The sequence below is a fragment of the Panthera pardus genome, unplaced genomic scaffold (genome assembly GCF_024362965.1).
Source record: "Panthera pardus isolate Hobbes unplaced genomic scaffold, ASM2436296v1 HiC_scaffold_7, whole genome shotgun sequence".
NCBI lineage: Eukaryota > Metazoa > Chordata > Mammalia > Carnivora > Felidae > Panthera > Panthera pardus.
The window spans coordinates 5368718-5440806 of record NW_026527002.1 but is presented as its reverse complement, the minus strand read 5'-3'; the positions used below and the strand labels follow the sequence as shown (position 1 = coordinate 5440806).

General features: G+C 41.8%; 1 long non-coding RNA gene and 1 pseudogene across 1 annotated transcript; one reads left to right on the top strand and one right to left on the bottom strand.

Annotated features, from left to right (window-relative positions):
* Positions 1 to 16765: 16765 nt before the first annotated feature.
* LOC109258451 (uncharacterized) lies at positions 16766 to 22120 on the bottom strand. The gene is made up of 2 exons (XR_002076326.2): positions 21183 to 22120; positions 16766 to 17928 (listed from the first exon to the last, which is right to left on the bottom strand). It is a non-coding gene; the product is annotated as an uncharacterized LOC109258451 (long non-coding RNA).
* Positions 22121 to 29794: 7674 nt separating this feature from the next.
* LOC109258419 (meiotic nuclear division protein 1 homolog) lies at positions 29795 to 63838 on the top strand (annotated as a pseudogene).
* Positions 63839 to 72089: the final 8251 nt, after the last annotated feature.

The following is a 72089-nucleotide window of genomic DNA, read 5'->3' as shown; positions in this document are numbered from 1 at the left end:
TTTTGTTCAAATAAATATGCTGTAAGAGTAAGAAAGAACACCCACAAAATGAGAGAAGATATCTGTAACACATAACCACAAAAAACTACCTCTTCTACAGAATGTATTTTTAAATTGTATTAATCAGAAAGAAAAAAACAACTGACACCATTTAAAAATAAACTCAGATACTTGACAAATTGAACATCCTAATGGCGAATAAATACACAAAATCTTCCTCATTGCATTATAAAAAATAAATGAAAACTGAAACCACAATGAGATAGTGTCATACACCCACCAGATTGAAGGAGTATTTCAAGTCTTATGAGACTTGACAAGAGAGTGGAATGAAAGAACTCTAATAACCTGCTTGTGGGAGAATAAATTAGTACAATACTTCAGAAAATAGTTTGAACATCCGAAGACATCGATATTTTATCACACCGCGAATTCCGCTGCTGGGTAATAAATGGGTATTGCACCACTGTGCATGTAGAAGAATGGTGACAGCACCATAGCTCGTAATAGCCAAAAATACAAATCGAATGTCCATTGACAGTTAGTGAATAAATTGATATATATTTTAAAATTGAATACCACACAGCCATAAAAATAAACAAACGACAGCTACATGCCACAAAACTGATGAATCCTACAATCGTTATGTGGCAGAAGCTAGGCATAAATAATGGTAGGATATACCTATACATCAATTTGCAATTTTAGGGAAGCCAAATTTACACGGTCCATTTACCATGTAAATTATTACCATAAAAATGAATAGTGTATTGGTTAGCTATTGCTGCATAACAAATTATCTCCAAACGTAGTGCCTTAAAACAGTAAATATTTATTTATTTATTTATTTATTTATTTATTTATTTATATCTTTATTTGTTTTTGAGAGAGAGAGAGAGAGAGTGAGAGGAAGCAGGGGAAGGGCAGAGAGAAAGGGAGACAGAGAATCTGATGCAGATTCTGCACTGAGAGCAGAGAGTCCAATGCAGGGCTCAAGTAACAAGCAGTGAGATCATGACCTGAGCTGAAGTCAGACACTTAACCGACTGAACCACCCAGGTGCCCCCAGTAAACATTTTTTATCCCGTAGTCGCTACAGGTCAGGAATCCCCGTGCGTCCTAGCTGTGTGCCTCTCGCAGGCTCAAGCAAGATGTTACAGGGGCTGCTGTCATCTCAAGGCTGGACCGGGTCAGGATCTTCTTCCAAGTTCACTCATGTGGCCGTTGGCGGCCTCAGACGCTCAATGGCTGTTCACAGGAGATGCCAGTTCCTGGTCCCATGGACCTCTCCACAGGGCTTACGACAAGGCAGCTGATTTTCCCCAGCGCAAGGGCTAAGAGAGGGACAGGGAGGAGCAGAGGAGGAGAAAGAAGAAACAGAAACCGCAATGGAACTTAATCTCAAAATTGCCACCTCATTGTCTCTCCTGGATGCTACTGGTTTGTGGCAATTCAACAAGTCCAGCCCACGCTGAAGGGAAGAACACGGACGGAGGCTGCCTCCCACGGGCAGTTACCGCTGGAGGGAAGAGGGGTCTTGTGACCACAAAGTGAAAAAGAGACAGAGGAGGCTTCTGGGATGTTGGCAACGTTGCATTTCTTCATATATGTGAAATTGTATGTGTGGGTACAAAACACTCCTCAGTGGTTTCAGTGCCCCAGAATGAAAAAAGTAGGAAATAGTTATGTACAGAAAATAGAATCCACATTATTGATTTAAATAACAAAAAAATATTTTAAACATCTTTGTACCTAAAACCATTATTCAATAAATTAAAAGGGGAAAATTGGCAACAAGAAATAACAGAATGGGGGCGCCCGGGGGTTCAGCCGGTTGACCCAACCTTTGGGTCAGGTCACGATATCAGGGCTCATGAGTTCAAGTCCTGCATTGGGCTCTCTGCTGACAGCTCAGAGCCTGGAGCCTGCTCTGGATTCTGTGTCTCCCTCTCTGACCCACCCCACTCCTGCTCTGGGTCTCTCTCTCTCAAAAATAAATAAACAAAATAAGAAGAAGAACACAACGATTCCACAATCATTCCAAAATTCCTTAATCTACATGGGTCTTCTATAAATCAATCACCAAAAAATACTAAAATGGAAAAAGTAGGCAAAGAGGAGAGCTTGAGCGGCTCAGTTAAGCATCTGACTCTTGATTGCGGCTCAGGTCATGATTTCACGATTTGTGGGATCGAGCCCCGCGTTGGGCTCTGTGTTGGCAGTGCAGAGCCTGCTTGGGATTCTCTCTCTCCAATTCTCTCTGCCCCTCTCCTGCTTGCGCCTGCTCTCTCTCTCTCTCAAAATAAATACATTTTTAAAAAAAGAAAAGAAAAATTGGCAAAGATCTAAGTAGATCTTAGCAGAGAGTTCACCAAAAAATAAACATATAAATGTGTTCAATGTTACTATGAAAGGATGAAAATTGGAGCACCCGGGTGGCTCAGTTAAAAGTCCAACTCGATTTCAGCTCAGGTCATGACCCACGGTTCACGGGATGAAGGCCCATGTGGGGCTCTATGCTGACAGGGAAGAACCTGCTTGGGATTCTCTCTCTCTCTCTCTCTCTCTCTCTCTCTCTCAAAATAAATAAACTTTTTTTAAAAAATTTTTTTCACATTTATTTTTGAGAAACAGAGAGAGAGAGAGAGAGATAGCATTAGCAGGGGAGGGGCACAGAGAGAGGGAGACACAGAATCCGAAACAGGCTCCAGGCTCTGAGCTGATATAACACAGAGCCTGAGGTGGGACCCGAACCCACAAACTGTGAGATCATGACCTGAGCCGAAGTCGGACGCCCAATCCACTGAGACACCCAGGCACTCCATAAATAAATTTTTTTCTTAAAGGATAAAAGTTACAATAGAAACAAACCACGTTTGCTTCTTACATTAACAAATGGTGACGTTTTGAAAGACAGCTCACACGCGTGCAGAGCCTGTGATGAATCAAAGCTCTCACACCCTCTATTAGGGCCATGTCGGTCAGTTGGATGATATGTCAGGATTTTTCAAATTCAAATTGCATGGCCCTATTCTTGAACATTACTTATTTTAAGATTTAAGTAAGTATAATTGTATTATATAGAAATTTGAAAATTACAGAATGAAAATTGATATCCCGTGATCCTGTCATCATTACCTAACTCATCCAATACCATTCTTGTTCATTTCCTTGCAAGATTTTTTGAAGTGAGTGTTTGCCCATAGCTGTAATTACAGTGTATTTAGTTGTGAGTTTCAATTAGTAGTATGTGAAGTAAATTTTTTCATGTTGTCAGATATTTCCTCGTCACAAAATGCTCCTTAGAACAAAAATAGTATCGTTAATTTAATTATTGTTCCATTTTGAACATTTGTTTCCATCAATTTCACTCTTTCCCCTGTTGCATAAACATCCTGATATCATTTTCCCCTGTATTAGATGATTTCTGCAGAATTCCTGAAACGATGTAAGTTAATAGTGCCTTCTCCGTGCTTAATATAACCAAATTAATTTCCAAAGGTTTATGTGATTTTATAAAGTCACCAAGGAAGCACAAGAGTGGATTCAAGTCCATTTTGACAACCACGGGTATTATTATTTAATATGGTCTTTTCCTAATTTAGTGATGCAAAAGAGCTCTTTTTACCTAGGCTTCTGACAAAGAGACTTTAAAAGAGGCAAACCTGAGTTAGCCATGCTGCCCACAGTTAACATTCCAGAACCAGCTTCAAATCGTCTGGCACAAGAACAACCAGAAAGAGAATATGCCGAAGTAGGTAAGAAGCGTCGTCTGATGAAATCATACAGTTAAAAAGATTTGCTGTGGTTTATTAAATGAGATACAGTACGGGCTTTCAAACAAAGGAGAAACCCACCTCAAATGAGGGAAACTAATGGGACCTGCCAACAGGAAAGCAATTAAAAATCACTTGGTGACGGAAGAAGCAAATCAACCAGAAACTACAGTGCAGAAATACATGAGTGTAGGACTGAAGTTGACTGGGACTAGCGAAGGCACTCATACCTGCACTGAGATCAATAATCCCTAATTAGATTAAAGACAACTATGTGTTAATGTCTTTTACACAATTAAAGGGAAGGAAAAGCACACTGGCAATTGCCATGTGTTGCTCAAAATGAACCATTAACATCAATGAATCGAAGACAGAATCGGAGACCTTTAGTAACATTTTAATATCACTGTTGTATATTTCAGTCAGCCCTAGGGTCCCACTGAGAAGTTACACCGCCAATTCTCAAATTTCTGAGTAACACTGGCCTCTGACACTACTGGGGCACCTCGCTGACGATCACAGCTCCTTCGTCTTGACACCCACTGAGATTCGGACCTCTCCCTGAGCGAGGCTGCGGCTCTGTGCTCGCTCGACGTTGTTCACATCACGGCACACGCAGAAAACAATGTCCTTTGTTCAGCTCTCTGGGCAAATTCAATGATAAACATGAAACTCTGTTTAAAAAAAAAAAGTCTGCAATAAACATAGGGGTATGGATATGCTTTTGAATTAGTGTCAGTACCCAGGAATGGAGTTACTGGACCATATGGTAAATCCTATTTTTAGGTTCTTCAAAATCTTCAAAATAGAATTACTACGTTCAGTAACTCCACTACTGGGTATTTACTAATGCAAAAACATATACACACCCCAGGTTTATTGTGGCCAAGATATGGAAGCACCCCAGGTATTCATTGATAGATGAGTGGATAAAAAAGATGTGATATATATATATAATGGAATGTTATTCAGCCTTTAAAAAGATCTTGCCATTTGTGGCAACAAAGAGGGACCTACCAGATATCACACTAAGTGAAATAAGTCAAACAGAGAAATACAAATATATGATTTCACTTATGTGTGGAATCCAAAAAAAAAAAACCAAAACAAATGGACAAAGACAAACCCATAAATACAGAGAGCAAACTGATAGTTGCCAGAGGGGAGGGAAGGAGGGGGCTGGGCCAAATGGGCGAAGGGAATGGTGGATACAGGCTTCCAGTTACGGAATGAGTAAGTCATGAGAATGAAAGGCACAGCAGAGGGAACACAGTCAAGGGTATGGTAATAGGGTTGTATGGTGACAGATGGTGGCCACACTTGTGGTGAGCAGAGCATAACATGTTGAGCTGTTGAATCACTGTGTTCTACACCTGAAGCTAATGTAATACTGTGTGTCAACTATATATATAGTTAGATATCATATACATCATATATATCATATCAATACATATACATCATATACAATGATCAATACATATACAATCAATATACATAATCAATACATATACATCATATACACTGATATGATATAATGATAGGAAAAAAATAAAACTTTCTAATACAGTCTGTTCTAGTTCTTAATTCAATATTTGAACTTGATTTTACCAACAGATTTTAACTTGAAATAACCACATGCATAAGAGCTCTCACAAGAGCTTCTAACAATACTGTGTTCCCTTGGTAGTCATCATCAAGGGGAAACTTTCACAAGTTGATGACAAAAAACGTAAAATTATTTATACAACCTTTCAGTGGCTTACAACAGTTGAAATGACCTTTAAAGGACCTAATATCGTTTTCTTTTATCAAGAAACGTGATGTAGACTTTCTTCTGATAATAATGCTGATGGATTAGCTTTTGAAGGTGATAAAATAATTTACACCAGGTATTCCAAAAGCATAATAAAGACTAATCTGCATGAATCACCCGATTGCTGGAGACAGCACATCCTATAAATAGTTTGGATGTCACTAAAGGGGGGCTGTGGCTATAAATGAACAGAAATACCTCTGTGCATTCACGGCCAAATCTCTGTGGACGTACCCACCAGGAGTCTCGGCCAAGTTTTCTTCCTCCCACCCTGACTCATCACACCTTGTACCACACACCCCCCTCTTAGGTACCTGGAAGAAGGCTTTCCCAATAGCGGCCCCCTCGTCCATGTTCGCATAGGTGTCCTGGGCAGCTGCCTGCTGAAGTCCCCATCCAGGTGACAGAGCTTCTCACTGGCCACCCTCAGCACGTGATTGGAGACAATGAACATCAGACGTCATTCACCAGGTCACCATCTAACGACAGAACAGTTGATCATCAGGAGTGCCTGGCTGGCTCAGCTGGGTAAGTGTCCGACTCTGGCTCAGGTCATGATCTCAGGGTTCGTGAGCCGGAGCAGAGGCTGTCTGCTTCAGATCCTCTAGCCCCTCTCTGCCCCTCCCCAACTCGCACAGTCTCTCGCAAAAAATAAATAAACATTAAAAAAAAAAAAAAAAAGGTAGGATCGTTTCTCATCAGACTCTGCTATATTTGGATCACCCTCCAGAGAGTGGTTGGGAATGTCTGAAAACACAGAGTGACCGATTCTCTGGTTAAACAGGGAGCCCATGCCAGCTCTGCCTGTATTAGCTGCGAGACGTTAGAGAAGCTGCCTCATCTGAGTCAATGCTGCTATCTGTATAAGGTAAGAAAACGGAATACAGTGGGGAGCTAGGAAGACGGCGTAGGGAGGGGCCAGAGTGGGGAAGGATATATTGGAAAATTAAATTCTGGTTTAAATTTCCAGCATGTAAGGAGCCATAGCTGCTGTATCTAGAGATCTATTCTAGGATTTATTCATTTTACAGATATTTATAGTATCAGGCAAAAAAACCCAAAACACATCTTGTCTTTGTGAGGACTTCAATTGGTACAGAGGACAACCCAAAAAGTAAGTAAGTGAATTATAGAGCGCAGTGTGAGCACAAAGGAAAATCAGCCAGTGAAGAGGTATAGCGCCCAGGGCCGGAAAGGGCCTGGATGGAAGGACAGAGATCCAGGAAGGCCCTACATGTAAATAGCAACTGGGAGGGGCTCAGGGAACAAGTCACGTGGAAATCTGGGAAAGAAGATTCCAAGGGGAAGAATGGCAAGCAGGGCGGCTTTGCAGGGAGCTTGCCTGTGGGGGGGGGCAGGAGCGGGGTGGCTGATGGCGGCAGCCGGAAGGAACCACGGCAGCGGAAGGTGACGTCAGAGACAACAGGGCCTCCCCCGGAAGGCCTAGCGGAGCTTTTAAACTTAGGAGATCGGTTGAGAGCGCCAGGATGGCAGGTGCAGAGGGAGGAGAAAAGAGGACGGAAGACAGAACCGTGGGGCATTTTGATATAAGGAGTAGAGGAAACAGAAAGAGCAAGCAAGGGAGACAGAGAAGGGGCGAGAGCGGAACCACAGAGGGACGTCCTGGAAACGAAAACGGAAATGAAATATTCCAGTAAAGTGGGCTGATTCTTGAAATTCTGCTGCCCAATGAAGTAAAATGAGACTTGAGAATATTCGTTGCCCTTAGCATCATGGAGGTCATTTTTTTTATCATAAAAATAGCAATTTAAAGTGAGTTCAAGAAATAATGGCCTGAAAAAAAATGAGAGACAATGCATATAGACAGCCCCTTATGAAGAGAGCAAAGTGGGGGGACGGGGGGGCGCGCCTGGGCGGCTTAGTTGTTTGAGCCTCCAACTCTTGATTTCAGCTCAGGTCATGACCTCACGGTGCACAGCGTAGAGCCTGCTTGGGATTCTCTCTCTCTGTGCCCCTCCTCTGCTCGTGCTCTCTCTCTCTCCCTCTCAAAAAATAAATAAGAGAGAGCAAAATGGAACAAAGAAAGGGTAACAGCCTGAGAGGCTGGTTCAAGAGTTTTGTTTTTTTTTTTAATGGGACGCGAATCATGCCTGGAAGTTGATGGAAATGAGGAGGCGAAGACTGGTGTTCTAGGAGAGCGGGAGGGCTGGCCACTCGGGGGCCTGTGTAGACGGAAGAGTGGGATCTGGAGTGCAAGGGCAGGGGTGGTGTTGGTTAAGGACGGGGCTCTTCGCCCACAGAACAGCTAGAGAGGCCAGGCGAGCATGTGCAAATTCAGCAGGCAGCGGTAAGGTGGTGGTAGGAGATTGGTGGACCTCTTACTCTTTTTCCCAGAGATAGGACAGAACCATTGCTGAGAGTGGGAACAGGAGGTCTGGCGGGGGGAAGGCTAAAATACAAAAAAATCATATGGCAGGTTACCAGACTAGGGGAATGGGGTAGGACTGTTGGGCAGCACCGACGGTCCATTGGACTCAAAGAGAGATCAATCAGCAGGTCAACACGATCTGGGACTTTGTATTTGTTGTGTTTGTGTTACATCCACATTCTACCGCATGGGTTCGGGTGTGAACAGAGAGAAAGTCACATTCCGCCGGGTTTGGGGTTTGCCGAGGGTGTGGTAAGAGATAAGGGAGGGGCGGGCCCCCGCCTGATTCTGTCAGTTGAGTCATGATCTCTCCGCTGATGAGATCCAGCCCCTCGCTGGGCTCTGTGCTGACAGTGTGGAGCCTGCTTGGGATTCTCTCTCTCTCCCTATCTACCCCTCCCTACCCTCTCAAAATAAATAAACATTAGAAGAAGAAGAAGGAGGAGGAGGAGGAGGAGGAGGAGGAGGGAGGGAGGGGCAAGGGAGTCAGGGGTATAGGGAAGGAAGAAGCTATTATGGTGTTGGGCCACTAAATGTAATCTTGGTAAGGCAGGAAGTAAAAATATGGCGGGATGGATAGATTATAAATTCTAGTGGGGTCGCAGGACTCCTGGAGCCCAGATGCCGTAGACAGCGAGCGGAAGAGAGGAGGTGAAGGTCAGAAAGTGAACCATGTGAAATCGGGATTTGGTGAGGTTGTGTTTCTTAGTCGTGAATCTGTATAAGCCTGGGAACAAACTAGAGAGGAAACTCCTGAATCCTGAAGTTCAAGAATTAGGAGGCAGGAGTATTGGCAGTTTTTTCTTCCTAAGACTGCTGCACATTGATACATTTAATTCCTATCATTCCTCCGCCTGTGAAAAAAGTGGTACTGACCTAACTTTAGGTGCATATTAGGATCACCAGGGGAGCCTTTAAAAAATAAAGACGCTGGTACCACACTAGAAAGATTGAATTAGAATACTTGAGGTGAAGGACGTTTGTTTTAGAGTTTAAAAGAGAAGTATAAAATGCATTTAAAAGGCAAATGCATTCAGTCCAAGACTAGAAAAAGAGTGACAAAAAATCTCCTTCTACCCCAGTCTCCCACATTGCCCAACACATGATGTGAGTGCTGGGATGTTTTGGAATGAATTAATGAAGATTATAGGGCAGATTTGACGTTCTCCAGGACAGTGCTTCTCAAAGTTGAATGTGCATATGAGCCAGGCCGGGAAGGTGGGTTAACTTTTGACCTGTCCAAAGTTAGTAAGAACTTATCCATACCACGGAGCGGTACATCATGGTAATGAGCTTAACCCCAACCCTAACCCAGGACCTTCCAGGGTGAGGCTGCTTTCACTTCCCTCCCGTGTCACTTGGGTTTCCAACCAGCCCCAAATCCAATTTGGCCTCGAGTGTAACCCTGTCCCTGACCTCACCCCTCCCTAAACCGACCGCCCAGTTTCTCTGCCCCTCATACTCCTCCCTCCTTCCCCACCTCCCCTCTGCTTTGGGGCAGAGGCGCAGGAAAAAGAAAACCGTGATGGAACAGTTGTGGAATGACCCACAAAATCACTGCTCGCATCTGAGGAGCATCTGGGGGTCACACATAAAGCATGATGGACGGGGGAAGCCTGACCCTGAAAAATACCTTTCTGGTGGTGTCTTTGCCCCAAATGCATCACTTGAATGTAATCATAAGAAATCATCAGACTAAATTGAAATGAAAGCAACACCTGGCCTTCAAAAATGTCAAGGTCTCTCTCTCACACACACACACACACACACACACACACACACGGAAAATGTGAGGAACTGTTCTAGAATGAAGGAGAAATAAAATCAGGTAGTAGCTAAATGAAACATGAGATCCTAGGCTGAATCCCGTTCCTGAATAGAAAAGGTGATTGGGTCAGCTCAATATTTGTTTGTTTGTTTGTTTGTTTTTAATATATGAAATTTATTGTCAAATTGGTTTCCATACAACACCCAGTGCTCATCCCAAAAGGTGCCCTCCTCAATACCCATCACCCACCCTCCCCTCCCTCCCACCCCCCATCCACCCTCAGTTTGTTCTCAGTTTTTAAGAGTCTCTTATGCTTTGGTTCCCTCCCTCTCTAACCTCTTTGTTTTTCCTTCCCCTCCCCCATGGGTTTCTGTTAAGTTTCTCAGGATCCACATAAGAGTGAAACCATATGGTATCTGTCTTTCTCCCTATGGCTTATTTCACTTAGCATCACACTCTCCAGTTCCATCCACGTTGCTACAAAAGGCCAGATTTCGTTCTTTCTCATTGCCACGTAGTATTCCATTGTGTATATAAACCACAATTTCTTTATCCATTCATCAGTTGATGGACATTTAGGCTCTTTCCATCATTTGGCTATTGTTGAGAGTGCTGCTATAAACATTGGGGTACAAGTGCCCCTATGCATCAACACTCCTGTATCCCTTGGGTAAATTCCTAGCAGTGCTATTGCTGGGTCATAGGGTACGTCTATTTTTAATTTTCTGAGGAACCTCCACACTGCTTTCCAGAGCGGCTGCACCAATTTGCATTCCCACCAACAGTGCAAGAGGGTTCCCGTTTCTCCACCTCCTCGCCAGCATCTATAGTCTCCTGATTTGTTCATTTTGGCCACTCTGACTGGCGTGAGGTGATATCTGAGTGTGGTTTTGATTTGTATTTCCCTGATAAGGAGCGACATTGAACATCTTTTCATGTGCCTGTTGGCCATCCGGGTGTCTTCTTTAGAGAAGTGTCTATTCATGTTTTCTGCCCATTTCTTCACTGGGTTATTTGTTTTTTGGGTGTGGAGTTTGGTGAGCTCTTTATAGATTTTGGATACTAGCCCTTTGTCCGATATGTCATTTGCAAATATCTTTTCCCATTCCGTTGGTTGCCTTTTAGTTTTGTTGGTTGTTTCCTTTGCTGTGCAGAAGCTTTTTATCTTCATAAGTTCCCAGTAATTCACTTTTGCTTTTAATTCCCTTGCCTTTGGGGATGTGTCGAGTAAGAGATTGCTACGGCTGAGTTCAGAGAGGTCTTTTCCTGCTTTCTCCTCTAAGGTTTTCCAGACTCACTCTATGAAGCCAGTATTACTTTGATTCCTAAACCAGACAGAGACCCAGTAAAAAAAGAGAACTACAGGCCAATATCCCTGATGAATATGGATGCAAAAATTCTCAATAAGATACTAGCAAATCGAATTCAACGGCATATAAAAAGAATCATTCACCATGATCAAGTGGGATTCATTCCTGGGATGCAGGGCTGGTTCAACATTTGCAAATCAATCAACGTGATACATCACATTAACAAAAAAAAAAAAAAGAGAAGAACCATATGATCCTGTCAATCGATGCAGAAAAGGCCTTTGACAAAATCCAGCACCCTTTCTTAATAAAAACCCTTGAGAAAGTCGGGATAGAAGGAACATACTTAAAGATCTTAAACGCCATTTAGGAAAAGCCCACAGCTAACATCATCCTCAACGGGGAAAAACTGAGAGCTTTGTCCCTGAGATCAGGAACACGACAGGGATGCCCACTCTCACCGCTGTTGTTTAACATAGTGCTGGAAGTTCTAGCATCAGCAATCAGACAACAAAAGGAAATCAAAGGCATCCAAATTGGCAAAGATGAAGTCAAGCTTTCGCTTTTTGCAGATGACATGATATTATACATGGAAAAGCCGATAGACTCCACCAAAAGTCTGCTAGAACTGATACATGAATTCAGCAAAGTTGCAGGATACAAAATCAATGTACAGAAATCAGTTGCATTCTTATACACTAACAATGAAGCAACAGAAAGACAAATAAAGAAACTGATCCCATTCACAATTGCACCAAGAAGCATAAAATACCTAGGGATAAATCTAACCAAAGATGTAAAAGATCTGTATGCTGAAAACTATAGAAAGCTTATGAAGGTAATTGAAAAAGATATAAAGAAGTGGAAAGACATTCCCTGCTCATGGATTAGAAGAATAAATATTGTCAAAATGTCAATACTACCCAAAGCTATCTACGCATTCAATGCAATCCCAATCAAAATTGCACCAGCATTCTTCTCGAAACTAGAACAAGCAATCCTAAAATTTGTATGGAACCACAAAAGGCCCCGAATAGGCAAAGTAATTTTGAAGAAGAAGACCAAAGCAGGAGGCATCACAATCCCAGACTTTAGCCTCTACTACAAAGCTGTAATCATCAAGACAGCATGGTATTGGCACAAAAACAGACACATAGACCAATGGAATAGAATAGAAACCCCAGAACTAGACCCACAAACGTATGGCCAACTCATCTTTGACAAAGCAGGAAAGAACATCCAATGGAAAAAAGACAGTCTCTTTAACAAATGGTGCTGGGAGAACTGGACAGCAGCATGCAGAAGGTTGAAACTAGGCCACTTTCTCACACCATTCACAAAAATAAACTCAAAATGGATCAAGGACCTGAATGTGAGACGGGAAACCATCAGCTCAATATTTGAATGAGGTCTGTGCATTGGATGGTAGGATCATATAAGTGTTGATTTCCTGCTTTTGATGGATATATTCTGGTTACAGAGGACAGTGCCTTCATTTTCAGGGTAATGGAGTATCATGTCTGCAATTTACTCTCAAATGATTCAGAAAAATATGAAATGTGTGTGTGTGTGTGTGTGTGTGTATGTGTAGATGTGTAGAGAGTGAGAGAGACAGTATGTAAAGGATATACAGAAATCCTTTGTATTCTTCTTTCAACTTCCCTGCACATTTGAAATTACTTGAAAGTAAAAGCATAAAAAAACAAAAACTTATTTTCTAATATCTTTTTCTTTTTTCCCAGTTTTATTGAGAAATAATTGACATATATTACTGTATAAGGTTTAAGGTGCACAACGTGATGATTTGATACACATACAATGTGAAATGACCACAATAGGTTTAGTTAGTGACCATCATCTTGTGTAGATACGATAAAAAGGAAAGAAAAAGGAAAATCCTCCTAGTGATGAGAACTCTTAGGATCTGCCCTCTTAACAACTTTCCTATATATGATAGACCAGCATTAGCTATAACACATCATATTGTACATGACATCCGTAGTACTTATTTATCTTATGACTGGAAGTTTGTGCCTTTTGACCACCTTCTGCCAATTCCCTCTTCCTCAACACCCTGCCTCTGGTAGCCACAAACCTAAACTCTTTTTCTATGAGTTTGCTGGCTGTTTTGTTTTGTTTTGTTTTGTTTTGTTGTAGATTCCACCTATAAGTGAGATCATACAGTAGTTGTCTTTCTCTGATTTATTTCACTTAGTATAATGCCCTTCAGGTCCATCTAGGTTATCACCAGGGGTAGATCCCTCCATTAGCAGAGCAAAGAAAATGAGCAGATAACACGGACTCCAATTTTGCATCTTGAGAAAGGATCAGCGGCCGTGTTCCCTCATAGTCTCTCACAAGGCACAGTTGCCCGTTCTGGTGCTGAGAATGACCCAGAGAAAAAGGCAGGCTGCAAGCCATTTGTGCACATCTGTCCGGACACACATGGGCACTCAACTCAGAAGAGAGGTGGGTGAGGAGAAGGGAGCATCCTTTCTCAACAATTCCCAGGAAACACCTGTTCAGGTCACAGGGGGAACACACATGATTATGAACGGAAATGGATCCTTCCCACTCAGTCCCATTTGAGCCCCTGGTTGCACAATTGTCTTAACTATTAACTTTAACAATCTAAGCATTATGCTCCGCAACAAATTCCAGTGCCATGGAGGACTAGAAAGAGGAACAGAAAAGTCTAAGCCAAATTAATTATAAAAGTTTGCACTTTGTCTCTGTGGACTGGTTTCGGAAGATACAGAGAAGAGTGTCGTCAAGGGGACGCCATAGCAACGTAAATTGGAGGGGGTGAGAACAAGTATGGAAGGGCACCTGACGTCACAGGTGTGAGGAGGGACGGCTGGCAAGACTCAGTGGTGGGCTGGATGTGTTCGAAGAGGAAGGACGGGGCGAGGACAGGCAGAATGAGAACAAAGAGAAACAAAGAGAGAAACAAAAAGAGAAACAAAATGAGGAAAAGGAAAACAATCACAGGGACAGTTTCAAATGCAATAAAAGCTCAAAACATCAACACAATTTACCTTCTTTGAAGTATTGTATTTGTTTATACCTAAGAAGGCAACCTTGACTCCTGGGACTTTTCAAGTTAATGGATTTTGCTGTACCTTGGCCAGGTGTCTGTTCCTCATTCAGTTTGGATCCTGGGCAAACTTATTTAACCTCATTATCATTTAAAGCTTGTTGCTAGGTAACTACATCCAGGGTTCTTTCTGATCCCTAGATCAAGATATCTGTGCCAAAATGTAGATAAGCTAATTTGAAGGTTGGAGAGAGTTGATGCACTTTTTCTGAGAACTTTAATCATCTTTCATTTATGGAACTATCTCTGCATGAGCAAAGTTAGATGTTTTACCATGGAAGCTGAATGTTCGCGTGCCTGGTACTCCTAGCCCTCTTTTTAAAAACATGAGGAAATAGAGTAGACTCCTCCCCCCTGAATGATCAACAAATCTCTGTCCTTGGATCCATGAGGCCAACAGCTACAGAAGTAGGAAGCAGCATCATGTAGGCCAGAAATTCAAACACCTTTTCCTGTACCTTCTTGTTGAAGAAATGGGAAGTCAAAGGGAGAGAGAGGGTATGTTGAAGCAACTGGGTGCTGAGGGAAAGAGCAGCCCCAGAAGGGTTACCATGGTGATGGGCTTATAGACAGATAAGTTAGGGGTCCCCTGGAAAAAGAAAGATGAGACATAGCTTTCTTAACATAAGGAATATCATTTTAGGCGCCACCCCCCCCCCCCCCCCCAGCCATTTTGTGACCCATGCCTGACCGGCATTACTTGCCCAAGCCAATTTCTTGCAGAACTGCCTGGGATATTTCAAATTGCAGAAAAATAGACCACGATAGTTCAATATTTTAGGAAATAAAGAGAATGCAAAATCTAACAGCCTCTACCAGGCCTAAAAATAGCCTAACGCTATCATAGACAATAAAGCAATGGTAACACTCCCAGTGCTATTTCAAAAGTAATGACCTAGGGCACAGTCTTAAGTCATTTTTGCAGGATTGAAGCCCCTCTGAGAAGTCAAACCCTGGACTAACTGGATCCAGAGAACCCTTGATGCGGACCCTTGCTGGCCCCCATGACTTCAATCAACCAGGACCCGGATTCTGTCCACCCAGGATGACTCTGGCCCCAATACTACACGTACCTCTCCTTTGCCAAGACCGTCCATGAATGTGCATGCCCCCTCAGCTTAAAACCTCCCCAACGTTGTTGTTGGGGAGGGGGCGGGCACTGCTGTGAGAAATATCCTGGTTTCCCCTTACTGGTTGCAAGTAAAACCCTTCCTTTTCCCACTCTTTTGCCTTGATCTCCACCAAGAGGCAAACTTAATTTCAGGTTCCAGGCTCAGGACCACTGACTTTGGCATTGGAACTCTGGTCTCTTGGACACAAGGAAGGAATGGGATGACTAAAGGTGGAAACACAGTGTCTAAAGGACAGCTGAGAGACGTCCGACTTACGAAGTTACTTGTCAGCCTTGCTCTGGGGCTTGTATGGGTACTGATTAGTCATCAGCATGTACTGTGCATATATTTTTCTAATGGCATGGTACAGCTATCAGATATAATGGTAAATACTTCCTGTGTATTTATCTGACAAAAAAAAATCCCCACAAAAATATAGTGTCTCTACAAAGACACTATAGAGAAGGATGTTAAGTCTCGACGATTATATTGGGGAAATCAAAACAGAATGCTTTGGAAGAAGTCCCCAGGATGGGGCCATCAGTTACAACACACTTCACAGGGCACCTGGGTGGCTCAGTCGGCTAAGCATCCGACTCTTGATTTTGGCTCAGGTCATGATCTCATGGTTTGTGTGTTCGAGCCCCGTGTCAGGCCACAGCGTCAGGCTATGCGCTGACAGTGCAGAGCCTGCTTGGGATTCTCTCTCTCTCTCTCTCTCTCTCTCTCTCTGCCCCTCCCCTGTTCTCTCTTTCTCTCTCTCAAAATCAGTAAAAAAAAAAAAAAAAAAAAAGACTTTAAAAAAATACTTCAACAATTATATTTGAACAAAATATGTCTGAGATGTGGTGCATTTGGTGCAGTAAATGAACTCAAGTGAGACCAGGGAACATATCCCATAAAATGCCGATGGTACCTTCAGTCACTCCTTTTTCTTTGATTTTATTTTTCTCATTAAAACCCAATCTATGCCACATTTAAAGTTCTCTCCCACCTAACAGTAGCATGGTCAAAGCAATAAGCTGCACACACCCTAGGGGAGAATACCAAGTGAAGACTCTCTGACTTCCAAACTCCTTAGAACACCTCAGTTAACGTGACCCAAGATCATCACTGATTTGCACAAACCTGACACACCGCCAGGCAAGAGTGGGAATAAATACAAGAATGTTGGAATTGAGTCACACAATTGTTTCCTGTTTTATGGGGAAAAAATTTTTTTAAACAATTCAAAATTAAGCTTGAGGGAAAATTATTTCTGCCCTGGACACCTAGAAGCACGGATGACAGTTCGGCCCATTCTATGATAATTGTTCACCTAAATCTGGTTTGCTAACAGTGATGCGTTAGGCTTTTTAATTCATCAATTTTCTTGCCTGAAAGCTCAAAAACTAATAATCTTTTTCCTGCTATTGCCAATAGCTCTAGCTGTTGTCAGAAATGTTCCCCTCTTCCAATGGAAACCTGCAAATGAACACAAAAACCCTACACAATTTAAGATCTTCTTTTCATAGAGATTTACTACCATGGGTCTTATTAAAAATAAGACTTCAATTTTTAAAATATATTTACAAAAACACTCATCATCCACTTCAGTGAGGTTAATTATCCTCCCCTGAAATGTTTTGTTGGAAGTTAGTTCATTCTGAAGGGCACTCTGGCTGGCTCAGTTGGTAGACCATGCGACTCTTGATCTTGGAGCCATGAGTTTGAGTCCCATGTTGGGTGTAGAGATTACTTAAAAATCAAATGAATGAAAGACAGAAAGAAAGTTAGCTAATTCTGGGCTCAATACTGAACTTATTGGGAGGTGTTTCCATGCTTCTCCCTAAGCAAAGCCAACATGCTATATAACTAAGGCTAAAAGAAATTCACTCTTGGTATTATGTTGAACAGAAAGATGGAAGGTATATACCATTTCTGTGGTATTTTGTGCTGCCAGGGGATAGGACTTATTTAATGGCCTTCGTACAGCACTGTCATTCTTTTGAAAATGTCAAGTTCAGAAGATTTCACCAATCAGAGGCAAGCCCATAAGGAGCTCATCCGCTTATATAGGAGAAACCAGTGACCAGGCAGTGATAGTGTAATAAATTCCTTAGCATGTACAAAGAAGGGGGGTTCACCCGCTTAGCTTTGAAAGGGTGGTGAGGGTTTCTCAGAAGACACCATCTGAAAGCTGCATCCTGGAAGGGAAGGATAAAGAACCAGGCAGGGTTGGAAGTAAGGAAGGCAGAAGATGAAAAATGGGAAGGGTACTCCAGGTAGTGAATGCAGCACATGGAAATGCTAGAGACTAAACAGCACGAAGCTTTAAGAAATAGCCTAGCGTTGAACCTGATCAGCAGGATTTCTCAGGTGGGGTCCATAAGTCCCCTCCATATGAGTTGCCCAGCTTGTTGCAATGCAGCTTCCAGAGCCCTGAGGCTTATCTACTATCTCAGAATCTGGAGCCTACGACTTTGTATTTTAAATAAGCATTCCAGAGAATTCATAGGCACTCTGGATTGTATATCCTCTGACAAGGCAGAAGTCTGGGAAGGGGGGAGGTAGCAAGAGAGGATTCTGGTGAGGTGAGCAGTGTTGGACCATGAGGTTCTTGAACACCAAAGGTTTGGAACTTGAGACTTTCCTGAGTCCAATGGAGGAGCCACAGCCAGGATCTACATAAAAACAAAAAGGGAATAGAATTCTACTTTAGAAAAATCACTCTAGAGGCAGCATGGAAGAATGCCCTGGAACTGGGAGAGACTCAGGCAGAGTCATCCAGAGGACAGAAGAGCTGAAGAGAAATAGTAAGAAAGCAGGACCGACTAGAACTGGTGATTGGTCCGATGGGATATGGTAGTGAAGGGGAGGAGACATGGTTTTAAGGACAGGGGAGGGGACATCAAGAATGATCCCTCCCTAGGGTCCTAGCTTGAGTACTATTTATAGGGTGCTGATCACAAGGGGTGACAAGGAGAGTACGTTCAGTAACACCCAAAGTGTCTGTAGAACTCAGGTTCGGTAGACGCCATTTGGGATGGAGTTAGAGACCCAGAGTTATCAATACACAGATGGCAACAGAAGCTGTGGAAAGTACAAGCTTATGGTGCCGTCTTTCTTCATAAACTAGGAAGTAGAGTTATTTCCCAATAGTAACAAAAAAAGGACATGTCAGAGAATGCAGGAAATATAAAATAGCCCCTATGAGGCCACAAGACAGAATGCTGAACAAGGAAACCGAAAGCATTAAAGACTCATCAAGTATGGAAGGACAACTTGTCATAGCTCCAGTTGTGTTGAAGGTGTTTTTCTCCTGTAGCACTTCCCCACCAGGGGGGCAGGAATGTAGAAAGGAGACAGCTGGGCCACTAGCAACTCAGCCCCTCTAAAGAAGCAGAGGGACTCTGGGTGCCTGGGTGGTTCACTCAGTTAAGCATCTGACTTTGGCTCAGGTCATGATCTCATGGTTCGTGGGTTCGAGCCCCACGTCAGGCTCTGTGCTGACAGCTCAGTGGCTGGAGCCTGCTCTGGATTCTTCGTCTCCCTCTCCCTCTGCCCTTCTTCCTGTGTGTTCTCTCTCTCACACACACACAAATAAATAAACATTAAAGAAAAAATAAAGTTCCTGAAGAAGAAGAAGAAGAAGAAGAAGAAGAAGAAGAAGAAGAAGAAGGACTAAAGGACCCCTCTGGTCTTGAGGCTCTCTCCCAAAGGCTGTAATTACTCCCCAGACTCAGATCTGGGAACAAAAACCTACCATTCTTCTCTTCAGAGTGGTTCCGCCTTGCTGCTTGCCTGTTAGTTCCCCTGCTGTGCGTGTATGTACGCATGTCAATGCACACCCTCTGAACACTTTCCCGCAAGTACAAGCACTATTCCTTGACTATTTCCCAGGCCTACTTGGGTAGCAGTGAATATTGAAATTATTTCCCCCTATTTTATGGTTATCTTTGTCTATAGCCAACAAGCTAGTGTGGCGATTAAGTAGACGAGACTTTGAAGCTCTATTCTGAATTCGTAGTTAATTATTACTTCCATCCCCAACATATCTAGCCATCACTTCTTCTCCTTCTCTCTCTTTTTAGATATCTTCTTCTCTAGGCTTTCCATAATCTCCTACTTACTCCATGCAGCAAAGCATAGCTAAATCAAGTAGCAAATAATTTCCCTACACCGCTCTGCATGCTGAACTGGAACAGTGAGGGATGATCCCTGACCAAACACACACATGCTCTTTCCCAGATCAACTGGGAATCAAAGAGTAAAAGGGAGAGAAAATCAAGTTTTTCTGGGTCCAGGACTTCCACACACATACAGATCCCCAGTATGCTCGCTCTGCCTGTCTCTCTCTCCCCCTGTCTCTCTCTCTCAAAATAAATAAATAAACTAAAAAAATAAAAATAAAAAGATGGGAAGGGTCATGCTCATTTAAAAGGCTAGCAGCTGGCATTAATGTAATTAACATCACTTTTGAGCAGCTAAATGATTTTCTTTTGGAAAATGACTGATCCCATTGTGACCTCCATGGCACCCATTTCCCATTAAGGAACAGAAAATCTACCTTCTCTCTCCCCTCCCCAGTACCTCCAGGGAGCAGAGACATGACTTAAACTCAGCTAATCACATGGTCTGTCCTTAGGGGAAAGGGAAATAGAGACTTCATGTATGGATTTCTAGAGAACATCAGTACTGTAGCTGGAGTAAAATGCAATTCTCAACACCCCAAGAAGCAGAACCATGTATGGCCCAATAAATAAATAATGATGTTAGATGAGGATTTGGAGTCTGGCAAAAATCCAGTTTGTATAGAAATCAAATCCTATTAGAGTATTATAAGGAAAGCTATGTTATTCTGGACTGAGTTTTTGTGGCTATGGATTGAGCCAATTATTTTAATTATACTCTTGGGAAAGCTACTGGAATTCAATTAAAGGTGACTGATTTCCACCGGCATTCAATTTAGTGCATTGCTTTTGAGCAAAGAGACTTGACATTTGGTTTAATAGTGTTAAGACTACAGTTTGATGCTGAGAAACAAAAAATGTGAGCTTTTAGCAATCAAATTAAGAACCTCAGCAAACACCATTAAAACTCACAGGACCAGACTACTTGAAGCTGCAGGGATCATTTAAAACACAGATGTTAACATTCTTTCTAAGCAAACATGTTCTTTATTTTAAAAATCTAGGTACTTAAATAGGAGAATGGCCTAATAAACTGAGGTAAATCACAACGATCAAATACAATGAACCAGTTAAAAGTGGGGTTTCTCCATATGGACAAACATGGCTAGACCTCTAAGACATGCCACTGAGAGGAGAAAAAAGCTGTTTAATGAAGTACCCTCTAGGAAAGGGGGAAAAAAAAACTGAGACAAGACAGTTTGATGAAAGGAAACTTTTGATCCTAACTATGTTAATTACCTATTGCAAGGAGAATTACTAATACATTACCTATATAGTCAAAAATAACTTTAAGAATAAATTTAGTTTCTAGTTTATAAGTGATTTTTTTAAAAAAATTTTTAATGTTTTTATTTTATTTTTGAGACAGAGACAGAGTGCAAGCAGGGGAGGGGCAGAGAGAGAGGGAGACACAAGATCCAAAGCAGGCTCCAGGCTCTGAGCTGTCAGCACAGAGCCCGACACGGGGCTCGAACTCACAGACCGTGAGATCATGACCTGAGCTGAAGTCGGATGCTTAACCAACTGAGCCACCCAGGTACCCCTAGAAGTGATTTTTTTTAATGTTTATTTATTTATTTATTTATTTATTTATTTATTTAGAGAGCCCACGTGGGTGCGAGTGCACGTGGAGGCTGGAGGGAGGTGCAGAGAGAGAAGGAGAGAGAGAATCCCAACAGGTTCCCTGCTTGTCAGCACAGAGCCTGACATGGGGCTCCGTCTCACGAATCCCGTGAGATCATTACCTGAGCCAAAATCCAGAGTTCGTGTCTCCACCGATGGAGCCACCCGGGTGCCCCCATACGTGTTTTCTGGCAAACATTTTCCACCATGCAGTTTTCTCAACAAGCTGTGATAAAACAATCATGTTGAAGGGAAGAGGTTTAGTTCCAGGCAAGACAGAATGAGCACATCCATCCTGACTCTTCTACTCCAAACGAGTGATGAGTTTCCCATTTTTCCTCGGCTGTGCCCGAGCCTAGGCTCAAGGCAGCCCCAGACCAAGAAGACCATAAATATTGTGTGATCTTCCCTCCATGAGGTACCTGGAATAGGCAAATCATGGAGACAGTAGAATAAAGGTTACAAGGGGTTGCGGGGAGGCAGGAATGTGGAGTCGCTAACATTTAGGGTTCCATTTGGGATGATGAAAAAGTTTTGGAAATGGATAGTAGAGATGTTTGCACAACAAAGTCAACGTACTGAATGTCACTGAATCATACATCAAAACATGGCCAAAATGATAAACTTTATATATGTTTTTCACCACAATGGAAAAAAATTGAGAAAACGGAAAGAAAGAGAGCAATTCACAAGCATAGTTGTAGACTTTAACATTCCTCTCTCGGTAATCAACGGAACAGGTAGAGAGAAAATGAATACAGAAGAGATATAAAAGAACTATACAATCAATCACCTGAATGTAACTGGTATGTGTAGAACATTACACCAAAAATACATTCTTTTCAGGTGCACGTGAAACATGCAACAATATGGACCACATCTTAAGTTTTAAACAAGCCCTAACTTAAAGTATTTAAATTATACAAGGAATATTTTTTGACAATAATGGAGTTAAACTACAAATTGATAGCAGTAAGAACAAAAAAGTCTCTAAATACTTGAAAATTAACCAATACACTTCTGAGTAATTCATGGGTCAAAGACCTCAAAGGATATTAGAAAACCTTCTGAACTGAACAAATATAAAGCAGTGCTTAGAGGGAAAGTCAGAGCAAAGAACAAAAATCTCAACCCAATAGTCTCAGTTTCCCCATTAAGATAGTAGGGGGGCGGGGGGAAGCAAAGACATAGAAAGAAGGAAATAATGTTTTTTTAAAGGGCAGAAACTGATAAAATGGAAAGCAAACCAAAATAAGATAAAGAAAATCAAGGAAACCAAAAGCTCATTCTTTGAAACAATCGTTCAAGTTGATAAATCTCAAGCAAGACTAACAAAGAAAAAAAGGAAAGACACAACCATCAATATCAAGAATGAAAGGGGGAGGAGAAAATGGAGGGGGGTTATAAGAGGGGGGGAAGAGAGTGGAGGTGTGGGAAGGGGTGGAATATCACAACAGACTCCACAGACCTTACCAGGAGGAGGGAGGAGGGAATGTCCTGATAACTCTACACACAGAAATTCAACAACCCAGGTGAATGAACCAATGCCTGAAGAAAAAAAAAGTAAAACTTGACTTAAACCTTACAGCTTATACCAAAATTATCTCAAAGTGGATTGCAGACCTAACATTTATGTTTTATATAAAACATAGAGGCACCTGGGGGGCTCAGTCGGTTAAGCCTCTGACTTCAGGTCATGATCTCACGGTTCATGAGTTTGAGCCCTGCATCGGGCTCTGTGCTGATGGCTCAGAGCCTGGAGCCTGCTTCGGATTCTGTGTCTCCCTCTCTCTGTTCCTCTCCTGCTCACATTCTGTCTCTCTCTCAAAAATAAATAAAAATTTAAAAAAAATTTTTTAATAAAAAAACCTAAAACTATAAAGTTTTACAAGAAAATAATAGAGAAAATCTTTGTGACTTAGAGTACACATGATACCAAAAGCACAATCTTTAAAATGAAAATCTTGATTACTTAAATAGTATTAAAATTCTAAAACATTTGAACTGGGAAAGACATTGTTAAGAGATTGAAAAGGCAAGTTACGGACTAGGAGAAAATATTCATTTGTACAAACAACTTGTGTTCAGACTATACCAAAAAAAATAAATAAGTAAATAAAATTCATATCTCTACATTAAGAAAATAATCCAGTTTAAAAATAGACAAAAACTGGGGCGCCTAGGTGGCTCAGTCGGTAAGCGTCCAACTTCGGCTCAGGTCATGATCTCGCGGTCCGTGAGTTCGAGCCCCGCATCGGGCTCTGTGCTGACAGCTCAGAGCCTGGAGCCTGTTTCAGATTCTGTGTCTCCTTCTCTCTCTGACCCTCCTCCATTCATGCTCTGTCTCTCTCTGTCTCAAAAATAAATAAATGTTAAAAAATAAAAAATAAATAAATAAACACTAAAAAAATTGTTTTAAATAGACAAAAACTTACACATACACTTCATCAAAGGGGACATAAGGGTGGCCAATAAACACGCAGAAAACATGTTCAACAATACCAACCATTGGAGAAATGCGTATTAAAGCCACAGTGAGAGTCGCACCAATTAAAATGGCTAAAACACCAAGTGCTAAAAGGATATGAAGTAACTGGAAATCTCCAACATCACTGACGGCGATGCAAAATCTCACAGCCACTCTGAAAAATAATGTAGCGCTTTCTCAATAGATTAAACCTACCTTTTACCGTATGACCCGGTAATCCCATTCCTAGGTATTTATTTACCTTAGAGAAATTAAAACTTATACTCACTTAAATACCTTTAGCTAAATGTTTATAGCTGTTCTTTCATAATTGCCAAAAGCCAGAAACCATCCAAATGTCCTTGAGTGGCTGAGTGGATGAATAAATGGAGGTCCGACAACACAACGAAGTGATGCTGTAGCAATGAAAAGGAATGAACTATGGATGGGCTCAACTTGGATGAGTTTCAAACGCGTAAGGCTGTGCGAAAGAAGCCAGTCTCAAAAGTTGCATGTTGTATGATACTGTTTGTCTGATACTCTCAAAAACACAAAACCACAGTGACAGAGAACAGATCCTTTGTGGCCAACGGTCGGCGGTCGAGGAAGGAGATGATGACAAAGGGGCATCATGAGGGACTTTTTAGTGACAGAACTGTTCTATATATTGAATGTGGTGGCAGCAACACGACTCTCTATGTGTTAAAACTGGTGGAACTGGGGGCTCCTGGGTGGTTCGGTGAGTTGAGCATCCGACTCTCGATTGAAGCTCAGATCATGATCCCAGGGTCTTGGGATGGAGCCTGGCGTGGGGCTCCATGCTGAGCGTGGAGCCGGCTTTAGATTTTCTCTCTCTTTCCCTCTACCCCTCTCCCCGCACCTCTAAAATAAAAATAAAATAAAATAAAACTGGTAAAACTGTACATAAAAAAAAAAAAAGTCCAAACACTTGATGGCAGCTCTCAATCAAGCATTTCTATTTTTTTTCAACTATTTGTATGGATAGGTAATTAGCATTAACCATCAAATAAATGTTGAGTTCCTACTGGAAATCTCGGTATCCTTGAAATGCTATTAGTTTTCTGATTGGCCCTTATAATGTGCTATGGACCATAAAATGGATTATGTTCTCATAATCCCTTAACAAGAAGCTTAACAAGAGGATGCCTAAAATTCACCTATAGTATTTTCACTTATGTCTACAACTGCTGCTTGGATTTTATTCATAACATCTATCCTATGAAAGAGATAACTTTGAAATTCCAAAAATTTATTTTTGTCAATCAAATATTCCCCCCCCTCTTATTTTTGAGATTTCTCGGGAGTACTTTTAGGAAACTTTTAATATTGAATAGTCAATAACTGTTTATTGATTAAAATAAAAAACAAATTTATGATACATATAAATACCATAAGTTGCATTTTGTGACTTTCTATGATTCAAACATCCGTACTGTCCATCAACAGAAATTATTCCTTTGCAAAGGCTTTTGAAAGCATCGCTCATTTTCCCTCCTATTCCCCATACATGTGACCTTTAACTTTAAATCTAATGTCTCTACCCTTTTTCAATCATCAAAACACCATTTACAAAGAGCTCAACTTGAGCACAGCTGTACTTTTTAGAAAGTCACACTCCCTGTAAACTCATTCCAATTAATCATTTCTCACCAGTTTAATAATTTTCGAACAAAACAAAAGCAAAAACAGAAGACCTTTAACCACATCAGGAAGCACCGGGAAGGAATAGGTCTTAACTACATCGTGACTCAAAAGCAGATTGGGAAATGGTGAGTTGTGCCAAGAACAGAAGCGTGCTATGCTGTTGAATTATTTCAGTGCACCGATCACCCAGATTTGGTTTCATACCAAGCGTGCTTTTCTATTTCAAAATTTATCTAAATGGGTCTTAATCCAAACGTCGTTTGTCTTTCATTAAACCAGCTTCCCACTCACTGTGGAAAATCATATCGTTGTTATTCCATTCTACTAAAATAAAAATTCTGAATACCATGCTCTTCTCTCATATGCAACCTTTTTAAGTCCTATTTGTGTCTTCTTTGAAATTTTTTTTTAATGTTTATTTATTTTTGAGAGATAGAGCACAAGTGGGGTAGGGGCAGAGGGAGAGGGAGACACAGAATCCGAAGCAGGCTCCAGGCTCTGAGCTGTCAGCACAGAGCCCGATGCGGGGCTCGAACCCACGAACTGTGAGATCATGACCTGAGTGGAAGTCAGACGTTCAACCGACTGAGCCACCCAGGCGCCCCTGCGTCTTCTTTGGAAGTGATTAATTTATTTGCCACTTGGTGTAAGGCCCTTTTCTCTATGAGGTTATAGTACCAGAATAGCCTCCCAGGAGGCTACCTTGATTCCAGATTGCATGCAGTGTGACAAAAAAAAATTCTACAACTCCAAGGTCTCAATGGCCTTTCTCTGACCCCAAAATGATTCCCATCATTTATTGAATTAAAGCCAAAATACTCACTTCGAAGAGCTTTGAGGAACTTCCATAATCATCCCCACCTTTTCCTTTGGTTCATTGTTATCTCTGGCGATTGTGCCTCTAATTATCCTTATGTTCCAATTTAGAGATTGGCTTTTGTTTGCATTAAATTTGTAAGCTCTTGGGGACAGGGTTATGTAACGGGATGCAAGATAAATATCCAACAAAAACAATAACTTTCCTACATAACAGCGATATCCAATTCTAAAATGTAATAGGAAAAAAATCCCATTTCTAACACCAAAGCAATACTATACCTAGGAATGTAATTAAAGATAAACAGGTGAAGCCTTTATAAAGAAACCTTTATTGAAGGACAGCAAAGAGAACTAGAAAAAATAGAGACATACCATTGATACCCTAGGAGTCTTGATATGCTAAAAAAGTCAACATTTCCCAAATCAGTTTGTCAATCTAAATCAGACTCAAAAAGATTCTATAATTTGACAAGCTGTTTCCAGCTTGTTAAGGAAATAAAGCCAATGGCAAGAACTACCTAAACACTCCTAGGGGGAAAAAAAAAAAAAAAAAAATATATATATATATATATATATATATATAATCTAGATTAACTTGCTGTAGCAGATAATCAAACATTTTATAATTATTCAATAATTAAAAGAGTGTTGTCTTGGCATAGCAATAGGAAAATAATAAAAGTGAGTCAAGAAGCAGAATGAGGTATAATAGTGTAAAACATAAGAAAGATGCATTTCAAACTGATAAAGGAAAGATGGGCTGTTAAATGTCTAAGAATCTTGTAATGTTGTCTATAAAACAGAATATCGAGTAAATTAAAATCTAAACATTAATCACCGAGACTAGCGATTCTGAAACTGTGATAATGGCAAAACAATTTGGAAAAGACTGCATGGTTATCACAGTAGAAGTACTTAAATAAAGTATAATACAGCACTGTGCACCAACATGTAAGGTACACTGACTTGCCCTGACATTTAAAGTTTCCAAGAAACTAAGAAGAATAAGGTAGACTTATTTGGCCTGACATTTAAAGTTTCTGAGCCATACTGCTGCATGGAAAAAGTAAGTGAAATGAACAGACATAACTCCTGATCTTACGTTTTTATAATGAGAGATACGGACGCATGTAAGCAGCGGGAAAGCACCATTGCCTATTGGTAGAGAAGGCATTCCTAAAAAACATGCAAACTTTTCAAAGGAAAACATGTATAGATTTGGTCACATAAAAATGTAAAACCTCTCCAGGTCAAAATAACCCACACACAAAATTAAAACTCAAGTCATATCTGAAAGAAGTATTTTAAAAGTGTTTTTAAAAGTGTTTAAAAGTATTTTAAAAGTGTTTAAAAGTATTTTAAAAGTATTTTAAAGTGTATAACAGAAAGATAAATGGTCATAACATATGAAGAACCATTATGAATAAGAAAAATACCAACAACCCAATAGAAAAATGGGCATCTGCGGGGCGCCTGGGTGGTTCGGTCAGTTGAGCATCAAACTTCGACTCAGGTCACGATCTCGTGGTTCGTGAGTTCGAGTCCCACATCGGGCTCTGGTGCTGACAGCTCAGAGCCTGGAGCCTGCTTCGCATTCTGTGTCTCCATCTCTCTCAGTCCCTCCCCTGCCTCTTTCTCTCAAAAATAAATAAACATTTAAAAAGAGAGAGAGAGAGAGAGAGAGAGAGAGACCTGAGAGAGAAACGACCATATGAGGACACAGCAAGAAGGAAACCATCTGCGAGGCAAGGAGAGAGGCTTCAGGAGAGACCAACTCTGCCAACATCTTGATCTTGGACTTCCAGCCTCTAGAACTATGAGAAAACAGATTCTGCTGTTTAAGCCGCCCCGTCTGTGGTATTTGTTATGGCAGCCGTAGGAAACTAATACACACAGTAAGGACTAACCCTAGTTTTTAGGAAACTAACACACGCAATAAGGATTTTGGGAAGATGTCCACCCAACTGAAAATAGAGGTGGGTTCTGGAGCTCTAGAATGAGAGGGGAGAAAGGAAAGAAGTTACAAAGCATATATATGTACTTTCTATATGCTTTCATATTGCTAGAGATGTCAGGGCAGACATTTTTTTTTCACAATCATAAAAGAACAGAAAAAGGAAAGAGTATCACTCTGGTAAGTAGGGGAACATTCATCGATGGTACGCAAAGTGATACTTTAATCCATTACACAATTTTTTAAACAGGAGAATGCAGACAGTGCGTTTTGAGATCAGTTACGCAGGAACCTCATAGACTTTATATATGGGGTGCATATTTTTGCAAAGACTTAAAATATCCCTTCTATTTTCAGAAGGTACATTCTCACAAAGAAGAAATCTCGCCAGCAAGTCTAATTTTAAGCCTGAGAACCCCAGGAGAAGTCTGTGGTCTCGGTTTCCTCTGTTTCATTTCCACTGCTGCGATCAGCCGGCACCACATTTTGCAAAATCTAGGTTACTCGGAATTAAACAAACACTACACATATGAAACCAGAAACACCCGCACCCCATAAAGGACAGCAGAATCCACAACAAAACTCTCCTGACTTCATCACACACAGCTCTTCCTACCACTGCCGGAACACAGATTCTGATAGATTCTCTTACTGGACAGTTGACCCCAAGGCGTCGCTTTTTGCCTGCGTGGCGAATCGACAGATTCAAGAAAAAGAAGCAGAGGGATGAAGAAGTTGTCATTTCTCCCAACTCTACGACAGCTGGCAACTCTAAATTGTGGGCTAGAAGCGTAAAAATTCCACTCGTAAAAACTCCACTCAAAATACCTCGAAGCCAAATTTTGACCAGAGTTGCCTCCTTATGTTCCACGGCCACCCTCCACCCCCAGCCCAGCACCCCCCCGGTGATTAGAGTTAGGGATCCAGCAGGTGTTATATCTTCGTTAAACTGAACCTTACTATGTTATTTTTGCCAATGGAAAACCTTGATCTCTTCAGGTCGTCTGCCCGAACCACCTTAACATTCAAAATCATAAAACAAGTGAAACACTGAAAAGTATAAAAAGGATGCAAACCATTTTCAATCTTTTCGGTGAGCCTGGGTGGCTCAGTCAGTCGAGCGACCCACTTTGACTTTGATCTCACAGTTCCTGAGTTCGGGCCCCACATCAGGCTTACTACTGTCAGCACAGAGCCCCCTTTGGGTCCTCTGTCCACCCTCTCTGTCCCTGCCCCGAATTGTGCTCTCTCGCTCTCTCTCAAAAACAAATAAACATTTAAAAAATGAAAACAAAATGACAAAAATAAAATAAAATCTTCTTTTAGTATAAAATCAACTTACATGTTTTTAACAGTACCCTCTGGGGGGCGGGGGTGACTTTCTTCCTTTTCTACCATCACTCCATGGGGAAAGAATTAAGATTGTGTTTGACATTTTTTTTTTTTTTTAATTTATTTTTGGGACAGAGAGAGACAGAGCATGAACGGGGGAGGGGCAGAGAGAGCGGGAGACACAGAATCGGAAACAGGCTCCAGGCTCCGAGCCATCAGCCCAGAGCCTGACGCGGGGCTCGAACTCACGGACCGCGAGATCGTGACCTGGCTGAAGTCGGACGCTTAACCGACTGCGCCATCCAGGCGCCCCGTGTTTGACATTTAAAGCGCAGAAAACATTTTGAGAGCTTGATCTATATGGGATATTGTGCACGAAAATGGAAGGGGGAAGGAAAGCCCTCCAGGATCCAGCTGATAATGGAGTAAGGCTGTCAATAAAAAGAAAGCTACACGCAAGTTGATAATTCAAGTGGCAACAATATTACAAAGGTGTGATGCGGGTAAGGACAGGTGCTTTATTCTTCTTGGAAAATAAGGGTTTGGGAGGAGATGCACAGACGCCTTCATTTCGGTGGGGAGGAGAGAACTCTGCAAGCACCTTGAGTAAAGCTTGCCAGGCAGAGGGAGCAGCTCGCAAAAAGGCGGAGGTAAGAGCAGGTTGGGTTCGGTGGGGACAAGAAGCGCTCACGGCTGGCATCCAGCCAGGGGGGAGACCACTGACCGCACTTGGCCTGGGAAAAGACGGGGGACGTGATGTCTGTGCAGTCCTTTCCCTCATCACAAACCAACCGAGAGAGCCCAGTGTCTTCGAGCCTCTCCTCGGCGCCCCTGAACCACGGGACCTAAGCATGGGGACCCGCCACCTCCCTCCCTTCTGACCGCGCCCTCGAGGGCAGGTTCCGTTGAACACACCGGGCTTTAGAGAAGTTACCTGAACATCGCACAGCCTCAAAAGCACCACGAGTCACTTCAGGACCGGTGCCCCAGGCTCCTGGATTAGGGCCACCAAAGGTGCAACCCCTTATCAGGAGAGAGAAACAAGGTGTCAGCCGGCTGGCAGGCAGGTGCCTTGGGACACCCCAGATCCCCAAAGGCCCTGTTGATCTTTGACCCATGAGCCTTCTGTGTACATGTATGTGCATGTAGGGCACATTTCCAAATTGCTCGCAGTTTCAAAAGTAACCTAACGAATCGTCACTCAATGCTAGTTAGATGATTTCGGTGAAAATCCGTGGGTTTTCACTAACGGGTGGGAATCACTGACCTTCTGGCCTTTGGCTGCTGGTTGATAGGGAGTTAGTGGCTTTATTAGGGAAGCACCTCACTTAGCCTTGCTTGCATGCCACGCTGGGTTAGATCCTGCGAAGAAAACAAGGACTGAGCTCAGAGGAAAAGAGAGCCCGCCTGCTGGAAACATTTTTTGACATAAAAAGTAAATTTCGGTTAAAGACATGGAGAAGGCTGTTCCCAAACAGAAAGGGATTACTGCTCTGTCAGAAGTCCTTTCAAGCTTAGTTGATGACGGTGTGGTTGTCTGGGAGAGGATCGGAACGTCCAACAATTATTGGGCTTTTCCAAGTAAAGCTCTTCCTGGAGGAAATGTAAGTAGGAGGTTCTGGAATCTCAGTTATCCAATCGTAAGCACCCAGACCTACCAAACAGCATCCGGAAACTAACATGAGTTGGCAGGAGCCAACCATGCTAGAAAAAGAGCTTTTTTTCTTTTTAACTTTGAGACCAAAGGGAATAGCTAAGGGCAGCAGTAGAAAAATACAAAGAATGTGACCCGGAAGTCAGAGAGGAAACACACCAAGAAAATAAAGTAGCCAAAGAAGCTGTTAACAGATGGAGCGATCACATATTTGCAAAACTCTTGGGCCCAAAGAGAATTTGGATTTGAAAAAAATAAATTGACAACAAAATTTTGGGATTCGAGGGTACTCTGACGAAAAGCGTTGAAATATTCGATGTTGGTGGAGGCGCTTGTGGGTATGTATATTTTTATATCACCCAATTAAGTGTACTGAATTGTCACTTACCTAAAACTGTGTTTATCATTTTACTAATTTTAAATGAAGTAACAAGCGTAAAACAAAAAAATCTCTCCTCCTCGCCTCCTGCTTCCTAGCGCTGTCTTTTATTATTTCTTTCATATTGTCTTGACTTTCGGGTCTCGCTTCACCTGTGTGGCCCCATCCTCTACCAACCCACACCCTTTCCAGGCGTTCTCCCCTTTGCGGAGGACTGTTTTTGTACTAACAACATGGCACACTCTGGGTGACCAAGGGAGACTTGTCTGCTGTGGCTAAAGTGCTCGCCTCAGCTCATCGTCTAACAGGATTCCAGCCCCAAGTGGACTGGACATCAGATGGTATGTGTTCTGTTAAGATATTTGGACTGGAGCATAGAGGCCACCGAGATCTACAGACACGTCACTCTAGGAACCAGATGAATAGATCCAAAGGGGCCAAAGCCAGAGGCTCAATGACGAGCCTGTCTTCAAAGTAGTTTTTATAGGAAAGAGCAACTCATATTCATCTAAGGTGATAGGAATTATTATGAGATATTTGAATGGAAAACGTCAATCTTTTTTTTCCTAACCAGGTATTGTCAGAGTGCAGAGACAGAAAGAGATTTAAGATCACCCCCAGGTAATCACCTGCCCCCCCAGCTTTGTGGGATGCTCTTAGTTGAGAGAAGGAACAGAGGGAAAAGAGCAGTTCAAAAGATATGTGCACTTAATTTTAGGCCAGGTGCATTTGAGGTATCTGTAAAATTTTGTCAAAACCATACATCATAGAAATAAGCAAATTATAGGGGCGCCTGGGTGGCTCAGTTGGTTAAGTGTCCGACTTCAGCTCAGGTCACGATCTCGCAGTCAGTGAGTTGGAGCCCCGCGTCGGGCTCTGGGCTGATGGCTCAGAGCCTGGAGCCTGCTTCCGATTCTGTGTCTCCCTCTCTCTCTGCCCCTCCCCTGTTCATGCTCTGTCTCTCTCTGTCTCAAAAATAAATAAACATTAAAAAAAAAGAAAAAAGAAATAAGCAAATTATTTTCAATTTGAGCAATATTCTTAGGCAGCTGTGTACCATTACAGCACTGAGCCTTTACAAACTGTATTAATCACAGTAAAGTTTGTTTTTAAAATGTTAGCTAAGATGGGTACAAGCAGTAATATTAAATGTTAATACAACACCTATTTTTGATTAAAATAATAAATGGTATCTGCCATTGGGAAAATCATTAGCAATTTATTTTTTAAGACTAAAGCTATTATCAAATATTAGCAGTGAAGGAAAACACATCTAGCATTCATGCTGCTGAGTTTTTCCCACTTAATATTAAACATCAAAAGGCAATTAATTTTCTAAAAATTTACTTTATTATGGTTTATGAAAGGAAAAGCGAAATGCTCTATTTAGCCTGAAACACCGTGAGTAAGATACCAGCAATCTCTGGAGACCACATATGCTTCTTCACCATGAACAGTGATACCAAAATGCGTGCAAACATTTTCTAGAGGAAAAAAAAACAACTTATAAATAATAGCATTGAAAATTTTCTTGAATGAAATTTTAGGAAAAATAACTCAAAATATTTTCAACTACAACTACGAAGATCTGAAGGTTATATGTCAAGTATTTTACCAGCCAGGGAAGAAACAAGTCACTAAAATTTTTCTACTTGAGTTTGAAAAAAAAAAAAACCACCCACTATTGAAAGAATACACAGGTGGAAAGTGAGTAAAAACACGCACGAATTACAATATGTGAAGAACTCACTAAGGGTTCTGCTCTGCGCTTTACGCACAATTATAAAATTTATGCCTCAAAACAACATATGAGAGGTCTTATTGGTTTTGTTTTACAAATCAATAAACTTTGTCCCAAGGGAGGGCCATTACCTACCCTGAGTTACACCGGCGGGATTTTCAGCAGGTTTATAGGACCCCAACTTGCTTTCATGCATCCACTGAACAAACATTTCAGTGTCTGCTGAGTGGGGAACTGCACTAGGCAGCGGATATGGAACAGTGAAAAAACTGGCAAAAAATATATACCTCAGTGGAGCCTGCATCCTAGGGGGAGAACAGCCCATAAACACAAAAATAAGTAAAACAATATGCTATTAGTAGAGAAACGTTGGGCTGCAGGGGGCAACTGGGTGGCTCAGTCAGTTAAGAGTCTGACTCCATTTCAGTTCAGGTCACGATCTCACAGTTCTTGGGATCGAGCCCCACGTCAGCTCGACACTGACAGGACAGAGCCTACTTGGGATTCTTTCCCCTCTCTCTCTGCCCCTTCCCCTGCTCTTTCTCTCCTTCTTTCATAAATCTGCTTATTTATTTATTTTAAGAGAAATAATAAGTAAACATTTTCTTTATTTTGAGAAAATAAATAGGCATACTTGTTTATTTTGAGAGAAAGAGCACATGTGCGAGTGCCCACGAGTGGGGGGAGGGGCAGAGAGCGAGGGAAAGAGAGAGTCCCAAGCAGGCTCTGCACCATCAGCGTGGAGCCTGACCTGGGGCTCAATCCCACAGACTGTGAGATCGTGACTCGAGCTGAAATAAAGAGTCAGGCATTTAGCCGACGGAGCCGCCCAGGGGCCCCAATAAACAAACATTATTTTTAATGTTTACTTATTTTTTTTTAATTTTTTTAACGTTTATTTATTTTTGAGACAGAGAGAGACAGAGCATGAATGGGGGAGGGGCAGAGAGAGAGGGAGACACAGAATCGGAAGCAGGCTCCAGGCTCTGAGCCATCAGCACAGAGCCCGACGCGGGGCTTGAACTCACGGACCGTGAGATCGCGACCTGAGCCGAAGTCGGCCGCTTAACCGACTGAGCCACCCAGGCGCCCCAATGTTTACTTATTTTTGAGAGAGAGAGAGAGAGAGAGAGACAGAGCGTGAATTGGAGAGGAGCAAAGAGAGAGGGAGACACAGAATCCAGAGCAGGCTCCAGGCTCTGAGCTGTCAGCCCAGGGCCCCAAGCGGGGCTCGAACTCACGAACCGTGAGATCATGACCTGAGTTGAAGTCTGACATTTAACTGACTGAGACACCCAGGCGCCCCTAAAAAACATTTTTTTTTTAAAGAAGAAGATCAATACTTGGGAGAAAAAATAAGGTGAAGAAGCAGAACAGCCAGTGCCACAGGTCGGACGGGCTGAGGCTTTAAAAGGGACAGTATGGGAAGGCTTCATCATGAAGGTGACAACTGAACAAAGACTTAGAAACGCTGATTGAGAACAGGTGTCATGGGGACATGTGGGGGAGGAGCAACGCAGGTAGCAGAATGGGAACATCGCCATGACACTGAGGTGAAATGTGTCCAGTGGTCAAGGAGCACCAAAGTGGCCAGGAGAAGGAAGGTAGCAACAGTGAAGACAGAGAAGCTTCTGCCCGGAGGTCGTTTGATGTTGGAGGGTTTGAGCAGGGGGACGACACGCCCAGAATTCAGCTATGAAGTGACACTCTAGTTGACAATACTCTGGGGAGAGAGAATGGGGAAAGAGAGCACGTAGACAGAAGCGTTAAGTGTCCATTAAAATGGTTTGAGGAAGAGGACAGCGGTGGCTTAGACCAGGGCATAGGAGTGGAGGAGTGACAAGTGTCAGTGGATATTTTAAAGGTAGAGCCAAGAGAAGTTTCCTGATGACTGAATTTGAAGTGTGAGAGCAAAAGGAAAGAATCACGGATAACTTGGAATTTGGAGCCAAGCCAATTGGAAGATCAAGTCGCCAGATGCAGGAGAGTTTGGAGAATCAAGAGTGTGATTTGGACAGATTTTGAAGATTTCACCTAGAACACTGGATACATGATCAGATATTGGAGGATGGGACTGAGCTGAAGGTAAAGATTTGGGAATAGATACTGTAGGGCTGATATCTAATGCCATGAACCTGGGTGTGATACAGATGAGGTCCAAAGAGGAGGGTCAGCAGGGGAGAAGAGAGGAAGAAGAGCACAAGATTCTGGAGGAAACCCAAGTAAAGACAAAGCTTCAAGGATCAGAAGTAATGAGTTGCATCCGTGTCCTCTGCTAGAGCAGGTGGGAACAGGAAAAGGCCGCTGGTTTCACATATTGCAGTTATTGGGGCCTGTGAATAAAGCAGTCTCCAGGCAGGGTGGAAATAAACACTTTCAAGTGGTTTAAGAGACAATGGCAAAAAAAGGGACTGGAACGAACATGGATGCAAAAACCCTCAACAAAATATTACCAAATCCAATCCAACAATATACAAAAAGAATTGTATACCATTACCAAATGAGATTTATTCCAGGTATGCAAGATTGGTTCAACATTTGAAAATGTAATAATATAATACATCACATCGACATGTTGAACATGCAAAATAACGTGATTATCGTATCAATAGATGCAGAAAAAGCATTTGACAAAATCTTACCCCATTCACGATAAAAGTTCTCAGTAAACTATGGACAGAGGGGGATCTTCTTCAACTTGATAAGGGATATCTACCAAAAACCTACAGCTAGCTTCATAAATAATGGTAAGAAACTCAATGCTTTCCCACTAAGATCAGGATCAATGAAAGGATGTCTCCTTCCAACACTCCTGTTCAACATCAAACTGAAGTTCTAGCTAATGTAACAAGACAAGAAAAAGAAATAAAAGGTACACAATTTGGAAGGAAGCAAAGGAATTGAGGATGGTAAGGAGGTAACTCTTTAGTAGTTTGGGTACAAAGGGTGGTAGCTGGAGAAGAGGTGGCCTCAAGAGAAGTTTATTTGTGTTTTAAAGATAAGGGGAGTAATTAAGTATGAAAAGAAACATTGATGCTACAGAGAAGAGAATTGCTGAAGAAATGCCCCTAATCAAGCCACCAAAGTGTTAAGAACCATGTGTGTATGCCAATTTTGTCATCACTGGTTGTTTTTTAAACATGAGCCTCTGTAAGGATCTCTCTCTCTCTCTCTCTCTCTCTCTCTCTCTTTCTCTCTGTATTTCTTTCTTACTTTCACTTGTTTTCTTTTTGGACATATCTCTAGTATTTTTTTTAACCCAAGACAGAAGTAAATTTGGAAATTATGTCTTCTATAAGTATACTGACAATGACAATTTTATGATGGGTATCTTGGTAATCCTATGCAAGTCTTTTTAAAAATATCTTATGCAAAACTGGGAAAAAATGTTATAATTGCCTTTAGCGTATAACATACATGAAAAAAATTTAATTTTATTCAACTAACAGAACCACTTTCACACTATATTTTTTGTTTTAATTTTTTTAATGTTTATTTATTTTTGAGACAATGCGAGAGACAGAGTGCAAGCAGTGGAGGGGCAGACAGAGGGAGACACAGAATCAGAAACAGGCTCCAGGCTCTGAGCGGTCAGCCCAGAGCCCGACGCAGGGCTCGAACTCACGAACCGTGAGATCATGACCTGAGCCGAAGTCAGATGCTTAACCGACTGAGCCACTCAGGCGCCCCATTTTCACACTATACTTCAAAAAATCTTTCTCCATCAATCCAACCTCTGCCACACCTGTATCTCTAACCCATCTCTAGCTTCAGATTTTTTTTTTAATTTTATTTCCAAGAATGTGGCATGAATTACACGGACGTGCACTGTTTATTGCTACCCATGTGTGACAACTGAACCAGATTGGAAAGCACTATTTTCTGTTTCTTTTGTTTACATCATAGAATGAAGCCTGTTAATCAATAATATTATCTGGAATCATATTTCTGATAATATATTGATATAAGTCTATGTTGGTACAATATATATAAATACACACACACTAAAATATTTTTAATTAACAAGAGGAAATAGATAAAAATAGATATAATCACATAGATACAAATCACAGAATCTTGTAAAGAGCTTATTTTTATCTTTTAAATAACTCCTTCCCATTAAATCTTTACCCAATCTACTAAAGAGCGCAAAATTGACTGACTGAGGGTCTACCTCCCCACCCTATCAGATGCAATTAGAAAACGTTTTAAAACAGAGGCAGGACCAAGGAGGGAAAGCAGTAAGCCCTGGGTAACCTCTACACTGAATAATTAATAACCACTAAAAAGCAACTGTGTTTGGAGAAAGCTAGCGTTCAGATCCCAAGGCCTGTATTTCTTTATTGACTTTGCCAGTGGCTCGCTGTCTGAACATTGACAGGCAGCCAGCCTGTCTAGGCCTCCATTTCTTCACATATATAACGAGGGGATCAAAATAGAACTTCTGGTTCTGAAACTTCATAATTCTATACCGGCATTATTGCCATTCGGAGCAATGTTTGAGGTTATACATGAGTGAACTCCGGTTTTGTATACATATTTTAAACTCAGGGTAGCATTTTTATATTCAAATTTGACATTACTGAAAGCTTTATTTCCCATGACCTTATTCTCTATGCAAATGGACTGACTCATGGATGTATTGGACTGATGTGACAGTTTTGGGTTCCTCTGTGCAGGGAGGCTCGAATATTTACACCTTTTCCTTCCTCCCCAGAACCAGTAAGCTCGGAAGATTTAGTAATAACAAGAGACCATTTTCACACAACAATCATGAGAATGGAAATAGCGACATTGTCCCCAGGGGACCTCCAGGGGCTGTAGCATAAACAAAAGGTTTAGTCTGCCTTTCCAGCAAAGGGATCCTAAATGTAATATCTCAGGTTTTGTCTATTGGTATAGCAGACTGGAAAGAAAATCAAATCAAAATGAAACACAAAACTCATTACAGGTGAAAGGCGAGGCTGAGATGAAGGCATTTCTGAAATAAGTAACAAAACGCAGGTGCATGGTTTATAAACATTTACTTTTCTCAGGAGATAGAATCAAGACCACAACGGATAACAAAAATGCAAATCAGCACGCTAGGCCAGTAAACATCTGAAGAAAGAACAATATTTGTTTTCAGGTTCTCATGAGCTGCCGGAAAATGTTAGCAAAAATAGCGAACTTCTTCTTGGCCCAGCACTTTTAAAAACAGCCCACTTTTAAAAATGCCCGCTCCACGGGGCGCCTGGGTGGCTCAGTCGGTTAAGCGTCCGACTTCAGCTCAGGTCATGATCTCGGGGTCCGTGAGTTCAAGCCCCGCATCGGGCTCTGTGCTGACGGCTCAGAGCCTGGAGCCTGTTTCGGATTCTGTGTCTCCCTCTCCCTGACCCTCCCCTGTTCATGCTCTGTCTCTCTCTGTCTCAAAAATAAATAAATGTTAAAAAAAAAAATTAAAAAAAAAAAATAAAAATGCCCGCTCCTTGCGAGGGACCCGTAAAGGGTTTGACTCCATCGTGAACAAAATGGGAATTGGTGAATGGGTTTCAATCATCATGACCGACATCAACTAACACACACATTATCCTCTGTTTGTAGATGAGTAGTTAAAACTCCTAATGTATTTATGCCATTTTTTAAGTTATAAAAAACATTACGAGCATTACCTTGTTGCATCATTCATTCATTTCAATCATGTTTGTATGAGTACTGTATTGCTGTGTTCTGGCCCTTTACGAGACACCAGGGAATCAGTAATGAGTGAGATGAGAAATGCCATTATCCTCGCAGAGCTGACACTTGACAAATTCTCAAACCAGTTTTCTGAGCTTGGCAGAGTAAGTGGTCTTGTCTGTGGTTTACAGAGGAAGAAACTGGTAAGCAGCAGAGTCCGGACCTAAACTCAGGCCTTCAATTCCAAGGTCAAAATGACTTATGCTAGATTCTTCTTGATGTAAAAGGCAGACCAGAGGCTGAAACAGCATGACCGATGAGAGCCACGAAACAGATATTACATGATATATTTGCAGTGTGATTTTAATGACAATGCCTCATCGACAGCCAAGGCTGAGTTTAGGCTCCCAGTGAACGCTGATGAATAAAAAAGACATGAAGTAAGGTGTTCACTTCAGGGGAAACTGGGAAAGGGTATACGGGAATTCTCTGTGCTATCTTTGCAACTTTTCTGTAAATCTGAAAATATTCCAAAATAAAAAAGTTTAATTTTAAGAAGGGCATATGAGGGTGCCTGAGTGGCTCAGTCAGTTGAGCGTCCGACTCCTGATTTTCAGCTTAGGTCACGATCCAGGGTCGTGGGATCGAGCTCCATGTCAAGCTCCATGCTGAGCGTGCAGCCTGCTTAAGATTCTCTCTTGGGACTCTTAAATACAGAGAACAAGCTGAGGGTTGATGGGGGTGAAGGGCGGGGGACAGGCAAAATGGGTGATGGGCATTGAGGGGGGCACTTGTCGGGATGAGCACCGGCTGTTGTATGTAAGTGATGAACCACAGGAATCTACTGCTGAAGCCAAGAACACATTGTACACATTGTATGTTAGCTAACCTGACAATAAATTTTTAAAAAAGAAAGAGAAAAAAGATTCTCTCTTGGGGCGCCTCGGTGGCTCGGTCTATTAAGTGTCCCACTCTTGATTTTGGCTCAGGTCACGATCTCTTGGTTCATGAGATCCAGTCCATGCCTGCACAGACAGTGCACAGAGCCTGCCAGGGATTCTCTATCTCCCTCTGTCTCTCTGCCCGTCCCTCACTTACACGTGTGCACGTGTGCACTCTCTCTCTCTTGCTGTCTCTCAAAATAAATTTTTAAAAAAAGGTTCTTTCTTTCCCTCTGCCCCTCTCCCTGGCTCACACACTCTGTCTCTAAAATAAAAAAAAAAAAATTACAAGTTAAAAAAAATTAAAAAATAAAACAAAAGACAAGAAATAGCAAGTATTGGAGGGGTTGTGGTGAAAAGGGAACCTTCATGCATTGTTGGTGGGAATGTAAATTGGTACGGCCACTATGGAAAACAGCAGGCAGTTTCCTCAAAGGTCAAAAATACAACTACCGTATGATCCAACTATTTCACTTCTGGATATTTATCTGAAGAAAATGGACTCTAATTTGAAAAGGTATATGCACCCACCATGTTTATGGATATGTATGATATGTTTATGTTTATGTATATGCACCCACGATGTCTATGTTATTGACAATAGCCGTGATATGGAAACAACCTAAGTGCTCGTCGATAGATGAATGGACAACGAGTGATGTACATACACAGTGGAAACCTACTCAGCCATAAAAAAGGAAGGAAATCTGGCCATTTGTGACAACATGGATGGACCTTGAGGACATTATGCTAAGTGAAATAGGGTGGACAGAGAAAGACAAATATACGATACCACCGAAATGTGGAATCTGAAAACAAAAAGAAAACTCATGGATACAGTGAACGAACTGGTGTTGTCACAAAGGAAGAGAGATGGGGGTGTGGAAAGGGTGAAGGGGGTCAAGTGTATGGTGACCTATGGTAAGTAGACGTACTGTGGTGATTATTTTGTAGTACAGTAAAACCTTGGATTGCGAGTAACTGGCTCTGTGAGTGTTCCGCAAGACGCACAAACATTTCTAATAATTTTTAACTTGATAAACGAGCCACGTCTTGCAATATGAATAGTACGTGACGACGAATGTCACATGATCACCAGTGACCCAGTGGTTCTTTTCTCTCTCTGTCTCTCTTTCTCTCTCTCTCTCTCTCTACGGGATTGTGAGTGATCATCTCCCACGCTCGGATGCTCAGTCTCAGGCCGTGGTGTTTGGCAGAAATCAGTGATTTTTCACAACGTTGCAAAGTGCTCACACATGGCCCTAGTGTATTTTCTGTCACTTCAAAGTATCTATGGTTCCTTTGCTTTTCCATACCAGAGTAAGCTTTGCTTCATTCTCAGTCAGGTTGCCTACAGATATAGACCCTTTGCTGCCTTATTGCCAGTTGCATTAAATACAGTAAATGACAAGAGTGTGTTAATACTGTGCTGTAGTCTGCATCCATGTGAGTGTGTACAATGGCCCCCATACAGAAAGAGATTCCACTGAGCCAATAGGGAGCAGTGATTATTCCACTAGTGATAGTGAAAGTCGTCCTATACAATAACCCTCCTCTCTTGCCTCCCTTACACCAGCCATGAAGGTTTTCAAAGGCAAATACATCTTTTTTGCAAAAGATGGATAAGTCAGCTTTTTCCCAATGGAAGAGCCCTCAGCCCAATCAGGTTCATCCTAACAGAGCAGGAATACAAGATCAAAAACAACAAAGTCAAGTTAAGGAGGGGGTGGTAAGCCATGGAAGGCACAGAGGGTCTGAGCGAGGAGGCCCATGAAACTGACCGTAGTAAAAAAAATACTATAGATGCGTATCAGCACACTCCCAAACATATCTCCTCAGGCCAATCCCATTGTCAAGATTACCACCCCCTCCACCTACCCAGCAGGTTGGACCCCTGCTGGGCCCAGCACTGGAAGTGGGAGCCCAGCACAGTGCCTCTTCCCTCAGGTACACGATAACCAAGTCTTGAGAGAATGCCCTGCGGTTCCCTCACCCTGTGACGAGTTGGGAGAGCACAAGCCTAAGTGATGTGCAGCCCCCCGCTTTGGAGACTCCAGCCCGCCGGGTAGGGGTCCAGTCAGCACCATTTTCCCAGGCCTCCACCCGTTCCCATCGCACCTGCCAACACCAGGTGACTGATTAGCTAAACTGATAAATAATATTCCCATTTCCAGTAACAGAGTAAAGAAAAAAAAAATGTTTGCATTCACTCATACTTTGCCATTTTTAAACTTACTCTCAATGACTTAAAGATGTAATTAACATGCAAATTTATGAGCAAGGGAAATATTAGGAGCACAAAGGTGTTTCCTAGTCCCTAAATTCACTCCGCATAGGATTTGACTATTTTAGAGCCAATAAAGCTGTGCTGGTTCATGTCATGGTGAATCTAACGTTTTTGGGTAATTTCTCACAAAGGACTCAGAATGAAAGGAGACTAAGTATACCCAATGTATATATTCATTGAAAATAAACATTTTAATATCTAAAAAATTCTACAGAGCTTCATCTTCCAAAACTGATAATGAAAATGAGCTCAAAGTTCCAGGAAGGAATGCAGTTCCTTAGATCAAGACACCTTGATTTTAGCCCAGCATTTACATCTCTGGTCTACAGAAGTGTGAGATAAACTTGTGTTCTCTTGAACCACCAAATTTGTGGTGTGTTACACATCAATAGAAAAACTCATGCAACAGTCATACAATATCTGTTTACAGAGGAATTTCCTGACACAAAAATAGAGTAGACTACCCTCTACATAATATGACTCTGAGCTTCTCCAAGGACCGTGCTGAAAATGCCTATAACTTCTCATCTGAAATTGTACTTATTTAGCCCAAGTAAAAATGTTCAACTGTTATCACTAATTTATATACAAGTATGAATGAGCACTGATTGCCTTCAGTTAGAAGACTCTGATAGAACATGGATAGAAGAGGGATGGATAAAATAATGTAACTACTGTGGTTGGGTCAGGTACTAAGTAGTTGGGGTTTTCTGGAAAAACAGAACCAATAGTATATAAAAAATATTATTATAAAGCATTGGCTCAGGTGAGAGGTTGAGAGGTCCTACCGTCTGCCATCTGCAAGATGGAGACCCAGGAAAGCCATTGGTGTAAATATTCCAGTCCAAGTGCAGGTGAAATGAGATGTCCTGGCTCACTCGGTGGGGGGGGGGGGGGGGGGGGGGGGGGAAGGAGGGTAGCAGGGGGTGGCGGGAAGGGATGAATTCCTTCTTCTTCCACTTTTTGTTCTTCAGCCCTGCAAGAGATTGGATGAGACCCACCCACAATTTAAAGGATAATCTACTAAACCAAGAGTTGAAACGCTAATCTCAGCTAGAAATATTCTCACAGACACACAGAGAAATCATGTTTAATTTGGACACCCCATAGCCAGCCAAGCTGACATAGAAAATTAACCATCATGGAGACAGTGTGGAAGGATCTCTGGAGCAAAAACCATCTTTGTCACAATTTGATCAAGCGTTAGTTGTAACGATCAGCCTGTTGTGACCAAAGAATGGCAAATGACTCAATGTAACTAACATCAGGGGGTCTTCTGCCATATCTATAAAACCTCTGGACAACATTTGGTAATATTCTCCACTTTTCTTATTGGTTTTTAAGTAAAAAGATGATTTAGATAAAAAGTAGCATGTTTCAAAAGGCATATTATCCTTATTGAAATGTTGTTTTCTACAATTTTTATGAAGAAATAAATATTTGTATTTGCTACTTCGAGGAAAAAACAAGAGTCTTAGGCAAGTTATTTAATGTCTCTAGGCCTCAGTCAGCAAAATGAAAAGGCGACCTATGGAAATATTTGCAAATCATAAATCTGAAAAGGGGTTAATATCCAAAATACATAAAGAACTCATACAACTCAAGAGCAAAAACAAAAACAAAAGCAAAACAAAATGAAATCCCAAATAATCCAATTAAAAATTGGGCAGAGGAACTGAATAGACACTTTTCCAAAGATCGTATACAGGTGGCCAACAAGTACATGAAAAGGTGCTCAACATCACTAGTCCTCAGGGAAATGCAAATCAAGATCACAATGAGGTATCACGTCACATCTGTTAGAATGGATATGATCAAAAAGACAAGCAATGACAATTGGGTGTAGATGTGGAGAGAAGGGAATGCTTGTGTACTGTTGGTGGAAATGGCAACTGGTACAATCATTGTGGGAAACAGTATGGGGTTTCCTCAAAAAATTAAAAATAAAACTACTACATGATTCAGCAATTTCAGTTCTTGGTATTTATCCAAATGCAATGAAAACACTAATTTGAAAATGTATCTACACCCCGAGTTTTTTTTACACAATTATCTACAATAGCCCAAGACATGGAAACATCCTAAGTGTCCATCCATAGATGGATGAGAAGATGTATTGTATATATACAATGAAATATTACTCAGCTGTAAAAAAAAAAAAAAAATGAAGAAAATTCTGCCATTTGTGACAACATGAATGGACCACAAGGGCATCATACTAAGTGTAATAAGTAAGGGGAAGACAAATACTTTATGGATATGCAGACTCAAATAAATAAGTAAATAAATAAACAAACAGACCAAATTAAGAAATCGTAAGTTCACAGATACAGAGAGCAGATTGGACAGATTGATCATTCACAAAGGCAGAAGTGATCAAAAGGTACAAACTCCCAGTTATAAGATAAATAAGCCCTGAGGATGTAATGTACAGCATGGTAACTATAATTAACAATACTATATTATACATTTGGAAAGTTGCTCAGGGTAGAGCCTGATGCAGGGCTAGATCCCATGATCCTAGGATCATGACCTAAGCCAAAATCAAGAGTGGGACACTCAACCAACTGAGCCATCCTGGCACCCCTAAACTGCTGTTTTCTCCTCTTACTCTCATAAACCAAGATGTGATGGACACCCTTGTGGTTTTCTCATTATTTTCTATGGTTAAATTTCTAGACTTGAATTTACCCTAGGTCAAAGGACGTTTACTTTCAAAATTTTGATGCATGTTGCTAAATTGTTCTCTGGAAAGTTTGTACCAATTTTCACTATCACCATCAGTATATGAGCTAGCCCGTCTAACCAACTCTGATGCTAAATAAAATAACACAAACTCCCACATTGAGATAGTAACATCTATGATCTCTCTCTCTGTGTGTCTCTCTCTTATGCATATATACATGAGCACTAGTCCTTCTCAGATAATTTATCTTATCATTTTTTTGTATAATTAAACATATATATATATATATATATATATATATATATATATATATAACATTTTGGCTAAAAAGAATTTTCAAATGAAGAAACATGTACGGAATGCTCCGTATCTCATCGAGATATATGCATAGGGAAAAGTATGGAAAAACATCCCCCAAGATATTACTAATGATTATTTTTTTTTAGAGAGAGAGAGAGAGAGAGCGAGCACACACGTGCAAGCGGGGGATGGGCAGAGGGAGAGGAAGAGAGAGAATCTTAAGTGGTTCCACACCCACATGGCGCCTGACGCGGCACCTGGCGCTGGGTTCCATCTCCCGACGGTGAGATCATGACCTGAGCTGAAGTCAAATGTTGGATGCTAACCCGCTGAGCCACCCAGGTCCCCCTAAGGAACGATTAGATAGTGGCAGCCCTCAGGGTGATTTGCGTTTTCGTCTTCACAATTTTTAGTTTCCAAATTTTTAACAGTTCATTATAATGACGCCATATTGTATAGAAAGAAATGCGCACCATTAAAGGAAAACACCCGGTGATCAATTTTCCATTGAAAGGAATTCTATCCTTTAAAGGAAAACCTTTTTGCCGGTTCTTCCTGGGGGAACCTACCCAAGTGCAAGGAGGTGCTAGTGAGCACATGAGTCAACAGGAAGTCTTCGCTCCATAAGAACAAGGTGCGGGGCTGCAGAACGAGCATGCGCACTGAAAGCATCCAAAGCAACCAGCCATCGGAGGGGAAAAGCAAGATCGGGCTGTGACTTTTACAAGTGTTTGTCAAAATACCGCATTCTGCCTTACCGCCAGTTATAGATGCAAAAGTGAAAAAGGGCCAAATAAATATTCATTCACTGTAATTTAAACATGAGGAAGATTGAGGATCAAATCACTTTCTATCTTGGGGAAAAACAACTTCAGTTTGAACGCTGCTTGCCTTCTTTTTCTCATATGACTTACAATATGAGGTAAACATCTTTTCGATGTCATTCTGTCTTGATGTCTTTGATGTTTTCCCTTCTAAGCGGATTGGCTTCTGCTATTTTACCCTTTGTGCTTTTGATGCCATGAAACGTCGTCAAGAATTCCTTCAATGTGAAGATTTTACCAGCATCACTGCCTCTGGGTCCCTGTCGTCCTTCCGCCACACCACGTTCCGCATTAATGTTGTTGATAAGTTCCCTTCACTAAGTTCCTCGGCTGCACACCTCGGTTCTCTCCTTTGGGGACAATGTTAACATCCCCACAGTCGGGCATACAGTCTGTAATTCCATTTAGGCTTGATCCAAATTTTACTTCCACGATTAGCGATTTTTGTGTCTTGGGTGCACTTTCATCTTTGTTGGCCAATTTCCTTCCCCGAGTATCTATTTTCTCAAAATGGAGCATGGGCTTATCACGGGGAGACAAAGGAGGCAACACAACCACCCGCTTTACTGTCTGTGTGTGGACTGGATAACAGACGTGCAACGACCCGTCCCCCACTGACTTTGGAAGACGCGGCGTATCAGGGGCAGGGGGGTACAACTGTTGCTTATGTAATGACGTGAGCGCCAAAGAGCTAGCAGCTAAGTTTGTACTCTGGCAATTTGCAGTTAATGCATCCTGGTGACCGAAATTTGAACTGTGTTGTTGGGGGACTGGCTGGTTAAGCTACACCGGGGTAACTGAACATTCATGCATCTTAGAACCATGCAAAACGAGAAGTGCCTGTATTTGGTCTTGACTTGCCCATGTCAACAATTTGGAGTCGTTTTGGGGAGTGAATAGGACGCAATCCCTGCCTCCTATTCGCCATTTCTATGAAAAATCTTTCCTTGAACTGCTTGCCATGGTGGCTAGATGTCTGCTGATGATCAGCCACCCCTTGGTGCCCATACACGGCCCTCATTTGGTCAATAAGTACTGAATGTTTACCATTCTGTGCACAAGGAACACGGTGGGAAATAGGTAGAGACGGCCCCTCACAAACGGAGCCCACAATCTGATCAAGAGACTCAGAAAACAAAATGAACAAATAAAGACATGATTGTTTGACTGTGAAACTTCCTTTGGAAAACATGGAAAAGATGATGTGATAAAAGTAAAGCCAACGTGGAGTGGAGAGAAACTGGGTTAAGGGTGAAAGTGAGCAAGGACCCCCTCTGATTTTAAATCAACTAAAAGCCCTGTATGATGAGAAGGAACCTGGTTACAGCTAATGAAAATAAAAATGAGTTTGGTTTGAGAACAAGGAAGGAGTGTGGCAGGGTCCCACGAGTGAGGAGAGAAGTAATGGGACATGAAATGGGGGAATGGGCCAGATCACATAAGGCCTTACAGGCTATGGCAAGGAGGAGGGTTTTATTCTACCTACAATGGGAAAACATTGAAAATTTTTATGCAAAGGGTTGGCATGATAAGAGCTTCATTAAGATGGAAATATATCTGGGAAGGGTGACAAGCTGTTGCCAGTTGGAAATAGAAATGATAATTCTGTAGCTGAGCAAAAAGAAATAATTTGGGATGATGGGTGCCAGCCACACTGAGTAAAACGAATTGGAATACCACAGTGTAAGGATGGGGATGTGCCAGGGTGCCAAGGACCAGCATGAACACAATAGGTGCTTTCCGGGCAGGAGGCAGAAATACACTGCCAGTTTGCTCTCCTGGCTGGGTGATCCCAGCCAACAGCAATCACTGCACTAAAGACGTAGAAACTTCCTACCAAAATGGCATTTTTGCTACCCCGAAGGTTGCCATTTTCCTTTTGTATTTTTGTCACTAACCCAGATCCCCCACACCCAACACAGATAACAGGCAGCTAAGCAAGAAGATGTAAAAGTGAGAACCAGGAAAAAGTATTACTTAACTCTGTTTCCAAAATCTACAAAAGAAGCCGAATCTTTCCCCCCGTGCTTGGGGCCTTGAAAGTAAATAACGGATTTCTATAAACTCAAAGGAAATCAAACCTAGAACCCTTCCTATAACATTGTAAGATACAGTCCTTTTGGCAATAGGAGCCCTTTGTTCTTTCTGTAAGGTGACAGAATAGAGACTACTTGGGCTTCAAAGTCAAATGGGTTTAGAGTCACATTCCAGGGGTAAACCATTTCATTTCTTTGGACCTCAGCTTCCTATTTATATGGAAAATAAATATTGTAATCATACAGACCCCCATGCCCTTCTGAAAATCCTTCCTCTCCTTTCTCTCCTTCCCTTGAATCAGGATGCACGACAGACTGCCCTGAATTCTTTTTCACTACTAAAATACTAAAATAAGGTGGTAAGATGGCGGGGGGGGGGGAGATTAGAAAGTCCACAGAAACATTTAATTTTGATCGGTTCTAGGGGAGGCGGCGAGAAGATCCTACCAGTACGTAAATTCGAAGGCTGTTTTATGTAGCAGCACACGGGGCAGTTTTTTAGAATGATGGCTATTGCATTCAACCCGGTCCCAGCCCTGAAGCGGTGGTAATCGATTCCCTATGCACAGAGCACTTTGGCACAGATGTTCTGTTAACGCACAGGGGGAAGAGGGCCCTCCGGGCAGGCTCACAAAAACATTCTAAACTTTTTAAGAGATCGAATGACTGTGAAATTGTCTTGAATGCTAAAATCAGAACGGCACGCTAGACAAGAATCTGGAAAGGTCATCCCGCTAATCTCTTTGTCTTTTGGCCAAAATAAAGAAGGCCCCAAAGATTAAGGACATTCGATTCGACAGATATGCAATAACGCACATATTACATTTTAGATACCACACTCGTCAGGCAAAAGATTCTAAACATCTGATGGGAAATTCACTTTGCCATTTAATAATCCTTGCCCAAACTGTCTCTGATCCCATCTTCTGTCCCCAAAGTTAAAAAAAAAAAAAAAAAAAAAAAAAGCCCAGTAATGACCTCTCTTATGGAAATACTGGAGATATTCAAAGACGAAGACTTTTAGCTCATTTCAAAGTTTTGGTGATAACAAATAAGGCAGACAGTAGAAGATATGGTGTTAAACTCCAAACTCTTTGCTCTCACAAAATGCTTAATACACATACCCAGTATACATATTTGGACATATTAAAGAGATGTTTTCAGTAAAATAGAAAATTAATCTCTTTAGAACTGTAGTTAACTGGTCTACTAGGCCTAGTAAGCCTAGAACAAACTCCTGTCTTATGTGTATGCCCTTTGCATAATTTGAATATAAATTGTGCTTAATTTATTTTGGCTCACGTCATGATCTCACAGTTTGTGAGTTCAAGCCCCACCTCAGGCTCTGTGCTGATAGTGCAGGGCCTACTTGGGATTTTTTCCTGTCTCCTCTGTTTCTTCCCCTTCCCCAGGCTCACATTCTCTCTCCCTCTCTCTCTCTTTCTCTTGCAAAATAAATAAATAAAAACCTAAACAAAAAAGAAGCTGGATTGAAATAGAAGAAGTAAATTCATTTTCCCTCCTGGTTTATTATTTCTTTCCATTTCCATTTTAAGGTTGAGTCATGCAGACAAGGTCATGCATTTCTGATATCAAAGGGGAAGAACTAAAAGAGAAGAGAAAGACACAGTACAATACAGAAAATGTCTCAGGTTTCCTAAGGGAAGCTAACAAACAGGGTTGGGATAAGAATCTTGAGCCCCATCTTGGAGCAGAATTTTCCATTGATGTTTCAATCAGGTGGGCATACATTCTGTTATCGTTCCTAGCGTAAAAACCATAGAAAAAGGAGTAAATAATTTTGGAAGCAAAGTCAGATTGAGCTATGTGGTTTATTTTGTGCCTTATATAATACACATGGAAGAATTACCAAACAGTAAAAAAAAAAAAAAAAAAAAATACTAGGCAAAAATTCAGAGAAAATATGCCTCTTAGAGACACAACCCAAAGCATTCCTACACCCGTTACTTGTTCCAAGTTTACAGTTATTTAATCACTTCGATCTTTTTCTATTTTGTATTCTATTTTCTTTTTGTTCCTATTGAAAGCGTAGTCAGAATTAAATCAAATACTCAAATAACCCACCAGCTTTTTCTGCATTCAAAAATAAATAAGATTCATTACAAATCCAATTTTACTCCCAACATTCTTTTCTGTAGGAATTGACCAGCTAGTTCTCAAATTGTATGGAAGTGCAAAGGATCTAGAATATGCAAAGCAATCTTAAGAAGACTAAAGTTGGAGAACTTACACCACCTGACTTCAAGACATAACAAAAATTTGCAGTTTTCAAAACAGTATCATACTCACATAGGGATCATACACAGAAGAAATATAGACCCAAGCTTATAGGGTTATTTGATTTTCAGCAAAGAAGATAAATGAAATTAGGAAAATACAATCTTTTCATCAAATGGTGCCAGAACAACTGGATATCTACATGCAAAAAAAGAAGTCTTGGGTCCTTCCTCACACCATATACAAAAATTAACTTGAGATGGATCATACACCTAAATGTAAAAATTCAAGCATAAAACTTTCAGGAGGAAACATAAGAGACTATCTTTGTGACTTGGGAATAGGTAAAGGTTTCTTAGAAAAAATATATACAAAACAGTAGCGTAATAGAAAAAAATCATTAAAAACACAAGAAACATTAAAAGAGAAAATTGATATGTTGGACTTAATCATAATTTAAAATTTCTTCTTAAAAGACACTTTTCAGTAAATGAATACGCAAGCCACACGCTTCAAGAAACATATGTCAATCAGATGTCTCACACTCAGGATAAGTAAAGACCCCCTACAACTTAATAATGAAAACAAATAACCAACCCAATGAAAAAATGGACAAGAGTGGAACAGATACTGAATGCAAGAAAAGATCTATAAATCATCAATAATCTCATTAAAAACTGCCCAGCGTCATTTGTCATTAGTAATATTCAAATTAAAGCCACAGTAAGATACCATTACACAGCATAGTACCAAGTGCTAGCAAGAAGGTGAGGCAACCCATACCTTGTTGGTGGGAGTGTGAATGGAACAGCCATTTTGTAAAATGACTCTACAGTTTCTTTGAAAAGTAAACATACATCTATCCTGGCAATTCTACTCCTCCCTATTACCCAAGGGAAATCAAAATGCATATCCACAAAATAGAAGAATGTTCAGAGTAGCTTTATTCATGATAACCAAACTGGAAATAGCCAACTGTCTATCAATAGAAGAATGGATAACCAAGCTGTGGTATATTCATAAAATGGAACACTAATCAGAAATAAACAAGGAATAAACTACTAATATATTCAACAACTTGAAGACAATCTCAAAAACATTAAGCTGGGTAAAAGCCTAAAACAAAAAAGTGTATATTGTGTGATTCCATTTATATGAAGTTCTGGGACAGGAAAAACTAACATGGAGATAGAAATGAGCATAATGGCCGCCTCTCGGTGAGAAAGGACAAGGATTGACTGGAAACAAGCCTGAGGGAACTGTCTAAGGTGAAGGAGATGTTCTATACCTTGAGAGATTTAAGATACATAGGTGTACACATTTGTCAAAACTCCTAGAAAAGTAAACCTAAGATTTGCCCATTTTATTGTGTGTAAATTTTACCTCAAAAAAAAAAAAAAAAAAAAGGAATGGTCAACAATATTGAGTTTAGGGGAATTATACTAATGCCTGCGACTTACTTTGAAATCCATCAAAAAATGGATGGGTTGATGGATGACAGAAGAATGGATAGATTGATAGACAAGCAATAAAGTAAGTATAATAGGGGCGCCTGGGTGGCTCAGTCGGTTGGGCGGCTGACTTCGGCTCAGGTCATGATCTCACGGTCTGTGAGTTCAAGCCCCGCGTCGGACTCTGTGCTGACAGCTCAGAGCCTGGAGCCTGTTTCAGATTCTGTGTCTCCCTCTCTCTGACCCTCCCCCGTTCATGCTCTGCCTCTCTCTGTCTCAAAAATAAATAAACATTAAAAAAAAATTAAAAAAAAAAAAGTAAGTATAATAAAATGTTAACAGGAAAATCTAGGTTGTGGGTATATAGGTTTATAATGTAGAATTAAACTTTTCTGTGTATTTCCATAATAAAAGGATAGAAAACATGAACTTAAAAATTTTTTATACTCCTTATAAATTTAGAATTAACACAGCATATTATTATTATTATTATTATTATTATTATTAACATTTATCTGGGATTATCTACATCTTCCAAATCCTCAACCATATTTGACATTGTGAATCATGTTCTCAGTCCAGCACCCCTCTCTATGTTTCTAGTTCATTTTTTCCCCATGTGCTCTATACTCTATTCAAATCTTTTAAGAAGCCTCATGATTATTGATCATTAATAATCCATCTTTATGGTCATTTTAAACCTTACACTTCTCAATCTTCCAAACCCCCGCAACCAGGGCAGTGGTTGTTCCAAGGTGATTTATCATGTCTGAACTCTGTACAGGAAAAATGGCAGTGTCCTGGGTTGGTCAATAGCCAGCTTGTTTGCCCAATTTGATGCCTAATTCCAAAAGAGTCATCATATTGAGATTATTTTTAGCCCCATAACTTTTTCAACCAGCAGGTACTTTACACACCAGATGGTTCCCTGCTCCTGCTTTTCTCAACAGGGTCTTCTAATGAGACTATTATATGGCGTGCTCATGGTATCACAATTAGTCAGAGGAAAAATGAAGACAGAAATCCAGGCATGATTTCACAAACACCCTTCTAGTTAATCCCCATTGATTGATTGAGAAAGAGAGAGAGAGAGAGGGTGAGGGAGAGAGAGAGAGTAGAGATAAAGGGAAAGTTTGCCCTAATGTGATTAATTCAGACAATATAGATGTTAATTCAATGGTTATTCGTGAAAATAATGTTTTATAGGAACACATTTGCTCCATCATCTTACAAAGCACAGTAGGATTTCTGTGTGGTTAGAAAGCTGGGTGTCTGCTGACTCACAAAGGCAGTCATTGGAAGCAACTAAATAGCCAGAATGCCAATAGCCACCTGCTGTCAGGATTCTTAGGCGAATAGATATGAATGGGGAGAAAGAGTCAGACAGGAAAGAGAAAGGGAATCGAATAATGAAAATACAGATTAAACCTCTCTGGGAATCTTTTCGAGTCTGTAATGCCATTTTCTATAATTCTGTAATGTTAGAATGTTATCTTATGAATGGCCACGCGCACTTCTCAAGAGATTCCAGACCTCTCCCCAGTCCGGTCTTTCAAAGATATTTTTGAATGTAAACTCAGAAACTTTCTATAAGACTCTGGAGGAAGATTTCTCTGGCAGCAGGGCCCCCCACCATTACTGGTGCCTAAGGAGCTTCCAATCTGGCCACAACAACTAGAATCACAACACCCAGCATTCTTACCCGGTTTGCATCTACCCTTTAGAGCCCAGGGACTACCTGTCAATCCGTTCTTTTTTTTCTTATCAAATCTACTTTCTACAGCGAATGAATTTACCTCTCTATCTTTGGTCATTTTCCTCTTACCACCTAGTGGAGACCCGATTTTCAACAATCCTGTGCTGCTGGGCCATCCTGTATTTTGGGTAATTCTGTGCGTTACAACTGACTCGCATATAATGACAATGTCCATTTTTGACCGTAGGCCATTGTCTCTCTGCCATATTCCCATGACTTTACCCACTGGTATTCACACATCCGTTTATATTTTTCTGTCTCCATCCTCCTTGCTGTGATCCATCAACCCTGTGGACAAGAACATGTCTTGAGTATAGGGATTCAGTATAGGGATTCAAGACCTAAGGAAGAGAACACAGAGCCCAAAATCAGAAGACTCACTCATCCAAAGAATAGTTCAGCTTCTTACTGTGTGGGTGGCTTTGAGAAATGCACAGCCTTTGTTTCCTTTTTGGAAAAGTAAATGATATTATTTTGCCATCCTTTTAGAGTTGTCCTGTTGGCCAAATGACACAATGTTAGGGAATTTGGGTTCCCCCGTGCAGACTGAGGCAAAGATTCACACACAAACCTTTACTTGGAAGGTTTATTAGGGAAGGGAAAAAGTAACACCAGGAAGGGAAGACGTGACACGAGAAGGCGTAAATAACCTCTGAGTGGGTCACTGGAGTTGGATCCTTCAAGGAAATTGTGGGGAAAAGTAGAAAATGTATGTCTCAGAGTTACCCTGCCCAAGATGCAAGGAAGCTGAGTTGTTGGTTGAGGGATGTTTTCAGGGTGCTTGCTTCCCAGTACCCCTGGCCTGCCCTACACCTGGGCAGAGCCCCCTTCTGCAGCTTCTGGATAATGAAGCAGGAAGCGCTGGGTATGAGCCGGGCACCAACAACGCGCTCACACACTTTCCAAAATAAAACAAATCATGATTATTATTCCTTAATAACCTCAACCTTTGAGTTATAGGCACCTTCTCACCCTGTCCTCTGCCACCATCCTTGCTGTTGATGCTTCAACACCCTCCCAGCACATGTCACAGCTGCCTCACCTCCAGTGATCTTTACCTCACCTCCACCTAAGCAACTCATATATATATATGGCAACACCTGTCACTTAGACTTCCTGCCCCTCCAAGATCTTCAACTCTGAGATTGTCTTGTTTAAAATCGTATAGCCTTTGGCCTTTTCTGTTCTCTCACACCTTATGGACTTTGTTCATCTTGATCACCAGGGCTTCAGCCTTTCTTTCACTCGGTCCCGTCCGCTTCCTACTTATCAGACGCTCAGGCATTTAGTCTACATTCCAAATGGCAACACAGAATCCCATAGTCTATTGATCTTCTAACAGTTCCCATCCTCAGTTTCTTCTTGCGTGTTCTAAACATCTTGCAATGTCGTGTTCAACACCTTGCACCAAGAACATTGCTTGAGGCCTCCCTCTTGTCAGCATTAAGAGATCTGGCAAATACCCACTCCTTCCCCTGCAAAGAAAAGAGAGAGAAGCACTCCTACACGTCATAGCAAACAGAACTATGCAAACTCTTGACAGATGTCATGTGAAAGTAGCATTTCAAGATCAAATAATTTTAGGAAATTATTGGTTAAATAAGGTTTGAGAGGCTTATCATTCAATTTCTCAGATCTATCAAATATGCTCAAATGCGTTATGAATATTTAAGAAGACAAGGCTGGCAAAGTTTTCCAAATTTACTTGACTCCAAGAGCTCCACAAAACAAACTTTGAGACACATTGATTATGATCACAAATCACTACATGTCACAACCTTCTAGGAACAGGGGCATGATGTCTGGGTGTTGTGTGTGACTTTGTAACAGGGGCTTCGGAAAACTGCCATTCCCTCAAAAATATACTTTATTTTGACTGATCTTTTTTTCAGCTCTGTTCATAGAGAATAGAAATTTTTGTCCTCTACTTAAAGTGTAAAACTTCTTTTTTTTTTTAATGTTTATTTTTGAGAAAGAGAGAGACAGAGCGTGAAAGGGGAGGGTCAGAGAGAGAGGGAGGCACAGAATCTGAAGCAGGCTCCAGGCTCTGAGCTGTCAGTACAGAGCCCGACGCGGGGCTTGAACTCACAAACCGTAAAATCATGGTCTGAGTCGAAGTCGGACGCTTAACCGACTGATGAGCCACCCAGGTGCCCCTAGTGTAAAACTTATTTTTAAAGGGAGGTCATTCTAGTAACTTCCAAGTTAGGATGATTCGATGACATTGGTACTTTTAGCCTCTAGGAAATTTATGTGTGCTCCTTAGGGATGTTCTGAATTGTGACTATTGTTCTGGGCATGGTCTTTCCTTGGTAACCAAAATGTCCCAGCCTCACTGGTGTGTGATTAAAGCTAAGATCACATGCCCCCCAATGCCCAAAGGACTTTCCCATTTCTAAGAATCCCCCTTATCTCCCAACCCTCACTACTATAAATATTACCAGCATCTGTCCATAAGGTGGTCCTGCACGTAGCTTGCCTGCTGTCCACCGAGAGGGCAGAACTTAGATGCTCCCCTAAAGGCAGACTCCGCAAACACAGCCACCAGTGCCCCCTGCCGAGGGTCCTGCTTGCCCGCAGTGCTACCACTTGGCTGTGTGCTTTGCCTGTGCTAAAACCCCGGGGGTCCTGCTGAGATATGACCATCAGCCTAACCGCCCCTATTGACCTGGAGAAGCTTACCCACCATTGCTATCTTGAAACCACGCGCTATCTGGGCTAGTTTCCAAACACCTGGCAGTTCACAGAGCTGACCTTCCATCTGAGTTACCAGCTTTGCAAATGCAGTTTCTTGCCAAGTCACCTGCGTTGATCTGGGCTAAAAAGTGCAGCCAAGGACACCTTCCAAACCCCCTTCATCTACAGGAAAAGCTGCGCGTTCCCTCTACTCTGGAGAGTAGTCTGAGGCCCCAGAAAGGGCCAGGTAGATGTTTTCTACTACGGAGAGGCCCCCTGACCTTCAAAGAAGATTTCATAAGCTGTCCCATTTGAAGACCTGGATCCCAACCCCAAATGATTAAGATGTGATAATTCTGTAAGTAACACTATCTTAAAGAAAAAAACAAAAAAGTATTTAGTAATACACTAGAATGCCAGGAATTAACAAGTTGATGTGAATGACAGCACTCTGCCGGCACACAACAAGTTCTCATTCATCTTCTTATAATACTGATGCTAACACATCATTGGAAATGAAAGCCCCTTCCCCAAAAAAGAGCATACAGATTTCCCTGAAAAATGCTCAGGAAGACTCACAGGACTCCCTCTCTACACTGGCTCGTGAAACGTTGAGGTTGGTCCGCAAAGTATATAGATTAAAGCTGTGGCTTCTGCGATGAACTCCCCCCGTGATAAAGGAGAGATAAAGACCATCACAATGACCAACAGAACAAGCATTGATTTTTTACCACTTGCCTGGCAAAGGGAGACACGTGAGGGAAGAAATCGCTGAGGAATTACCTTCAGGGGAAGAAGTCCATGTGGGTGTGGAGGTGAGAACGGGAGACGTTATATACAATACCCGCAATGGGTGGGTCATCATATCTACACAAATTAAGGACCGAAGTTGCTCCCTGGATCAAACGAGTCCATGAGCCCATGCCCCGTTCCAGCAGCTCACTGGTCAGGAGAGTCTTCATTTGGGGGGTGTTTGACAGAAGGGTGGCACTAGATTCCCACTGCTTCCTCACCTGCAGCTGGTATTGAGACCTGCCGTGTTACCCTGTGCCACCCAAAGCATTGGGGTCCCATCAGTGGAGAGAGTAGTAGCAAAAGAGTGATCAACTCTTAGAGCTACATCTTTAGAATAACAAACGTTACGGGGCTTTTTCTTGCAATGTCCCTGAAAGTATGTCAAGAGCATAAATCCAAAACAACTCTGAACAAGCAATTCCATGAGGGGCCCAAGCCATGAAGCCCAGGCATGCAGCTTGGTCTGTCTTTACAAGAATTAGAGTAGAAGGAGAAAGAAATTCTGCCAGGGCAAGGAAGGATAATGCCAAGAAAAAAGAGAGAAGGTCCCCTTAGGCATAAGGAATAGCATGGCAGCTTGAACATGCATGATGCATTAATGGGGCGCCATGAGCGCACCCCAAAATTTTGTCAAGTCCTCTACATGACTAATACCTATAAAGTCTAAAATTCCCCCCGTATGAAACAGTGACATATTATTACTTAAAATAAGTACCTCAGACTCTACATGAATTTTCAAATACATTCCAGAGGAATATATGACTGTTGGAATATATACCCCCCCTTTACTAACATTTCCTCTCTCTTCAGATGAGACAGTTCTTGCACTGGCTGTAAACAGATACAAGGCTCAGGAAACACGCTTCCTTGTTGTGTCACAAAGGGCCTGTGGGGGCTGTTGGCTCTTCTCTCAAACCTTAATTGCATACTAACCACTCAAGGGTCTTGTCAAAGCACAGGTTCAGATCCAGTAGCCTGGGGAGTGTGAGACATGGCATTCTTAACGAGCTCTCAGGTGACACCCATGCATTTGATCCAAGGACCACGCTTTGATTAACAAGACTTCATGTCTTAGATTTTGGCCACCTTTGAATCAGACATGACACTCTGATTAAATTAAAAGTGTAATTATGAGGCAAGAATCGTTACTTTCTTAGACGTGCTTCTTTCTCTGTCTCTCAATTTAAAGTGACAATATCAGGGGTGCCTGGGTGGCTCAGTCGGTTGAGCCCATGACTCGTGCATGATCTGGGCTCAGGTCATAACCCCAGGTTTGTGGGATCGAGCCCCGCACGGGGCTCCATGCTTAACATGGACCCTGCTTAAGATTCTCTCTCTCTCCCATCTGCCCCTCTCCCCTGCTTGCACTCTTTCTCTAATTAAAATTAATAAGTAAATAAAATAAAGTGACAATTTATAATAGCAGGAATAATAAAAGCAATTGTTCCCATCCAACCTATAGATGACCTTTGTAGATAATCCTTTTGTAGATGACCAATAAGTAGAAAATAAAACCACACTGAGAAGCAGATCTGGAGCTTTCGGCCAACCGATGGCTCTTCAATCTTCATGCGCGTTAGTATTACCTGGGGAGCTTGTTCAAATGAAGATTCCTGGGCTTCATCTCTAAAGGTCTGGATTCAGCTGGTCTGGAGTAGAGCCCAAGAACGTGCATTTCTACCAAGCTTCCCTGTGACCTTGATGCCACGATCAGGGTCTGCTCTCTGGGTGTCAGTGGGATAGGCTCATTCATCAAGTGGGATAGGCTCATTCATCTGCTCTCTGGGTAACAGTGGGATAGGCTCATTCATCAAAGGACAGGCTCACAGTGAATTTCACTGCTTGCTTCTACATTGAAAATGGGTACCAGTGAATTGCCTCCAGCAGGGGAAGTGGGAAAAGGAAGTGCTTTCGAAATCACTTTATTTATTAAGAAAATTAACAAATAAAATTTTAAATCAAATAATTCCCAGGAAAATAAATTTTTCTATGACTTTGGAGTTTCACAGATGCTGGTAAAGACTCCAAATCCTGAAGACTGAAGTTTTCCATTTTGGGCAACTATTCCGGGTTGGTTTGCCCGGCACAGAAGAACCTGGAATGGAGAAGCAGGACAGGAAGCTGAGGAGGGAAGGGACAGATCCCGATGGGGATTGTGCCGGGCCAGGGAGCGGGGGTTTATTCTGTATCTCCCGGAAACAGACTAAAGGTGTCGTGATCTGTCGAATTTTAGAGGAAGTTATTCTGAGGTTGAAGTAGGGAATGTTCAGAACAAATATGAAACTAAAAAACCAGGCATCTTCTGAATAAGATCAAAATCAATGCTTTTCAATATCCATGAGGTGTGGGGGCCCAATGTTTTATGAAAAGTCTTAGCTGGTTTGATTTATACGCAGTACATATCTGAGTACAAAAGCCTTTTAATGGTTCTTTTGTGAAGGGAGAGTTTGCCTAGAAGTCTATAGGCTCACAGACACCTCAGAGGCGTCTTCCAGATAATGAGATCTGACTGCAGCTCAAAGGCACTGAAGTCAATCTACACCAAATCAAGAAATCAGGTTTGGTGATGGTAATAGTTTTTAGTGACCGTTGGTGATATATAAACTTGCAGTGTTAATGGAACCTTAAAACAGAAAATTCCAGAATTTTTAATCAACTAAAAAAGACGTTTATATTAAGCAGTGGCTTAGAGATCCTACCAACCGTGTGTCTTTTAAACACTTTATAGCGACGTTTTTTCAGTACATACAGCACAAATCATGTGCTAAAAGAAAGTTCTGCCCAGCAATAAGAAAGGTGAGTTAGGTAAACGTGCAATGTGTTGTAATTTTTGTCCAAACTGGCACGCTTTTGAGAGTGCGAGGAGGCGTATTAATAATTATGCCAGGATATACGGTCGCCCGAGTTTAGGTATAATGTGGCTGGTGAATTTCAAAACATTTATAAACTTTGTGTGAACAAACATGGCCTTAGGTTGGTGCTCGTCAAATGTAAAAGCCTCATGCCGAAGGGCTCCATGATAAAGAATCTCATAGCAGGCAACCTCTGACGTTTCCAGCTGGGAACTGGATTCCAGTAGCCCTTTTCCTGTAGTTAGCGGGTTTTGCACGCTCATATCAAAGACATAGTTACTACTGGTTTGAGGTTCTTTGATGATAAATCTTTCTAGGATAAAACACAAATACGACTTTTCTTTCTTTATAATTTCTCTTCTAGGTTTGACCTTTACCAGTAGCATTTAGTTTCTTTTGCCTTTTGACAGTAGCTTGGAAAGCATTAAAGGTCTGTGCAAATATGGCTTAATAATCTCTGCTTTTCTTATCATGTCGTTCAAAATATGAATTTCGCAGGTCACATTTATTTGTATTTTCTGCTCTTTTTCCTTCTTTGACAATATAGCTAAATTCTCCCCAGTTTTAAAATAAAATACGGGGAAGCTCATCTTCATAGCATATGTGTACACACATTTGTGAGTAGATTTATTTTTTATGCAAAACTACTAAGGTCTGTATGTTAGCATGTCACGGCTTTCTCAGTCACGTTCTCACCTCGTTTGCACCCACGTGCTTTGAACTTATGGAAGTGACAGGGTCAACATGAAGAGGTCAATGCCATTAGAAGAACAATTGGTTACCTACATTTCCTGAGAGAAGGGACGTATGCCACGCCACCCAGGACCACAGGAGCAGCACCAGGTTCTGGTCAGGAGCAGAAGCAGGAGAAAGAGGAAAGCCTAGGCCAGAGCCCTTATAGACATTTCTGCAGGAAAAGGCAAGACGGAACAGAGTGGACAGTTTAGGATTGGCTCATCTGAATAATTCTGTTAGGCTTTGGGCTATGGGGTGATCTCCAGGAGCCTGGTACCTGGCCCCGGGACGAGTTGGAGACAATATTGGCTTTGGGGAGTGGTTAGGAGGATAGACCGGGAATAGATTGGTTCGCATATGAAAGGTGCAGTCTAGGGCAAGTCTTTTTTTTTTTTTTTTTTTTAACTTTTTTTTTTAACGTTTATTAATTTTTTGAGACAGAGAGAGACAGAGCATGAACGGGGGAGGGTCAGAGAGAGAGGGAGACACAGAATCCAAAGCAGGCTCCAGGCTCTGAGCTGTCAGCACAGAGCCCCACGCGGGGCTCGAACTCACCGACTGTGATATCATGACCTGAGCCGAAGTCGGACGCTTCACCGACTGAGCCACCCCGTTGCCCCTGGGAGCATTTGTTAGAGCCATTCTGTTTCACGTAGCCGACTTCCTCTTGGGCTCACGCTGCTTCCTTTTCAAGCAGGCCCTTCGCCATCTTCTCTGTGAAAATGTTATCAAACTTTTCAGGGCCTGGTTCCACCAAGACTTCCTCCCACGGAGCTGGCTCTGCTTGTCCTACTTCTACCAGGGCTCAGACCTGACCAATTCTTACTAAGGCTCCATAGAACATTGACCGTACAAGAATTTGGCACTTTTTATATCACAAGTGTCAAGCAGAGGCTAAATGAGGTTGTAGCAATTGACAAGAACATCTTTAAGGTGGAGATAGTCGTGCCTCTGTCAAATTAGTTCTCTCAGATCCCTTCACAACAGGAAGCCAGCAATCCCCCTGACAGCACTCGGCTCCACCCGTCTACAGGATCCCTTAGAGGAAAGTCTTCGGCAAAAATTTTTGAAAGAAAAATAGAGGAGATTGTCCTGGATGAACTTTTAGCTCTTCAGAGTAAATTGACTCCCATATGGCCTTGGAATCAAATACCATATCCTCATTTGAAAGCACAGCTGGTATTTTCAATATTTTCAACTTCTTGATCCATCTATCTATTCAATGGCCCTTGAGCTCCCATTTCCTGAAAAGGGGGCCTTACTTGCAATAGTGTCTTCCAATCAAACTATGTTTTCTTTGTCTATGTAATATGCAGTGTGTCTGTGTAAGGTTGTGTTTTGGAAAATATTTAATTCTATAGAAGACACACAAATGGGATAGACGAATGAAACTCATGAGATAAGCATAGATAGGAAATACATCAGTAACCCAAGATATATATTAAACAGGTAAGTACGTAGAGCATTTGTGTGTGAACATAGATAGGAAAGGATGGAAAGACTCAATATGGAGGAGGTCTGAAGTCAGCCACCCAGTGGTAACACCGTTCAACTCATGCGCTCTCCACCAAAGAAACAAGGAGAAGCAGTGGCTGTCCATGGGGCTGAGAGGAGAGCCACGGCTGTGCCCAGGGGTACTTATCGCCGTGTCTTTCTGCTAAGGCACGTGTGTGTCATTGGCCCCGAGTCCCTTCTGTCCACGAGCCTCTTGCTCGAATCCCAGCTGTGGTCCTCACGACCACATCGCCAGCAGGGAAGGCTGATGAGTTACTGGGACGGACAGGACACAGAAGCACGTGTGCACTAGATGCAAGAGGTAGGTCTTTCCACCCCACAGGCACCGTCCCCTAACTGTGTTAAAGTGCTCCTTCTTCCTCTTCTCCTTGCTTCTCTCTGTTTTTCAGATTCTTCACATAAACTTGTCCCTCCAGCATTTCAATTTCACTTACACGCTTTGTGCTCATGACCTCTAAGCAACCTTGCCTGGTAGAGTTGACAGAGGAGCCATGGATGGGCTCTCCATGGCCAAAACTGGAACAATGTGAACAACAAATACACATAGTAATGTTGGATCCTAACCTAAACTAAAAGATAAATACCCGTGTGTCCGTGTTGATATAAACACATAACTGAATCTTTTTTAAAGGGAGAGAATAAATAAATCTCCTATGCAGGATTCCAAATAATTTCCGCAGATACACTGCCCTTAAGGTGGTAAAACATAACTCTCCATTCTTTAAGTGTGGTCTGTGACTGGCGATTTCCAAAGAATATAGTTACGGAGGGGCAGGGGCATAGAGGAACTCTACAGTGGAGCGACCTGCTAAATACTAGGTCAGTCAGTTGATCAAGATTAGCACTGACATTGATAAGTCACACTGATGGTACGTACCCTTGATGTACATGGTCCAAAGGGCACTTTACCTTGATGGTCTTCTTCCCCCAAACACGTAACTCCATTCTAACCAAGAGAAAAACATCAAATACAACTGAGGGACATTCTACAATATACCTGACCAGAACTCCTTAAAATTGTCAAGATCGTGAAAAACAAAGAAAGTCTGAGGAACTGTCACAACCAAGAGGAACCTGAGGGAACATGATAACTGAATGTAATATGACATCCTGGAGGAGAAGAAGGCAAAAATTAAGGAAACCTGATTAACATATGGACTCCAGTTAAAATTCGGGTCTCAGTATTGGTTAATTAATTGTAACAAATGCACCATACTAATGCAAAATGTTAATACCATGGGAAATTGGTTATAGGGTTTTTGAGAGTTCTCCTTCACCTTTTTCTCCCTGGAAATTTTCTATATATTCGGGGCACCCGATGGCTCTGTCAGTGAAGTGCCTGACTCTTGATTTCAACTCAGGCCATGAGTCATGAGATCGAGCCCCATGTCGGGCTGGCGCTGAGCATGGAGTCTTGCTTAAGAGTCTCTCTCCCTCTCGCTCTGCCCCTCCCCAACTCGTGCATGTGCATGCGCGCTCTCTCTCTCTTTCAAAAAAGAGAAATTTTCTATAAATGTGTTCTGAAATCAAAAGTTTACTGAAAACCAAACAAAATAAGACAAAGCCCGAGATTTTGAGAGACTACGCTTTCTAGGAAGCAAAAGTTACTTTCAAACATGCTGGTTTTTACCCTTGTTAAAAAAAAAAAAAAGTGGTATTTTAAAAAGTAATCATTTACATGCAAAGTTTTATTTCCTGGCTGGGTCGATTCACACTTATCACTGGCACAGATATATGATGACTTAAGAAGTTAAGATAGAAGAAAGCGTTTCCTCGCTTAACAAATTATTTTCTGATGTCTGACACCTTTTCAGCTCTCCCTACACGGCTGAGGAAGTTCAGGGATCTACATTCCAACAACCTGGAATGTAGTGGATCCAGGTTGGCCAAGTGGATCCAGGGTTCAGGCACGGATGCTGTGAAAGCTCTTCCAAATTGCCAGAGGCAGAATAACGCACTGGCCCTTCAGAGGACAGAACTTCAGCTCTGCAAACACAAGACCAAATGGTATTTTTAGAGGGATTGTATATATGGTGTAAACAAAGTTAAAAGGTCAGGAAAATGATTGTACCTCTCTGCAGGAGGATGTGTATTTATTCGCAGCTTGGTTTCTATGTAATCACTGAGCGCTGATGGGGAGAACAGTGCTATTATCAGTCATGGTCGTTTTTGTCCTTTTTCCATCAATGTAAGAGCACATAGTGAAAATCAAGCGTTGATAAATCATGAATCATTTATGTACCGCCTTGTGCCAAGCAGGATTTGATCGGTACACCAGATGCAGTGGGCCACCCAAGCACATTCCTTATATTGTGCACATGTGGGCCTGAGCAACCCAGATCCATAACAAGCAGTCCCTGAAAAGCTAACTATTGTGACAGGAATTTGCGTAGGCGTTGCCATGGAATTGCTGCTAAGGTACCATATTCGAAGTTCAGAGCGCTGTCTAGGCCAGTCATTGTCTCGCTTTGCTTACTGAGAGGGTCAGAGAACGGGTTCTCCTGCCAATTACCCCTCGCGTAACCCCCTCCTACCACCGTGGGTCTGCAGGAAGGGAGGCCCGCATTAGGGACCGCAGTGTTGCTAGAGAGGTGTTCTTCTTCCTTTTCCTACAGAGGGGGCTTTCCTCCCTTCAGCCAAGGGAGGAGGGCTTCAGGGAGTCAGTTGTAAAAGGCTGGCACGAAAAGAAGACACCGGCGTCTCGTTCTCTGGTTCAATGTCTGCTTACTGTAGAGCTGGAAGATCTCCCCTAGGCTCCTGTGGCAACGGAAAAGAAGTGTGAGAGATGAGATGCTGGAGAGCCACTAGCCAGCCCCTTCTTAGTTCCGAAGAGATGAGGAACGGACCCCCAAGCGTCCGATGTCTCGAGAGTGGGCCTCAGGAAAGCAGACACTTCGCAACTACAGGCCTGCCAAGACCACCTGGTACGTCAGGGAGCCCCGCGTGATGTCCCCAGGAGATCAGAACAAAGCTGCCCAAGATCTGCAAAGTCCAGAAGGGTCCCAGGGAATGACCTGTCACCACGGGGACATGTTTGTACATCACATAACCTAATGGCATCCACAGATAATACATTTCAACAGCAGTCGCCGCTATAACCAAATTGAGGGGCGCAATCTGCACCCAGTGGCCATCTCCTTAAACATTCTTCTCTCCCTTTTTTTCACTTCCCCAAGGGAACAGAAGAAAAGTAAACCATCCACTGTTCTGATCTGCCCTGGAGGAGAGGGCTTTGAAATTGGAGAAAAAAAGAAAGAGATACCTACTGGAATGAGTGTTCTAACACCGACACTGAATGCCAAGATAGGAATACGACCCAGGTGGCCTTAAAGAACCCGCTTCCCAGGGAGAAAGGTGGGCACGCGTTTAATTTCACCCATTTGGGGCACAGGCATTAGATAAAAAGTATTTTATGTTTACACCCCCATCACATTGAGACTCCTCAGTATACACGTAGCACCAAGAAGAATATAACGGCCACTGGGATTTACACGCACCAACGATTTTCAAAAGACCTTTTTGAGAAAAAATAACAAATGACAACAACTACAAATAATAAATAACACCGATTTCCTTCTCACACCACAGTTAGAAAATGTTACTGTCTTTCACGTTGGTTAAACCCATTTTATCGAAGGTACTGTAGAGCCAATATCACTTCGTTTACTGATGTGACGACTCTCATGGGAAAAGATGCACCTACCTGTTTAGATCTTCTTTACAAGCTATGGCGGAGAATATTCTTTAAGACTTTTCTTTTCAAAAACACATAGCTCCATGACATGACGGAACTCTGAACTGAATCGCGTTAGCTATCATCAGCCTCTCGAGATGTCTGGGAATCGTATATTACATCAGATCAATGTCACTTTCAGCTCACTGCAACTCCAGAACAGGGGGAGTGCTGTCGTAAGGTGACAAAATTGTAGAGTATAAAATTCTGAATGAAGGCATGCCTTTTTGAGAGACTGCTAAGTTGAGACTACGTGATGCCAAATATTTAGATGAAAACAGAATAATTCCCTGAGATATCTATTTGCGTACAGGCATCTGGATGTTTGACAGGATGTAGACAAAACATGTGAATGACTGTCTAAATTCAACACCCTTTATCCAAACATTGTGCACCGCTTGGAAACAGCCAAAGACCTGCAGTATTAAGACACAAAGCAAACTAACGTCCCCTTCGAGGCTTGCACCCAACACAAATGTGACATCTGGTCTCTTGAACAGTCACTCAACATTCAGCCACTTTTAACCCACGACTGACTTTTAAAATTGATCTGAATTGCCTATAGCTTAGAACGGAGTTCCAGAAGTGTGAAAAGAAATACATTTTAGATGTTCTATCTTCCAACTTTATAGTATGACATTTATTTTATATTGTCGTTTTTAAAACAACTCTGTATTAATCTAAGATCTATATCTTCCCGTAGAGTTGCCACCCAAAATAACATTTTTCTGGCTTCACTTAACAGAACCTTATGTAAATAAATGAGATACGTTGGTGACCTGGTGAGAGAGTGTCCTGTCATGTGCAAGGATCCACTTTCTCAAAAGTTATTTGGATATAGTATCACTCCTCTGATGTGGATATATTAGTATCCTTTAGCCAATTACCAATGATATTAATTCTGAATGCATCGGTCTACTTTGAAGGATCATATACCAACTCATACATTCTTCCCACCAATGTCATGAAATAGGTTCTGTTATTACCTCATTTTATTGAGGAGAAAATGTGAGGGGCAGAGCAGGGCTCAAACCCAGGTTGTCTGGGTCAAAATGCATGTTCTTAACCTTCACCGTGATGCTGGCAGGTGCAGCCCAACTCCCAAATCCTGGCTCTACCTCTTAGGTTGGTTGACATTGGGCAGCACCACTCGCACCAAACCCAGGAGCAAGTTCTGCCCCTCCTCCCTCCAGAGCGCACCCCGGGTCTACCGACTACTCCTACGTGCCATCTTTAGATAATTGTGGACAACTTCGGTTGAGTTTCCTTCCTCCACTCACACCCCAGTCCGACCCCTTCTCCATGTCACTACAAGAACGATCTTTCAAAATCTAAATCAGATACTGTCACTCTTTGGGTTTAACTCTTTCTAATAGATTTCTACTTCTCTTCGAACAAAATCCAAACTCCACCAAGGGCTGTGGGTGCATATGCTGCCTCCCTCACTGATCTCCTCTCTTACCAACGTCCCCTTTATCAAGCTCTGGCCCTTCTGAGCCCTTCTCTGTACCTCAGACTCAATAAGCTCTTCCCCACTTCACAGCCTTATAGTTACTGTCCCCTCTACCTGGAGTGATTTTCCTATTTTCGAGCATTAGTTAATGCTCATTCTGCAGACCTCGATTCACGTGCCATCTTCCCCAAGAAGACCTACCCCAGCCCACCACTCTGTTTAATCCTCAAATGGCACTCTTCACACCCAGTAAAGACCTTTTTTATTATTTGTTTGTGTGTGTGTGTGTGTTAAGTCTCCTCACTAGAAAGTAATCTCCACAAGGACAGGCACCTTGCTCGTCCTGTCATGGGGTACGCCAATCCAGGAGCCTAGAATTAACACGTTTATACAATCAATAAATATTTGTTAAGTGGCTGAAAAAAAAAAGAACTCTTTAAGCCTCTTTCCTCATCTGTGAAAATAAATATAATAATCCTTTCTTTTTGAGGTTGCTACGAGTGGGAGCTGACATTAATCACTAAATAAATAAGAAAATGTCTATAATTTTTAGAGATGCATATTGAGGTATTTAGGGGGATTGTGCGGTAGCACTGGGATTTATTTAAACTATTTCACAGAGGGGAAATAAAGAGGGATAGGTGAAGAAAATAGGTGCAAAATCTTGATAATTATTGATTTTAGGTCGTGGATGTAGGGGTATGCATTACACTTTTTCCTCTCATTTTGTGTATGTTTTTACATACAATAAAACAATTTTAAGCATCAGTATTTTTTAAAATTGTGCAGGCCCAAGAGTCATTGTCTCTTTTGGAGGCAACTGCTCGATTGCAATTGCTTCCCATGGTCCAGTTATGTGAATTTTATAGCTTCACTCTTAGAGGATAATTTTCTTACTTTTCTGATTTTAGGAAACAACTCATCCTTTACCTTTATGTGCCACCTCTATCATTATAAACAACTTCTTATTTCTATTTTTTAAACTGTGGGAGTTTTCCCCCAGTAGGAAACATTTTGAGGGAATTAAAAAACCACGAAGATTTCCTTCCACCAAGCTTCCCTCTGACCCCACTGGTAGCAAAGCTGACCCAGAGCAGAGGTTCATAATGAACGGACCATTAAGAACCATATACTTAGTCTATACACTTATAATGGCAATACTTTGCACTTTGTAAAACCCAAATTTTTTTTAATTTTTTTAATGTTTATTTTTGAGAGAGAGAGAGAGAGAGACAGAGCTCGAGAGGGGAAGGGCCAGAGAGAGAGAGAGACACACAGAATCCGAAGCAGGCTCCAGGCTCTGAGCTGTCAGCACAGAGCCCGACGCGGGGCTCGAACTCATGAACCGTGAGATCATGACCTGAGCCGAAGTCGGACGCTTAACCTACTGAGCCACCCAGGTGCCCCAAACCTAAAATTTTTTTAAAAATACAAATTTACTTCCCAGCCATATTAATTAGACTCTCTGGTCACAAGTGAGAGGAATGCAACCCAGAGCCGGTTACACAAAAAAGGAAATTTATTGGTTCACATAAACAGAGCATGAGAATAGCAGAGGCAACAGTGGCCACAGAGCTAAGCAGGATGAGGGCCTAGTGGAGGTGGAAATCTCTTAGCTCTTCATTTCACCTGCTCTGTCAAGTCTGTTCCCTGAAATCTGTTTCTCCACAAAGCAATACGCTACCCAGAGAATGGCACTGGTCACCCCTTCTGTTAATCTCATTACCACTGTGAAGAAAGACCCTCCAAACTGACATCCAGTTAGATGGTACCCAGGAAAGGGCTTTGGTAAGCCCGGTTTGGGTCATCTTGCCCTTGTTGGGCCAATCACTGTGGCCAGGAAGTGAACAACTGAGATTAACCCAGGTCTGGTAAGAGGTCTACCCAATCATAAACGGTAACGTGTAAAGATAAAGCCCCCATTTGCATCATAAGATTTGAAATTGGAGTGGAAGTCCAATGTCCCCAAAGAAGGAGCTGACTATTCCCAGGGACATGCTGGGTACACAACCAATAATTGTCCTCTCTGGTTGACACATTAGACAACGGTCACTAACATTACAAAACAAATCCTTACTTCGCAAAAGAAGAGCTTACTCCTTCTTACCTGGGTCATTCAGTGACCTGTTTCGACCATCGTCCATCAACATTATAATCATTCTTTTGTTAGTGACTTTAACTACCTTTTCCCACATAGTCTTCATCATTCTTACATAGTAAAACCTTAACACTTGTCAAACCCAAATAACTGCCAACTCAGAATCTTCACTTGAGCAGCTAAAGGCTGATGGAGATCAATCCATAATTGTTCTGGGAAATCACACTGGATTTCTGACTACAAATCCTAAATGGGCACTCAACAATTACTTTTCCTTGATAACATTAACTTTGAGACTCAGCAAAACAATATTCTTTCTCTTCAACGTACTCCCTCTTATTCAGAGCAAATACCCTTGCATCAGTCTTCAATTAGGAGAAAAGAAGCAATGAATGGACATCATAAGTGGAACGCTTTGTGGTAATCAAACACACTTTTGCCAAATATTTCCAACTGTACACGCTCTATGTATATGGGAAGTTCATACGTCATGGCTCCTTCAGGAGATTTGCTCTGGCCAATGAGTTAAGAGCAAAAATGATGTGTGTTGCTCTCTCTCTCTCTCTCTCTCTCTCTGGTATGGTAATGGGCAGTGTGGAAGGTGGGAGCTGCTCAGTCAGCTTAGATCTTGGGCCAACTACAAGACATCGAGCCTAATGCTTCCCAAACTGGGCAGGAGATGTGCAGCACGAGTGAGGAACTCCTATTGTGTTAAGTCTCTGAGATTTGGGGTTCTGACTTTGTCCCACTTCTGTTCTCTATCTGCAGCTTCTCTGAGTTTTTCTTGTCCAGTCATATGGTTTTAATTATCATCAATATCCTGACAACTCTCATGTTAATATCTCTGGCATCCAATTTCTCCTGAAGAAGACCAGCGTGACCAACCACCCACTCGACATCTCTGCTGGAATAACGGCCATGTCAAACGAAACGCATCCAAAATACTTCATACTTTCCCACCAAAACATGCTCCTTCCACAATCTTCCCCAACTCCATATATGGCACCACCCTTCATTCAAGTGTTAGACCAAAAACTCATCCTTCATTCCTTCCCCCACCCTATCCTATCCCCAAATATCCTTTCTTTCAGCAAGTTCTGCTAATTATCCTCTAAAATACATCCCTAATCCACCCACTTGCCTACATTTCCACCCTAATCCAAGCCAGCATCATCTCTTGCCTTATTAGTGATTTACTAACTGGTCTACCTGCTCTTACACTTTTTCCTGAGCTATCTGTTCTTCAACCAACATCCAAACAAAAATTTAAAATAAGGGCGCCTGGGTGGCTCAGTCGGTTGAGCGTCCAACTTCGGCTCAGGTCATGATCTCGCAGTTGATGAGTTCGAGCCCCACGCTGGGCTCTCAAAGCCCCTCTCTGTCTCTCAAAAATAAATGTTAAAAAAAAAATTTTTTTAATTTAAAATATAATTCATAATCATGTTATTTTTCTGGGGCTTCCTGTTGCACTTAGAATAAGAGCCAAACTCTACATCTCACAAAGCCATTGATTGCCTGATCCCGGCCCATCTGTTTCATCCTTCCCAGTCCTTCACAACTTCCAACATTTCTGGCCTTGTTTCTATTTCTTTTTTTTTTTTTTTTAGTGTTTATTTATTTATTTTGAGAGAGAGACAACACACGCACAAGCGCTCATGCGATCGGGGAAGGCGCGGAGAGAGAGGGAGGGAGCCCAACACCACAGGGCTCAATCCCATGACCCTGGGATCATGATCTGAGCAGAAATCAAGAGTCAGACACAACCGACCGAGCCACCCAGGTACCCCCTTTATTTCTATTTCTTAAACACACAAAAAAGATTCCCACTTAAAGGGCTTTGTGCTAGTTATTTACTCTGCCTGAAATGCTTTTTCCATCTTGCCACATCCATTAAATATGTCTTAGAGGATTTGGGGTGGATTCCATCAATCAAATGTACAGGTTAATTTAAGTAAAATTTGTATCTAAGTAATGTCAAGTCTTTACATTCAAGGATGTAGCATATCTTCCTATTTATGCAATTTTTAAACATTTTTTTGTATGTTTATTCATTTTTGAGAGAGAGAGACAGAGCATGAGCAGGGGAGGGGCAGTGAGAGGGAGACACAGAATCCGAAGCAGGCTCCAGGCTCTGAGCTGTCAGCACAGAGCCTGACGCGGGCCTCGAACTCACGAAGTGAGAGATCACGACCAAGCCGAAGTTGGAGCTCAACCGACTGAGACACCCAGGCACCCTTTATGCAATTTTTTTAATCACCAGCAAAATGTTATAGTTTCCTCTATGTAAAATTTTCACAAACACTTCTCCTGTAAGATTTATCTTGGGGTGTTTAAAAATATTTGGGAAGTGGCGTCCTTTTTTCTATTATATTTCTAACTGATATTGCCAATGTATAATAAAACTATTCATTTTTATTATAATAATAATTTTGCTGCCTTGCTGAAATCTCTTTTTATTTTGAATATTGCATCTTTTTCAGTCGATTTTCTTCGATTGCCTGAAGTAGATAATCACAGCATCTACACGTATGGCAACACTTTCTTTTCTGGATCCAGGACCCATTAACATGCACAGAACATCTCAAAACCAGACAACCTAACCTGGAGTCCCAGCCAGGGCTTCTTGTACTCTACCAGTCGTGAAAGCACATTATTGTTCCATGCACAGCCCCAACGTCAGATCTCTCCCCACCCCTGGGGCTCCCACTGAAATCAGGTGCCAGACATTAACCTCACAATTACCAGTATACAATGCAGATAATCTAGTATGAACAACCGCAAAACTCACCTCAGGCCCATCACTGCAAAAATGCTATGAATCGATCAATCACTGTGATCATATTTTAACATGTTACATTAAAAATATTGTACAATGAAATGTCAACACTTAGAAGTTCTACATAATTCAGTAAATTGATGCTTTTCACATGACTGATGTATGATGCAGCAAAACCGGATATAGGTAAAAGATCCATTCAGTCTAG